This window comes from Leiobunum rupestre, chromosome 1, assembly GCF_980474605.1.
Source record: "Leiobunum rupestre chromosome 1, qqLeiRupe1.1.hap1, whole genome shotgun sequence".
In the NCBI taxonomy this organism is placed as follows: domain Eukaryota; kingdom Metazoa; phylum Arthropoda; class Arachnida; order Opiliones; family Sclerosomatidae; genus Leiobunum; species Leiobunum rupestre.
The window spans coordinates 95,041,661-95,113,749 of record NC_143384.1 but is presented as its reverse complement, the minus strand read 5'-3'; the positions used below and the strand labels follow the sequence as shown (position 1 = coordinate 95,113,749).

The window sequence follows — 72,089 nt, the reverse complement described above, 5'->3', positions numbered from 1 at the left end:
GTAGAATAACTTCTGCCAAGGACTTTTTCCTGAGTGTTAAATCAACCTGCTTTTAATCCCAGATGTAAAGAAATGTAATACAGACAATTAGCCAATGATACGCTTCGCATTTTCTGACGTCATGGGTGCCGAGAACAATTTTAGAAGTCGGGAAATTCGCCGAAAAACTCGATTTCCACCATTTCGACTTCTTTTTTCCTCTACGAGGGGACTATGTCCTCTAGGAGGGGTTATACAATCACCGTGTCTGTATGTGTGTCTGTCTGTGTCCTGCGAATGCGTTCGCAGTTTCGGTGCAAATTGTAAACACTGCGTACGCAGTTTCTCGAAATCTCTTCGCAGTTTCTCGAAGGGTTGGCAAAACCACCGTGTGACAGTGAGCGTTAACGGATTGATTTGCGGTTGAGTTTTGTTTGGATGGTTTTTTTTCGTCAACGCTCACCGTCGCGCCAGTTTTAATTCAGTTTGATTGGATATTTCGTTATTGTAATGTTTATGTGTAGGTTGTGGGTGTTGAGTTTGTTGTGTTTGTGTTATGATGGTTATATTAATCTTATATTTAATTAAATATTTATAAATTATATTAATCTTATATTTCATTAAATATTTATAAACTATATTAATCTTATATTTCATTAAATATTTATAAATTATATTAATATTATATTTCATAAAATATTTATAAATTATATTAATCTTATATTTAATTATAAATTTTTAAATTTAATTAATCTTATATTTAATTAAATATTTATAAATTTTATTAATCGTATATTTAATTAAATATTTATAAATTATATTCATCTTATATTTATAAATTATATTCATTTTTTATTTATAAATTATATCCATCTTATATTTATAAATTATATTCATCTTATATTTTAATAAATAATTAAGTATTTTAATGTAAAAGTTGATCGGGATCAAGAATTGAACTCGGGTCGGATTGTTACCACGTGGATAGTTCACCGCCGAGCCATTGACTTCCTTAGGGAAATTGTTAAAGTAAAGGAACTCCCCAATTTTTTATGTCTAATGGTCCTAAATTTATCTTCCCTCTATTTTTAATGTACACTGATTCTTTAAAATTCCTTTTTAACCAATTAATTTCGCGTGTCAATATTTTTGATTTTTCCCATTCAATTATGTGGTTACAATTATTTTTTAAATGGCATGCTATTCCATTTTCAAGACTCTGTTTTTTTATCTTATCTTTATGTTCGTTTTGACGTTTTTAAATTTTCTTTTCGCTTGTCCTACATATACTTCATTACAATCACATTGTATTTGATAAACAATACCTGTTTCCTTTTCTATTTTATTTTAGGCTTATTTTTTAACAACATCGAGCCTAGATTTTTATAATTATTATTTATTAGAATGACATTGTGTTTTTTTAACTGGCGTTTTGTCTTCTCACTAATGCCCTTCAAATAAGGTAACACTAGTTTAGGCTTTTCTTTATAAACTAATCCATTTCTCTTTTCTATTTCTGGGGCATTTTTTATTATACTAGCGTTGAATATGTCTGTTATTAATTTTTTTGGATAATTACAATCTAATAGTTGTTTTGTTAACATTTTTTGTCTTTTAATGGATTGTCACTTATCTGTTCTATTTTGAATTTTAACGTCTTTACAATGCCTACTTTAATATTATGGGGTGAGCTGAATTGAAATGTAGAATTTTTTGGCATGGGTAGGTTTTTGATAAAATTCTGATAAAATTTTATCGTTTTTTCTGAATAAATTCAGGTCTAAAAATGGTAAGCATCCATCTTTTTCTGGTTCAAATGTAAATTTTATGTTTTCATCAAGTTCATTTATGTTTTCTAAAATAAAATCTCCTGTTAATTCTTTTTCTTTTATTATTAGTATATCGTCCATATATCTATTATATAACTTTAAGTAGGGCCAAATTTTATCATTATCCAAAAATTTATTTTCTATCGTTTCTAGATATAGATTTGCCAACAAACCCCGACAGCAGTTATAAATTTATCAAAACGAAATTTTGAAAAAGTAGAACTACTGCTACTTGACAAAGGCTTCAGCTTCGCACCTACAAAAAAATCGATAGATCTTCTAGATGTGTGTGCGGAAACAGAAAAACAAATGTCAAAATGGAATTTAGATGATAATGAAAAACAAGACATTAGAATGATATTTAAAAATAATTTCCGGTTAAAATCAAAGAATGAAAATTTGGGGAAACTAGAACGAAAGGCCTTAAACAATATATTAAAAGACAAAAATATAAAAATAGTGAAAGCAGATAAAAGAGGAAAATTAGTCATCATGGATAAAATAAAATATATACAAAAAATAGAATCAACATTAAGTGGAGAAGAGTTTATGATACTAAAAAATGACCCAACAGAGAATATAGAAAGAAAATTATCAGTCATAATGAACAAAGCAGTAAAAAACTAAGAACTAAAAAATAAAGAAAGATTCAAATTGTATAGTGATGTCATAAAAATACCTCACATATACGGACTAATTAAACTTCATACGGGCAATCAACCATTAAGACTAATAGTAGCGTCAATTAACAGTGTTACAAGCAAAGCAGAAAAAATGTTATATAATATCATAAAACCATTAATAGGAGAAAATAAAACAACGATAAAAAAACTCAATAGAATTATATGAAAAGATAAAAGAAGTAAATTTAAATGAAAAAGATGAATTAGCAAGTTTAGACGAAGTAAATATGTACCCATCAATACCGGTAAAGAAAGCATTAATAGTCCTAAAAGAAAAATTAGAATCAGATAAAGATTTGGAAAAAAGGACTAAATTAAGTATAGAGACGATTATGACTTTCAAAGAACTCTGTCTAACAAACACATATTTTTTATTCAATGAAAAATTTTATAAACAAATAAGGGTTGGCAATGGGTTGCTGCATTTCAGGCGCTATGGCAAATCTATATCTAGAAACGATAGAAAATAAATTTTTGGAAAGTGATAAAATTTGGCCCTACTTAAAGTTATATAATTGATATATGGACGATATACTACTAATAAAAGAAAAAGAATTAACAGGAGATTTTATTTTAGAAAACATAAATGAACTTGATGAAAACATAAAATTTACATTTGATCCAGAAAAAGACGGATGGTTAACATTTTTAGACCTAAATTTATTCAGAAAAACCGATAAAATTTTATCAGAATTTTATCAAAAACCTACCCATGCCAAAAAATTTCTACATTTCAATTCAGCTCACCCCCATAATATTAAAGTAGGCATTGTAAAGACGTTAAAATTCAAAATAGAACAGACAAGTGACAATCATTTAAAAGACAAAAAATGTTAACAAAACAACTATTAGATTGTAATTATCCAAAAAAATTAATAACAGACATATTCAACGCTAGTATAATAAAAAATGCCCCAGAAATAGAAAAGAGAAATTGATTAGTTTATAAAGAAAATCCTAAACTAGTGTTACCTTATTTGAAGGGCATTAGTGAGAAGACAAAACGCCAGTTAAAAAAACACAATGTAATTCTAATAAATAATAATTATAAAAATCTAGGCTCGATGTTGTTAAAAAATAAGCCTAAAATAAAAATAGAAAATGAAACAGGTATTGTTTATCAAATACCATGTGATTGTAATGAAGTATATGTAGGACAAGCGAAAACAAAATTTAAAAACGTCAAAACGAACATAAAGATAAGATAAAAAAACAGAGTCTTGAAAATGGAATAGCATGCCATTTAAAAAATAATTGTAACCACATAATTTAATGGGAAAAATCAAAAATATTGACACGCGAAAATAATTGTTTAAAAAGGAATTTTAAAGAATCAGTGTACATTAAAAATAGAGGGAAGCTAAATTTAGATAGAGGACCATTAGACGTAAAAAAATTGTTGAGTTTTTTAAAATTAAATAGTAAGATTAGTAAAAAATGTTTTAAAACGGTTTTAAGTCTCTTTTCATTTAGTTTTTCACAATGTGCTTCTCTTCACTTCTTCCTTAGGGAAAATATTAAAGTAAAGGAACCATTATGATAAGTTAGGCGGGTTTTGTAACTAAACGGATGAATACAATATCTGTGGATATTTTTTATTGAACTTTGTGTTTTAATTTTTGTCAACTTGTTGTTATTTCGTCGGGAATTGAACCGGGAGCGCGGTTTTAGGACTTTTATTCGTTGCCGCTGTGTTATTGATTCCTTTTACGTTGTGTTATAAATCTGTAATATGTTATTCAATGACGGTGTTAAACTCTTTAATTTTAAGTAGGTTTAGATTTTTCGGATACTCTTTTTTTAATATAATATGTATCTGGGTTTTAGGCAAAGGAAGGGTGGTATGTTATTTTTACTGATCGAGATAATGTGGTTTTTGGTCTATTCTTTGATCTTATATTTTTATCTTTGATTTTTTGAGATTATTTTGTTTCCACGAAAACGTTTAGTTTTGGAAGAGACTTTATAGTGTGTAGGTCGTGTTGTTTAGCTTTCATGATAATAACGTCGAAAATTCATGTTTGTTAATTGTAAGGTGTCGCAGTAACTATTCCGTCTACGATCATTTATTGATATACGAGCTGTCAAGGGGCTTTCTGTGCTTGGTGATGGTAAGTTTTCGCTACTTGTTAATACATTTTTATTGGTGTGGATATTTGGACATCTACGATTCCTAATGCAGTCATTGATTTCCTGGATGTGCGAGTCATTATATGATATTAGAAATTGGATGGTATTGTTTTATTTTCATGCGGTACGTGTCACAACGTCAACAGGAAGTCTACGAGTCGTCCACTACCATCTTCATCAAGGGCGAGTGTTGAAATAAAATGAGCGTTAAAGATGCAGCAAGTATTTCGTAAGCGAGAAAAATACAAATACCCTCTGTAGATATTTCTTTAATTTAAATTTGCTTCGTATTATTTACTGATAAACTTGTTCTGTAAATAGAGTTAAATTCAATTGTGCATTGTTTTAGCAAGTCTAACTCGCTGTTGTAACTACTTAATTTATAATATTCTGAATAAATTAAACTCCGTTGTTTCGTCTCAATTATTTAAATTAAAATTAAAATTTTATACTGGGAGGGATTGCACCGAGATTACGTTTTTAGTAATTATCTCTGAATTGTGGAGATATCTTTAAGGGTCGTCTCGAAAAATTAATACCACTACACTCTAAAAAAGAATGGTGTTAAAAAACACAATTTTTTAAAATTTTTGTGGTGCCATATTTCACACCCTAAAAAGTGTTTATAACTCCAATAATAGTGTAATTTAACACCATAAATTAAATATCATACCGGAATTTTTGAGTTTAAACGTACATATTCACACCATTTTACCACCCAAAATATTAAAAAGTGTGAACGAATGGTGTTAAATCACACTTAGAATTGCAACTAAAGGTGTTAGAAAAGACAATTTCCCACTTTAATCTTTCGACATTAGTGTATAATAACACCATATAATTTAATACAGGTGTTGGGAAACACCAATTACCTCCCTAAAATGTAGTCAATAATGGAAAATAGCGACATTTACCTAATATAGTGGTGTTCGATAACGCGAATCGCACACGGTAATATGTGGTTATAAGAGCAAATAACACCATATGATTAGAAAAGGCGTATGAAAACACCTATTGCACACCCTTATATCTCGCCAATGGCGCAAAATAACACCATCTCCCAAATAAAAGTTTTTAGAAAACACAAATCCCACACCCTAAAAGCTCGCCAATGGTTTAAAATAACACCATCTGCCTTTAAATAAAAGGGCGCTAGAAAACACCAATAAAACACCTTAAAATCTCGCATTAGTGCGAGAACACCATTACCCTTCAACAAAGTAGTGGACAAAAACCAAAATATTATATAACATCGAAATTTAATATAAACTTTTTATTGTACTGACTATAAGTTTTTTTTTAACTCAAAGATACAAAAAATTTAAACTCTCTAGTTAAATCAAAGTTAAGAAGTATATTCTTTAATTTTTACCTCTCCGAGGGGACAAAGTCCCCTAAGAGGGGTTATGTGGTTTCTTGTAAATATATTTGGTGTGGATATCTACGATTTCTAACGCAGTCAATGATTTCCTGGGTGTGCAAGTCATTATATGATATTGGAAATTGGACGGCATTGGTCTTTTTCATGCGGTATGTGTCACAACGTTAACTGGAAGTCTACGAGTGTTGAAATAAAATGATCGTTAAAGATGCAGCAAGTATTTCGTACGCGAGAAAAATACAATTACCATCTGTAGATATTTCTTTCATTAAAATTTGCTTCGTATTATTTACTGATAAACTTGTTCTGTAAATAGAGTTAAATTCAATTGTGCATAGTTTTAGCAAGTCTAACTCGCTGTTGTAACTACTTAATTTATAATATTCTGAATAAATTAAACTCGATTGTTTCGTCTCAATTATTTAAAACTAAAATTAGAATTTTATACCGGGCAGGGTTTGAACCGAGAATACGTTTTTCGTAAATAACTCTGAATTGCGGAGATATCTTTGGGGGTCGTGTCGAGAAATTAATACCACTAGGGACCATTCTTCCGAGGAGAGGTATATTTTGCCTTGCCAACTTGTTTTAATTAAATTGAGAGTTTGTTTTGTAATTTTGGTATCTTTAAGTTCAAAAAACAAATATTCAGTTAAAGTAAGCGATTTACTTAAAATGATGGTGTATGCAATATGGAATATCCCAAAGGATGCAAAATAACACAAAACGGCGCAAGTCATGTCCATACATTCAGTTATTTTTATGCCGTCAACGTAGAGGTAATAGTATTGACTAGAAATAATTGAAGCTCCCTCATATACAATTATCGGACCCAATGGAATCGTCTGAACATCCTGAAATAATTTTTTTAGTATATATAATATTATAGTTCAATTTACCTTTTCGGCACAAAACATTCTACAGTAATTTTCTCCGAGGAGCACGGGAATTATTAGCAGCGAGGATGTTTTCTTTATACCTAAAAACAGTGTATATTAAATAATATATAAAATATAATAAATTATATAATAAATTATTATTATTAATAATAATAATAATTAATAATAATTATTATTTATTATTATTATTTTTAATAATAATAATAATAATTAATAATAATTATTATTTATTATTATTATTTTTAATAATAATAATAATAATTAATAATAATTATTATTAATATTTAATAATAATATTAAAAAAATATTATATAAAAACCGAAAGTTTCATAAATAAACGTACGATTTTTCGTATGATCTAATTCTTCATTTTGGCACTGTCGCATTATGGCACTTTTGTATTCGCAAACCTTTTTATTGGGAGCTAAATCCCAAATTATTTATTTGGCCAGGGATTCCATCATTTGGGAAACAGCAGATTTCTTTGTTATTCTTGAAAACTCTAATCCTATCTGAAAATAAACATTATACGGAAAAATAGGAGAAAATTAATTACACAAAATTAAACACAAAATTGTTTAAAGGGGGTATAACATTTAAAATTAAATTGATAACGGAAACAATTAAAAGCAGGAGTCATTTTTATTGGTACATTAAAAATATCACTGCAATAGTTTTCGTATATGTGATATTTTAATGTACCAATAAATATGGCTCCAACTTTTAATAAATAAAACTAGAACAATTTAAATTTCATCGCCATTTGAGCTAAAATAGGGTATTATAGGAGAAAAAAAAGAAGGACATTAAATTATTATAATTATAGTAAAGGAATATAGAAACTGTGGTCACCCTGATTTGATCATCCCTGACGTATGCCTTAATTACCCAATAACTCTGAAAATCAGCTTAGTAGTATTTTTGGCTAATTAATTGTCTTACTTTTAATTTTTGTTACTTATGATAATACACCTGATTATATCTTACATGAATACTCTCATTTTTAGAAGTGTGATACTTACTTGTCTCGGGTCTTTTAAAGCAGGATATTCGTCCAAAATCCGATCAATGGGTAAACCATTTTTAATTGATTTCGCTCTCCGAATAAATGTTCGATCCATCTTTGACCGAATAGCTTTATCGTCAAAAACCCTTTTTTTTAGTTCATCTTGCATAAACCTTTTATGGGCTTCAATGCTTAAGTCGTCTTCGAAGCATTCATCGATCTTATTAAAAATTAAAAAATAATATTATTATTTAAAATAAACCAAGACTGAAATAATAAAAATTAATAGCTCACCTCAAAACGCATTTTTTTTACTTTTTTAATTTTATATTGTTCATTACAACAGCTAATGTCGTCTGATTTTCTTTTCTCTTTACTGTTTGCCAACCTTTTCTCATGACTGCTGGTCGACCCTTTTTCTTGACTGCTGGTCGACCCTTTTTCTTGACTGAAGGTCGACCCTTTTTCTTGACTGCTACCCGACCCCTTTTCTTGACTGCTATCCGACCCTTTTTTACTGCTATCCGACCCTTTTTCTTGACTGCTATCCGACCCTTTTTCTGGACTGCTATCCGACCCTTTTTCTTGACTACTATCCGACCCTTTTTCGTGACTGTTGGTTGACAATCCTTTCATTTGCTGGGTTTTATTAGTTTCTGCAAGATTTTTAGCCTTAGTCTTAGAACCATAACGTATCCTTTGCTCTACCACTTGGGGAATATCTTTGATGTTTCTCCTAAATTCTGAAATTTTTTGGGTCCATATTTTCTAAAAATTATGTAAAATTATACAAAAATTACAAATTTGGCTAAATGCATATTAATGATCGTGCTGAAATACCAATTTTTCAGCAACCAATTTTAGAGAAGGAGGATATCTAAAAGAAAAATTATTAAATACCGAAAAACAATTTGAACATAGTTCTTGATTGTAAAATGAAATAAATCTTACAAGCCATATGTCTGATAGAGATCGTTAAATGTCAGTGAAACTATTTCTGTGATTACATGTGGTTTTCGCTGCGGATGTAATTGTCCATATATTTCTGGGTCAGTTACATAATCTGCGTATTTGGGAAGCTCATATTGCACCAACATTCGTCCTCGTGATCCACGTGTCACTTTAGGTTCCTTTGGTAAGCAGTTTTTTATTGACCTATATATTTTAACATTTAACACTCAATAATTTATTTATAGTTTTTAACACTGGTTAAAAAATTATATATTATACCAAATGTTTTCTTTGCTGGAAGACGGTTTTGAAATTCCATTCTCTATATTTAGATTCAAAGGTATTTTTCCTTTTTCAGTGCTTACATCTAACTCTGCATTCTTTAAACTGTCTTGGCCTGGCGTTTCAATGACGCTAAGTACTCGCTATTAAGTAAAACAAGTATTTTTTTAATTAATATTATCATATATCCTATTACGATCATTTTTATTATAAAAAATAATTATATCATACCGAATCTTTATAAATTGCTTTAATTTTCGTTTTGTCTTTTATTGTATTCGAGTCAGAGATATCCACCCACTCATTGTAATCTCTGTTAAAATCCTAAAACATTAAAGCATAGTTATTATTTTGGGGTATGTTAACTAAGATGTCTATAAACACGAAAAAGCATAATATTTAAAATTAAATTCGGATTATAATTATAAACATTAAAGAAGAAATTTTGGAATTTCTAATTTGCTTACTTGAAACAGTAATTCTTCTCCATTTAAATCCCATAGACCGTTGGCTTCATCCTTGATAAATAATTTTAAATCGCGCAACAAATTTCCTTTAAATTCCACTTTACGTCGATTTTCACCCAAACAGATAAGCACTAAAGTAATTAAATCAAGTCGCAATAACATGTAGAAACGTACAATAATTTGCAAAAAACGTTGAACTGAGCGATCTACCTGTAGCCGAATGACGAACCGTTCGTCTTAAAAAAATAAAATCCAAAAAAACGATGGAACCAAAGACTATACCTATATATACGTTTCGCTTACTAGAGGGCTCAACTTGAATAGGATAGCAGCCGCTGCTGTAAATTTTCCCCGCGCTTCAGCAATGCTAATAGTGGCGCCTCTAACGGCTGGTCAGAAGCTTCCCCTGCGTTTCGAAACATTAACAGGTTTTTTGCATGGAGATGCGTTGTCTAGTAAGCGAAGCGTATATATAGTCTTTGGATGGATAGAACTGAGTCACCTGACGGTTTCGCCGTGTGACCTTGCTCTGGTCCCCCAACTAAAATTCTCAGAACCCTTGTGGAATGTCGCTTCCCGCGCGATGACACGGCAGAAGTTTACAATAGGTCGAGGGTAACATCGAAATGCTATTATAAGAGCGCATTGCAGACTTGACCCTTTCCCTCCATTGTTCGGGCCCCAAAGTAGCCTACCAGGAGGTCAAGTCGAGATAAAGAAGGAGAATATTTAGAAATAAAACCCGTTACTTCTGTTAGAAACTGTTATTTCCATAAATACGCATTTCTAGAAAAAAAATTTGAGGGTCTGGTTTTTATATTATTTGTTGTTTGGCCTTTCAACGTTTAGTGACGCTTATATATCTAACCAAAATGAGTCAACAAAAACTTTATAACTGTGATCGATGTCAGTTTGTTTCATTTAAAATATCATTGTTATTAACCCACGTTCAACACACTCATGAGAATGAGCCAGATTTTCTTACGAAATGTACCATAGACGGATGCGGAAAGATATATAAAAAAATTAAGTGTTATCGGCGACATATAGCTTAAGATCATAAAATGGACATAAATAAAGCGAGTGAAGTTTTAAATATACAGTTGAATAACAATGACGCAGCTGTATGCTTGAACGATACCGAAGACCAAGAAATTTTACCAGACGAAGGTGAGAATGAAGGAAGAGAAAAAACAACGTTTTGCTTGAGGAGGGCTATTTTATTAATTTTACTGAAGTATTGCGAATATCATAAATTAGCGCATTCTGTACTTGGAAGCATAACTAACGATTTGTTGGACTTATGCAAAGGACTTTTAGAAAATCAAGCTAATGAAATTTTTCAAAATGTCGATAAAGAAGATTTAAATTTAAAATAAAAAGTTCTATCTGATATAGATAACATTGGTGCAACTTTCGAAAGTTTGAATTCTATTTATAAAATTAAGAATGTGTGCAGATCAGAATTGAAAATGGTAGATCCGGTGGAAATTCGGTTTTACAATGACAATAATTCAGGAAAGCGTTGTTTTCATTACGTACCAATTTTAAGAGTTTTAGAAAATCTTTACGAAAATATTTCCCAGTTTTATTTCCACGAAAACATAAAATGTGATAGCCAAAATAATGAGATATCTCATTTTTTGGATGGTAGTTATTGCAAAGAAATTGATAACACTAATCAAGGCAATTTACGAATTCCGGGAAAAAATTCCTCTATGACTGCATTTGCAATTTTACTTTGATGAATATGAAGTAGTAAATCCGCTAGGATCAAAAAGGGGTAAGCACAAAACACTCGGCTGTTATTTTGTGGTCCTTAACCGTCGAAATAAGTACCGCACTCGACTTCAAGACATTAACCTCGTTCTGTTAGCTAAGAGTGAAGACGTAGATAAATTTGGTTGGATGGAAATTATGCAACCTGTTTTATTTGATTTAGATGTATTAGCTAGTGTAGGGGTGTATTTAAAATCTTTAGTCCGTCGGGTTAAAGGATATGCATCAATTATTACTGGAGATAACCTTGGGCAACACAAAATCGGTGGCTTCAGTCCAGTTTTTAATTCTGGTAGAATTTGTAGATTTTGCATGACTGATAAGTCAGAAATCTCAGAAAAATATAGTCCCAAAGAGGTCATCCTAAGATCAATAGAACGCCACAATTATCATTTGAGTTTCGTCAAAAACGACGAAAAAGAAGCTTATTTTTATGGAGTAAAATTTGAAAGCCCATTAATGAAGTTAGATTACTTCGATGTAACAAAACAGTTACCTCCAGATATTATGCACGATGTGCTCCAAGGTATCATTCCTTTTATATTAAAGGAAAATTTAAAATTATTAATAAATAGCAAAAGAATTTCACTTCAAGAATTTAACAAATTAATAACTGAGTTTCCATATGGAAGTTGTGAGTTGAACAAACCTCAGAAACAAATGAAAAACGTGATTTTAGGAAAAGGCAATTTAAATGGATCCACGAGTGAAATGTTTTGTTTATTTAGGCTTTACCCTTTAATTTTTTTAAATGTAATTGATGCAACGGCTTCTCAATGGATTATTTATCTGCGGCTTCGAGCTATTTGTGACCTAATTTTCTCTAAGATAATTCGTAGTGAAAGTATTGTTCTTTTAGAAACATTAATTGGACAATTTTTAAAATGCATATTTGATAATTTTGGTCAAACAGCTTTTTTTCCAAAGCTTCACTATCTCGTGCATTATCCACAATACATCAAAATGTTTGGGCCCTTACAATCCATATCGTGCATGAGAATGGAAGCCAAACATTTATATTTTAAAAATATAACGAAAACGTTATCTGAACACCATCCGATGTTTCAGTGTTTCAATTCAATGAAAAATGCAAGTAATGGCGTCGAAGAAACAAGTAGTGCAAAACATTTATGTAAAAATGATTTTCCACAATTAGTAATTCCACTTTTATCGGATTTCTTTCTAAATGATAATCTTATATGTTCTGTAAGTAGGGCCATTCTCGACAGGGTAATTTATCGCAAAGGTGCCGTTTTAATAACGGGATTGAAGGAGGATGACATATCATATTTTACAGAAATAAGATATATCCTTCTTGTAAACAATACACTGTATATATGCGGTAAAAGACTGAAGACAATACAATTTAACAAAGATTACCACGCCTATGAAGTAGAATTTGAAGAAAACAATTGGAATGTATTTAAAGCTGGAAACGAGAAACATTACCATTTGCTAAATAAATACGATATTAATAAAAAAATATATATAACGATACGAAATAAGGCATGGTAATAAATTATTTTTTAAAATCTGTGCCATACGAAAATGTAGTTACTTCAACCCATTTTAACACCTTCAAAGAACTTAATTGAGACCAGTGTAAAATAACAATCTGAAAACGCTATAAATAAAACAATTTTTCTGATAAACTCCTTTTTTTTCTTAACACTTTTTTAACACCGTTGTTACACTAAATTTACAACCAAAAAAGTGTAAAAATGGTGTATACACTTTTCACACACCTATTGAACACCATTCTTTTTTAGAGTGATAGGAACCATTTTTCCGAGGAGAGGTATATTTTGGCCAACTTGTTACAATAATTCAAAGACCACTTAACCGATTTTGATGAAATTATCTGTACTTGCTGTAAAATGTTTGCTCTTTCTAATGAATTATTAATTAGCCATAGCTAAAGTTTCGTGCAACCAACACTTTAAGGACCATATTAACCACTCCCATCGCAATCTCACGATTTTGGACCTTATCGACCACTTCCATCGCAAACTGACCATTTTGGACCATATTGACCACTCCCACCACAAACTGACGATTTTTACCATATTGACCACTCCCATCACAAACTGACCATTTTGGATCATATTGACCACTCCCACCGCAAACTGACGATTTTTGACCATATTGACCACTCCCATCGCAAACTGAAAATTTTGGATCACATTTACCATTCCTGATACAAACTGGCCAGTTGTGGCCATTTTACCCAATGTTAACTATGAATGACCGCTTTTACGCATGTTTGAAATGAGCAGCACAAAATTCAAAATTTAAAAATTTTGCCCATAAAAATAGCATATACGTTAATCCACGATGGAATTTCCTAACCACCCCCATATCAATTCCGTTTATACTTGTGGGAGGGTCTGGTCGTCCCATTTTTTCTGTAAAAACCGCTTAAATAGGCAGACTTACTTATCTTTGTAACAGAATAAAGTCGCGGATGCATAAGAAAACATTTTTTTGGCCAACTACGGATGACATTCGTACAAACATGGTGGTGCGCCTCCACATCAACCTCGAGGTGTAGTAGACCACCTGTACGCAGAATTCTTACAACGATGGATAGGTCGAAATGGACCAGTCCAATGGCCTCCAAGGTCGCCTCACCTCACACCGATTGACTTCTTCATGTGGGGATTCATCAAACATCTTGTTATGAGAAGCCTATTACGAGCCCGGAAGAATTACTTCAGCGTATCATCGATGCGTTTCAATTGATCACTCACGACATGATTCAGCATGCATTCCAAAGTACGCTTCATGGGGCAGAAACATGTATCGCGGCAGACGGAGGAATTATAGAACCATACCTGTTATGGTGGGGTGGCGGAGTGGTTAGCACTTTCGCCTCGCAGCAATAGGAGCCGGGTTCGATCCCAGCTTGTGGCACTGGGTGAATACTCGGAGATTGCAAGTTCTCTCCCCACTGGTTTGAGGGGTTTTCCCCCAAGATCTTCGGTTTCCCCTTCCATAAAACTTGTTAAGGTTAACGGTAATAGTTAGTGTAGGGAGCTGTTGGCTCGCGTGGCATGCAGGGCTTGCCACCACCCTCCTACGCATTGTTACCCGGCCACCTGAATTAAAGGCTTTAAAAGTCGCTCGATGACTTAGGCCTAAGGTGGTGCCTTGGGTATTAGCCCAGCTGATTATTATTATTATTTTTATTATTAATTTCGCAACCCTTTTATTGCTTCCATTAAAAATGTTATTTCTTAAATTAATTGGAAAAAACTTGTTTATCTTTCTCTCTTTTGTGTGAACCAAAAAATGGTTACCATATCATACATTGGCATTTTATTCTCGAAAACAATTTATATTACAAGGTTTTGTAAAAGTATCCTTTGGCCTGCTGATGTCATAATCAAAGTGAATAGTTCTTCGTTTGTGATTGAACAAACGTTATTTCTTGTCTTAAGTATGCTCTACATTTTTCTTCTGGAAAATTTTCCCTAGCACCTAGCGATCAAAAAATACATAAAAAAATGTGAAAACGTATTGGAGTTTTCTGCAATTTACAATTTAAACGTTCCCAATTAAATACGCATACCGTGACGACTTATAAAATTTTATCTTAAATAGTTTTAGAGAAAAAAGCCTAGTCACACTGTAGAGCCAGTGAAAAACATTATCTATTTTCCATTTTTATACTATTTAAAGTGGGTGGAAATTTCGATAACTTTTTCGGCTTGATTAGGTATTCCGCGTAAACTAAAATAAAACCCACATTTTATAGAGTCGTTTAAAAACTCCAATATTTTTGGTCTATGTCGATGTAAAACGCGTGACAAACAAATTGGTAGACGTAGAAATAAATATATATTGTCCTTGACCATATTTTCGGGTTGAAACCTACAATTTATCCATAAATTAAAAAGTTTTATTCTTTTCGTAAAATCATTTTTCTCGGCAAGTTTAAAACAACATTTTCCTTATTTTATGGTTTCATTATATGGTTGAAAAGTAATAAATTGCTTAAAGATTTATATGCTTTTATTGCGCGTTGAAAGTTGTCATAAAACATGTAAGTAGAAAGAAACGAAAATTATATTATATTGGCCTTAACAACAAAAATATAAATCATTTCTAATTTTCCTTTTCTGTATTTAATATCATGGTCAACCTATTTTTGGTTGGGCTTAGGATAATATATATTTTTAGTAAATAAGTTGTGTTGTTGTAAGCATAATTTGGTGACTATTGTCAATTATTAAGAGCTTTACCGTTTAATAAAATTTTGTAATTGGCGCCTCAAAGATAAAAATTAGTATGACATCTCTCGTGGGCTATTTGAAAGATAATCACTCGATCAGTAGAGATGTGAGTTTAAGAAATATTTCGCTGGCCTGCTTGTATCTTGGACAAATTTTTTTCAAGCTTTTTGCCGCATCATTGCTATCAAATTTTACAAGCTTTCTGTCGCATCATTGTTATCGAAATAAACTATTGTACATAAACGGTAATTATTAGATAATTACAAGGGTATTCATTCTCTATTTTTAATCAATATTACATTACGAAACTAATCTGTAACAACGTTTTCCCTTGTTCAGTTTTCATATTATATAATCACATTGAGATCAAACACCAAAGTATTATAAAAACAAAATGTAAATGTCAAAATATTGTCTATTTAATAAAAAAACCTATCCAAGTAGCTTTGTCTTTCAATTTCAATATTAATGACCTTATGCAAAAATAACCAATTACATTCCGTGGATTCAATCTGTGAAATTCTACAATTGGCGATTCCAGAGATGGGCTTTTAATGGGGATGTAAAATAAGTTTCGCACAATAAAATCTTCCACTGGGAAATAAAGAGCAGTTTTCTCTGACATTTGTGTCTTTTACTGGTACTCACGCTCTCGCCGCTGCTTCAAGATCATCAACGAATCAACAGATTCCAATAACTTTTTTAACTAGTTGTCTGACAAAATGAGCGTATTTAACATGCTCACTAGAACCAGTTAAACACCTATAGCTTGTTATCTAAACCTTAATGGACAATTAATTCAATTTGACAAAATTATACGTTAAGTTGAGTATAATATATTTAAAACTATTTTAAATACCGTTAATTACATTCAATAATATAGCGCAATATCCTACATTTATTCTATAAAAATAAAACCTATTTATTGTCTAACTTACGACTTTTATTTTAATTTTAGACAAAATATGCCCTGTGAGGCCGAACAAAGGGACAGCTATTAAATAAAAATGCTTTTATCAAAGCAGTTGGAAGATTGATTTAAGGGGGAGTAGTTGGGACCTATGAAGGCACAGATATTGGAAATGTTTTAGAATTGAAGAGTTATTTTTGGAATTGTTTTAGAATTGAAGAGTTATTTTTTGGAATTATTTTAAAAAGCAAAATATATTTCTAAAATAATTTCCATCGATTTTCCCAACCTTTTATATATTTTAAAACCCTTTCCATAAATTTGAGCCTTGAAACTGTAACAGTAAACTGATAAAATTTTAAATTGTAAAGGATTACGTGTAAATTTACAGCACTTACATGTAAATTGCTGAAACTCATTATAGAAACTAAAATAGTAAAAAAGTCACCAATAAAAGAGATTTCCCATCAATTTAATCAAGAACGTTATTAAAGTTAACAAAAAGTTTGGTTGCAGCTATAGCCTCTATTTTCACAAACAACAGATGATATTCTCTAACTAAAGAGAGAGCCTGCAAACTAGGAGCAACAGACACAAGGAGAACGCAGCTAGCCTTTAAACACGCTAACGAAGGGTTGTGTACGAATTTCATTGGACGAGCGTTACTAGCCTTTACGCTGAACGTTTTACGGGCGGAGGGGACGACAATTTCCGAAATTTCCCCTTCCGACGGCAGCAGGCGCTAAAGCATCTAACCAATGAAAAATGTACACAAGAAAATCCACGACTTTTGACGGCTTGCGTTCTCCTTGTGTGGGGTGTTGTGTTTGTTGCTCCTAGCTGCAAGTGCAAGGAGAGCCATGTGTCTTGACCTTTAGCTTTGGGGTTTAAAAAATAAGTGGAGACTTGGATAGGTAGAATTTAGTAGATGTCTGATTTATAAATTCACTAGCTTTAATACCCGGCTTCGCCCGGGGTCTTTTTGATTTGTACGTAATAAAAGTACGGCACCATAACAAAACCTTCTTCAGAAAACTTCGTATTTTTATTTCCTTCTGACGATTCTTCCTAATTTCTTTTTTGCGAGCTTACTTTGAGTTTGTTCTTTAATTAGCCGACTGAAGAGCTAAGTAAGATTTAAAAAACCAGCAAAATCCGCTAACTTTCAATATGCGAAAGAATACGGGAGAAAAGTAAAACTCGCTATTTTTCAATACGCGAAAGAAAACCGAAAAATATACGGTAAAGAATACGGATGAAAACCAAACTCGCTAACTAAGATTTAAAAACCTAGCAAAACCCGCTAACTTTCAATATGCGAAAGAATACGGGCGAAAAAGCGAAAAGCAAAACCTCTAAATTTCAATACGTGAAAGAAAACCGAAAAATAATACGGTAATGAATACGGATGAAAAGCAAAACTCGCTAACTAAGATTTAAAAACCCAGCGAAACCCGCTAACTTTCAATACGCGATAGAAAACCGAAAAATAATACGGTAATGAATACGGATGAAAAGCAAAACTCGCTAACTAAGATTTAAAAACCCAGCAAACCCGCTAACTTTCAATACGCGATAGAAAACCGAAAAATAATACGGTAATGAATACGGATGAAAAGCAAAACTCGCTAACTAAGATTTAAAAACCCAGCAAAACCCGCTAACTTTCAATACGCGATAGAAAACCGAAAAATAATACGGTAATGAATACGGATGAAAAGCAAAACTCGCTAACTAAGATTTAAAAACCCAGCAAAACCCGCTAACTTTCAATACGCGAAAGAAAACCGAAAAATAATACGGTAATGAATACGGATGAAAAGCAAAACTCGCTAACTAAGATTTAAAAACCCAGCAAAACCCGCTAACTTTCAATACGCGAAAGAAAACCGAAAAATAATACGGTAATGAATACGGATGAAAAGCAAAACTCGCTAACTAAGATTTAAAAACCCAGCAAAACCCGCTAACTTTCAATACGCGAAAGAAAACCGAAAAATAATACGGTAATGAATACGGATGAAAAGCAAAACTCGCTAACTAAGATTTAAAAACCCAGCAAAACCCGCTAACTTTCAATACGCGATAGAAAACCGAAAAATAATACGGTAATGAATACGGATGAAAAGCAAAACTCGCTAACTAAGATTTAAAAACCCAGCAAACCCGCTAACTTTCAATACGCGATAGAAAACCGAAAAATAATACGGTAATGAATACGGATGAAAAGCAAAACTCGCTAACTAAGATTTAAAAACCCAGCAAAACCCGCTAACTTTCAATACGCGATAGAAAACCGAAAAATAATACGGTAATGAATACGGATGAAAAGCAAAACTCGCTAACTAAGATTTAAAAACCCAGCAAAACCCGCTAACTTTCAATACGCGATAGAAAACCGAAAAATAATACGGTAATGAATACTGATGAAAAGCAAAACTCGCTAACTAAGATTTAAAAACCCAGCAAACCCGCTAACTTTCAATACGCGATAGAAAACCGAAAAATAATACGGTAATAAATACTGATGAAAAGCAAAACTCGCTAACTAAGATTTAAAAACCCAGCAAACCCGCTAACTTTCAATACGCGAAAGAAAACCGAAAAATAATACGGTAATGAATACGGATGAAAAGCAAAACTCGCTAACTAAGATTTAAAAACCCAGCAAAACCCGCTAACTTTCAATACGCGATAGAAAACCGAAAAATAATACGGTAATGAATACGGATGAAAAGCAAAACTCGCTAACTAAGATTTAAAAACCTAGCAAAACCCGCTAACTTTCAATACGCGATAGAAAACCGAAAAATAATACGGTAATGAATACGGATGAAAAGCAACACTCGCTAACTAAGATTTAAAAACCCAGCAAAACCCGCTAACTTTCAATACGCGATAGAAAACCGAAAAATAATACGGTAATGAATACTGATGAAAAGCAAAACTCGCTAACTAAGATTTAAAAACCCAGCAAACCCGCTAACTTTCAATACGCGATAGAAAACCGAAAAATAATACGGTAATAAATACTGATGAAAAGCAAAACTCGCTAACTAAGATTTAAAAACCCAGCAAACCCGCTAACTTTCAATACGCGAAAGAAAACCGAAAAATAATACGGTAATGAATACGGATGAAAAGCAAAACTCGCTAACTAAGATTTAAAAACCCAGCAAAACCCGCTAACTTTCAATACGCGATAGAAAACCGAAAAATAATACGGTAATGAATACGGATGAAAAGCAAAACTCGCTAACTAAGATTTAAAAACCCAGCAAACCCGCTAACTTTCAATACGCGATAGAAAACCGAAAAATAATACGGTAATAAATACTGATGAAAAGCAAAACTCGCTAACTAAGATTTAAAAACCTAGCAAAACCCGCTAACTTTCAATACGCGATAGAAAACCGAAAAATAATACGGTAATGAATACGGATGAAAAGCAAAACTCGCTAACTAAGATTTAAAAACCTAGCAAAACCCGCTAACTTTCAATACGCGATAGAAAACCGAAAAATAATACGGTAATGAATACGGATGAAAAGCAAAACTCGCTAACTAAGATTTAAAAACCCAGCAAAACCCGCTAACTTTCAATACGCGATAGAAAACCGAAAAATAATACGGTAATGAATACTGATGAAAAGCAAAACTCGCTAACTAAGATTTAAAAACCCAGCAAACCCGCTAACTTTCAATACGCGATAGAAAACCGAAAAATAATACGGTAATAAATACTGATGAAAAGCAAAACTCGCTAACTAAGATTTAAAAACCCAGCAAACCCGCTAACTTTCAATACGCGAAAGAAAACCGAAAAATAATACGGTAATGAATACGGATGAAAAGCAAAACTCGCTAACTAAGATTTAAAAACCCAGCAAAACCCGCTAACTTTCAATACGCGATAGAAAACCGAAAAATAATACGGTAATGAATACTGATGAAAAGCAAAACTCGCTAACTAAGATTTAAAAACCCAGCAAACCCGCTAACTTTCAATACGCGATAGAAAACCGAAAAATAATACGGTAATAAATACTGATGAAAAGCAAAACTCGCTAACTAAGATTTAAAAACCCAGCAAACCCGCTAACTTTCAATACGCGAAAGAAAACCGAAAAATAATACGGTAATGAATACGGATTAAAAGCAAAACTCGCTAACTAAGATTTAAAAACCCAGCAAAACCCGCTAACTTTCAATACGCGATAGAAAACCGAAAAATAATACGGTAATGAATACGGATGAAAAGCAAAACTCGCTAACTAAGATTTAAAAACCTAGCAAAACCCGCTAACTTTCAATACGCGATAGAAAACCGAAAAATAATACGGTAATGAATACGGATGAAAAGCAAAACTCGCTAACTAAGATTTAAAAACCCAGCAAAACCCGCTAACTTTCAATACGCGATAGAAAACCGAAAAATAATACGGTAATGAATACGGATGAAAAGCAAAACTCGCTAACTAAGATTTAAAAACCTAGCAAAACCCGCTAACTTTCAATACGCGATAGAAAACCGAAAAATAATACGGTAATGAATACGGATGAAAAGCAAAACTCGCTAACTAAGATTTAAAAACCCAGCAAAACCCGCTAACTTTCAATACGCGATAGAAAACCGAAAAATAATACGGTAATGAATACGGATGAAAAGCAAAACTCGCTAACTAAGATTTAAAAACCCAGCAAAACCCGCTAACTTTCAATACGCGATAGAAAACCGAAAAATAATACGGTAATGAATACGGATGAAAAGCAAAACTCGCTAACTAAGATTTAAAAACCTAGCAAAACCCGCTAACTTTCAATACGCGATAGAAAACCGAAAAATAATACGGTAATGAATACGGATGAAAAGCAAAACTCGCTAACTAAGATTTAAAAACCCAGCAAAACCCGCTAACTTTCAATACGCGATAGAAAACCGAAAAATAATACGGTAATGAATACGGATGAAAAGCAAAACTCGCTAACTAAGATTTAAAAACCCAGCAAAACCCGCTAACTTTCAATACGCGATAGAAAACCGAAAAATAATACGGTAATGAATACGGATGAAAAGCAAAACTCGCTAACTAAGATTTAAAAACCCAGCAAAACCCGCTAACTTTCAATACGCGATAGAAAACCGAAAAATAATACGGTAATGAATACGGATGAAAAGCAAAACTCGCTAACTAAGATTTAAAAACCCAGCAAAACCCGCTTACTTTCAATACGTGATAGAAAACCGAAAAATAATACGGTAATGAATACGGATGAAAAGCAAAACTCGCTAACTAAGATTTAAAAACCCAACAAAACCCGCTAACTTTCAATACGCGAAAGAAAACCGAAAAATAATACGGTTCACGAAAAGCGAAACTCGAAAGAATACCGAAAAATAATACGGTAAAAAATAATTGTTGGGCGGGGACTAATTAGCGGCTGCGGGAGGGCGAAAACGGAGGGGACAAATGGAATCATTTCAAGAGAGAGGGAGAGACCGAGAGCGAGGGGGGGGGGTAAACTTAGGGGATGGTCATCGATTGGTCCACGGAAGCCACAAACACACAAACATTGAGGATTATATATAAGATTGAATTCATTAAGATAATTAGCTTACATAGAACGTTGGAAACTCCTTTAACCGTTTAATTTCTTAAGTATTTATACCGAATTTTAAATTAACATATATAACAGCATATTAATTAAGGTTATAAAATTTTGCGAGTAGTACACTGCAAATAAATCGTTCACCTTAAGATCACTATTGTACACATTGGTAGCACATACATGTGATCTGTATATGTTTTACAAAGTGATCTCATGTGTGCTTTTACGATCTCTGAGTGTTCACTCTTTTGAAAATATCGCTTATAAGTGATCTCGTTTCACCTATCAGTGATCTTAAAGTGATCAGGGTGCCCTTAAAGAACGCATAACACATTTAGAACACTAGTATCAATGGTTTGGTACACTAAATTATCACTTTGAGGACACCACGTTGTAAAATTTGGTACACCACATAATCTCTTTTCGAACACTTTAAATTTATAGTGCCAATTGGTACACTAAGCGTAACATCAAATTGTTTATATATATCCTCCTAGCAGACGCTAAAGCTTGAGCGTCGCTGCGCCACCTAGTCTAATTTCGGTAGCGAATTGAAATTTTATACTTTTGTTTTATCCCCATTAGCTACTGAAAACTTTCGTTATGCCCCCTTTCGGCGGCCATCCACGACATGTAGAGGATACAAATACGTAATGAAGTCAAAGCTACGAGAACAGGGGGCTTAATAGACGTTTGATACACGGTGATCCCACTTAGCAGAAGCTAAGCAAAAGCTTCTGCGTCGCTGGCGCCACCTAGATTCGTTTCAGTATGGCTAACACACTTGTTTTCAAACACGGACAGTAGGCGCCGACTCTTATTCCTGTTTTTCTACGTACGGCGTCTATAGGCCCCGTGCATGAAAAGAGAAGATACAAGTAAATTCAATATCGTATGCTTAACTTTTAATTTATCCAAGGACTATAGTGTAAACTTAATAAAGCAGACGAAAATGAGAGCCACATGTGGTATTTTTCCGCATTGCGGATAGCTTTAATGCTGCCAGATATCTAATCTACGCCAGGGGCCTATTGCCTTACATATTTATTTCCTACCCATATCGGTAAAACCAAGATTTTTAACGCACGGGGTCTAAACTATTTTTTAGATATATCTGTAGTAGCAGAAAAAGATACTTATATCATTCACGTTAATAAATTGCAAACAAAAATAATGCCGTTCAATATTAGAGCACTAAATGATCACCTGCGCAACAAAATTGGCTCACCTGTTCACTTAAAGAAATAAGGGAACACTACTGTTTAAGTGTTCTACTGTGTTTCCGGTGTGTTCTTTAATTGAACAAGTGAGCCAATTTTGTTGCGCAGGTGATCTTTTAGTGCTCTATTTTGAACTGTTTTTGAAACACTTTCAGAATGCCAAAAAACACTACAAGATCACTCAGGAACACTAAAAACACACCAAAAAAACACTTAAACAGTAGTGTTCTCTTATGTGTTTCCTAAGTGTGATTTAAGTGAGCAAGTGAGCCAATTTTGTTGCGCTGGTGATATTTTAGTGATCCACCTGTACACACTTTTGAATTGCTTAAAGAACGTATTATTCACGCTTGTAGATCCTTATAGTACACTAGTTACACACACACGAAGTACTATGTTCCAAATGTGATCTCTTGGTGTATAGTGATCCGATTTTGTTGCGCACTTTTAGCGTGCTTTTAGTGATTTACTAGTGAACGTTTTTTTTGCAGTGTAGTTGGAAACAAAACTGCTACATAGGACCAATGAAATTTATACACGACACTTCGATAGAGTGTTTAAAGACTAGCTGCGTTCTCCTTGTGTTTGTTGTGGTTTTGCCAAAGCTCGTTTATTTTTCTTCGATTCCGAGTGGGACAGATCTTCTAGTGGTAAATATGCGAAGCTTTTTCTAGTTTTTTGTACGTTGAATTTAGATTTATAAAGTTACGATGGAAGTGACAAATAGTATATAAGTACCTACAAAATGGAATTTGTGCTTTATTATTCAAGATAATAATTCAGAAAAATTAAATTGCCCTGCTAATTATTCCGAGCGATTGAAAAGTTCGTCGTACATATCTATGAGCAAAATTTTAAAACATTTCAGTGAACTGGGAACTCTTCCATCCAATATCAAAATATCAAGGCTAGACGATGGATTTGTTGTTGAAAAAACTTTGTTGAAGAGAAGAGCCAAGTTCCCCAAATCCTGAAGTAAATGCTTCAATAATACGGAATTGCAACGACACATGAAGCGAAAAAACACGAGTGAAGAGTCGTCATGTTCGGAACCAAATTTTTTTTTTAACCAGAAACTGAGTTTCAGTTCGTGCTACGAAAATGGTTGCAAAGTGTTTCTTCTGTGATGGATTAGCAAGCAAAGATAGATCACTACACGAAGTTTCAACAATTGACCTAAATGAACGAGTTCGACTTTGCGCTCTAAATTTGGATAACCAAAGGTTGATCGCCAAGCTTAATGCAGGAGAAATGATTGCAACGGAATCCAAGTATCACATAACGTGTCTGGTTAACCTTTATAATAGAGTGAGAGCTCGTCCTATAAGTGCTCAAGAAGTCGAAGAATCGGACAACTATAGGGTAACCGCATTTGTAGAACCCGTATCATATATCCAACCTACATTTAATGAACCCAGCAAAACATACCTAATTTAACATCTGTTGACGAAGAGTTGGTACAGAAATTTACCCGAGAGGAAAATCAATGGTGTGAATATGTTAATGTATTAATAAGAGATGGTAATGTTGGCAAGCCTAAAGCTTCGTGGGCAGTATACCATAGCTCTAAGAGTACCAGCGACGAGTGTGTTTATGTAAAATATCCACCATCGAAAACCGCTTTATTGCCGCTATTTCCAGATGACTCTAAATCGATAGCCATGATTCGACACTCAATAGATGTGGTTAGAAAGGCAATGACGATCTTAAATCCTGGACAAGTACCGATCATAGCTTGCGACCAACCTTTATATAAGATCGCCAAAGAGATCCAACGGTGGAAATTTATACGTGGTCATGCTAGGAGTTACACATAAAAATGACCTTCTTCAAAGCTTTAGGTGATCTCCTAGACGGAAGTGGTTGGACGGCAGCTTTGGATCAAGATTATGTAGTAAGTTCAGGGACGACGAACTCTTTCGGTAAAGCGTCACACGTTAAAAAAACCGCGCGTGCCCACTAAATTACAGCCTGCGCTTTGTATGGCTTGAGAAAACAAGCTTATAACGAATATATGCTTTTTAATAATGAATAAATCGTGGCATTATTTGAGAAATGGTGTGAAAAACAAGTAAACTCAAGCTCCCAATTTCAATACTGGCAACTAATTCTAACGCTGGAACTTGATATTCTTAAATGGGACCGAACAGTTCACGAGGGAATTTTTTTACTATTTATTGACTCGCTGAAAAATTTACAATAGGTTTCTCATGCACTTTACCAACAAAATTACGCAAGATACGGAGCTATCCATTTGCACGACATGATATCTCTTAAACACAGACATTCCCAAATTTTTGAAGAATTCATGAAAGGAATATTACTGTGTACAAAACTGAACGAGCCTTTTCCAGGATGTCATTGGACGAAGCACATGCGCAGAACAATGCGTGTGTTAAGGAGATGGATGGTTTCCGGGCCCGAAATGGGCCGAATCGTAAACGAGTTTTTGAATTTAATTGATAAAGGAAATAGAAAGAATTGTAACGTTACTAGTCATCGTGAGGACACGTCTAGAACTCAAACTGATTTTTTGTTAAAAACCAAGTCGCTAATTTCTGTCATTAACGACATCGGTAATCCATTCACCGACACGAGCTCCAACTTACTCGTTTTAGATAGTCGTCATATCGTTGATAATGTTATTGCTGTGTCTCTTAAAAACAACAAGGCACTTGGAAATGAAATATCGAAAGAGTCTTTCCATAGTCGGCTCGTAGAACGGAAAACTTTATTTAACGAGAAATTATCTCAAAACAAATTTCCCTTGTTTAGCAGACCCGCAATTAAAATTAAGTCGAAATGCAAACTTCAGTTTTCTGCAGTTAAGCATGACAGCGATCTCTTCTCCAAACTTTACATAGCTTGTCAAGTTCGAGAAAGTAATTTAGATCAGTTCTTTTGTCACGAAAACCAAAGCTATCCACAGTCTTTGTCAGAAAACGGTGCTATGAGACAAGGCGCAAAGTACGACTTAATTCATATTTTAGAAGACTTAATCACAGAAGATGAAGATATTTCTTCCATATCTGAAGTTTATATGATTGTCATCGATGGTGCTGCTTTAGTGAATATTCTGAAACCCACGATGGCTAAAACGTTTACTGAATATTCCCAGTTATTTATTAAATATATAAAAGGCCAGTTTAATTACTCAGTACATCGGGTGGACGCAGTTTTTGATATATATGTAGAGAACAGTCTGAAAGCTAACACCAGGAAGAAAAGAGGAAAAGGAATGCGTATGCGAGTTGAAGGCAGAAAAATCTTCCTTGCTAATGGTCGGAATTCCTTCGAAATGACAACAACAAGACTGAACTCTTTTCGTTTTTAGCTAAAATTGTATCGGAAGCTCGTTTTCCTGGATTAGTAGTTATTACAAACGGCAACGAAGCTCTTAGCACGAGCGAGGATGACTAGGAAGAATTGTTACCTTGCACGCACGAAGGGTAATGGGCCAATTGCGCAGTTCCCATTAGCGCAGTTCCCATTTCCGCAAATGCAATTTCGCGGTTTTCCATTTGCGCAGTTTTCCACTTGCGCAGTTTTCATTTGCGCAGTATCCCATTTCCGCAGTTTTCCATTAGCGCGTTTTTCATTTGCGCTTTTTCCGTAAGCGCAGTTTTCCACTTGCGCAGATATTTTCCATTTGCGCGGTTTATCCTTTGCGCAGGTTTTTCATTTACGCGGTTTTTCATTTGCGCAAGTTTGTCATTTGCGTGGTTTTCCACTTGCGCAGATTTTCCATTTGCGCGGTTTCCCAATGGGGCTGTTTTCCATTGGCGCAGGTTTTTCTATTCCGCGGCTTCTCACGACCTGAATATTCTATATTAAGCAATTTTCCTTGAAATAAGATTTTTTTCAGGAAGTTTATTTTTAACGTAACCTTGTTTACCATCCAACTGTGCTGCTGGTGTATTTTTAATTACCGGTCGCGCTGTCCATACCAATAATTTAAAATTGTTTGAAGATAACATATCGGTTGTTGAATTATTTTGTTGGGAATAAATCTTCGGTCGACAAGCGAATCGTAGCTTGACAGCCTTTGGGCTAAAATAAATTGTAGTATCTGTAACACTGAGGACAGTATATTGGCTGCTAATTAAATTTAGTGCCTTCCACCAAAAATGCACCTTTTTAATAGCACTGCATGTTTCCTAGGGGTCAGAAAGAATATTTTTTAACCGTTTTCATATAGGAGGTGTTCTACGACAGAGGCCATTCTAACGAAATATCTTGGTATTGGCCTCTCACATAGGACGTAACTGTCCTACGATAGAGGCCATTCCTACGAAATACAGGAGGCTTACTGTCCTATATTGGAGGCCATTTCAACGATATAGTTTTTATATAGAGGTAGTCATATCAAGGCAAGCGCGCAACGGTTAGGTTAGCCGGGCGCGCCGCAGGCGCATAGGCACCGTTTTCATATAGGTGTTCTACTACAGAGGACGTATATTGTCCTACGACAGAAGCCATTTTAAAAGTGGTGCTAAGGTATTAGCAGCATTTTTAACTGAAATTGAAACATTTTTTAATTCCTGTTTATTTTAGATTTTAAACATCGTTTTCATTTTTTATCATTTTTTATTGTTTGGAAATAGGTTTGTTTCAATTCACTTATTTTTTATATACCATATACACTATGATCTTAGCGTAAAGGCCAAGAAGCTTCGAGTCGCTGTTGGACTATATATATTTTCCCAAGAGACTAATTCAACGACTGCTATTTTAACTAAGAAAAACCTATTTTTTTTGTTATTTACAGCCCAACCGGACATTAAACAAACACTAGCAGCGCAGCTGAATGGTAAACAAGGTAATGTTAAAATTTACCTGCCAGAAATAACCCTTTTTCTAGGAAAAATGATTAATAGTGAATATTTAAGTCATAAAAATCCCCGCAAATAGGAAAACCGTTCAAATAACAAATCTGCGCAGCAGGAAAATCGCGCAAACGGGAAACTGCGCAAATGGGGAAACCGCGCAAACGGGAAAAAGCGCGCAAATGGTAAATTGCGCAAATGACAAACTGCGCAAATGGCGAGCTGCGCAAATAGCAATTCTGCAAATGGGAAACGCGCAATTGGGAACGTGCGCAAACGAAAACTGCGGAAGTGGGAAGTGCGCAAATGGAAACTGCGCAAATGAAAACTGCGCAAGTGGACCCAAACCGCACGAAGAGGCGGATACCCGAATGATTTTGCACGTTGCCCATGGTACAAGCCACGGATACAAGAATATTTTAAAAAGACTGTAGATATAGATGTTCTTGTACTGGCAGTTTCTGCAATTCCAAAAATTAACTGTAAACGTAACAGCCATAGCCGAGTGTTTAGGTCCTAGTAAAAGTGAAGCGTTGCCGTCGTTTCACGCGCTTACTGGTTGTGATACGACGTCTAGTTTGACAGGAAAAGGTAAATGCACTGCCTGGGCTACATGGAATATCTTTGAAACATTGACACCAATTTTGTCTCAAGGGCTTTCTGTTACGGAAGTATCGGAACTGCTACCGACCATCGAAAGATTTGTCATTTTAATGTATGATCGGTGCAGTTTAGACGACGACATCAACTTATCAAGAAATAAACTTGTCACCCAGAAAAGTCGATCCATCGGAAATATACCAGCTAATGCAACATTTGTTACGTGTTTCATACCAAGCGGGTCATGTTTTGGATGGATCAAAGATATAAAAACAGCAGAATGGAATGTTATCTGGATAACAAAGCCTCCAGCTGGTGAAGCCTGCAGGTAAATAATAAAATGCGGATGCCTTAAAGGTTGTCAGAGGCAGTGTAGCTGCTTTAAAGCCCAACTTCCCTGCACTGCTCTTTGCAAATGTGGCGGTTGTGAACGTCAAAACTAAAAATAAAATTATTTGTAAAACCTCATTTGACATTTCCAGAAGTATAGTACTAACGATAATTTTTTAAATTAATATATAACAAATAAAAATACCTGTAATTAAAATGAATAAAGGTTCGATAATTGAAGAATATATATTCTTCTTTGCAATTTTGTTTTATTTATTTCCAATTTGAAAAATAGTATTATAAATTTACGTTTAACTTTACGTGATTAATACTAAAAACCGACCAGGCGGAGAAAATGTAAGAAATAACTTTTAAGGATGGCCCCTTAAGCAAACCCCTATCCTTCTCATACGAACGAGTCACGTGGACAGGCGCTTATTCGGGGGTCGTTAGAGTAGGACGATTGCACTTTACGGCGCGTTTTAATCGCTTTTTACGGCCATTACTTAATCGATACGGATGACCTCCCGTCTCAAATCGATTAAGCATATACAAAAGGTATGTATACCAATTTTCATGCTTCTATCACAAAACGCACGATTTGGTCAATTTGCGAACTGACTACAAGTTAAATATTACGCTAACCAACAGGAAAAGGTCGCGGACCACGGCTTACACGCATAAGCATTTTAAAAATGATCTAGTTTAACGCAGTAAAAACTGCTTTTAACAATGGAGTTATTAACTTGCCAGATATTTATCACCGAATTTATGAGGTTTTATGCATTGTTAGAATGCTTAATAAATTTGACGTCTATAGATAATAAATGAACACTTGTTATACGTGTCGGTGTAGACGTTAGCGCTATATTGTTGATGCCTATTTAAATGGATTTTATTCAATTGGTTACTATTCAAGTATTCTTTTAACCATTAGAAGTGGAATCTCAAGAATATTCTTTATTTTTTGTATTTGCTCTGCTCGAGCTTGATTCTGAAAATTTAATTATCTTCATAATTCGTTTATTTTTCTTCTACTCCTCCTCCTCTAAAAACTAGAGTATGTATGAAATGAACACATTCAAAATTTTCAAATCATTTCGTTTACGACTTCCAGGTTGCTTAGATCAAATTATTAGAGAGCGGAAAACAGATCTTTAATACCGAATACGAAATGGGCTCTCTGACAGTGAAGTTTTTGTTGAAGCTTCTTTTAATTTCAACTGCTGTCTGCCACTTGCAATATGAAAACTCAGATATTGGTTAGTAAAATATTTTCTAAGATTTTATTAAAACAATTTCAAACGAAATGGGCTTTGAGTTCACGCGAGCTCTAATCGACGCCACTGAGAAAATACAAAAGGGTGTCCCTCTATTTGCACGAAAGCGTCTTTCTCAAAATGACTGAGTGGAATTTATTTTGGGAAAATTTCGTATTCGCCATCTATGATTCACAAAAACTACTACCTAAACCCATATTAAAAAAATAATTTAAATTTAATTTCATCTTACTATAATACAGAGAAATAAATTAATAAATTATAATTCATATAATAAATATTTTTAGGATAGTAATAATATTGCAGATATATAGGGATTTTATTTAATTTTCGATAACATGGAATTACTCGAAAGACATCTCTTAAAAACACGGTGACTAGTCAAGTATTTTATAGCTTTGGCTCTCGGCGCCTGCTCGCTTACGAAACTTAATTATAACCAGCATCCTTCATTCTTTTTGCACTTACGGGCGACCGTAAAAACGATAACTCAGTTCTACGCTGCCCAGCTGACGACGCGGACCAATAAAACCAATATAGATAATATTTTATTTTTAAAATAAATATTTAATATTTACTTGTTAAAATTAAGCTTTAAGTATACTCGCAAAATACCGGCATTCGGAACATATGCGCGTGAGCAGACGACAGGAAATACAAGATTTAATATAACTTGATCTTGGATGGATAACTTTAAGACGAGATGGATTACACATATGAACCCGGTGATCGGTGAATAAATCAATAAAAGTAGCTAGCTTACCTCTCCTATGGTTGTGCCTTAGGTATTACACTATAGTTAATTTCAATGATTGCCACCAATCTCGTTTCGGAGTCGTTGTTCTTCATCTGGGCGCGTGCATCGGCGTTCCCCACACGTGCAATTGCGGTGGTCATGGTTAATCTTTTGGAACTCACGCCGTCCGTTGCAAGTAAAGTTTCTATAGGCCAGCTCATCACGGCGTTGTGAGATATTTTTAAGGGCTATCCCGCGATGCATTTTTAGGAACTGCTTTCCCAGTACAAATGTACCGTTTGACTTGTGCAGAGTCTTTAAGTATTTGCGCACCATAAGGGCAATCGATTCATTAAAATAAGGTTTGAAATTGAGGATTTTTGTTATATAATTAGAGCGTTTCGCAAATTTAGCAGTTAGAGCTCTAGCATCTTAACCTTTCGTCCCGGGTTCGATTCTTGATTGACCCGATTTTAATTTCTTAGAATGTTTTCTTTTTTTAATGCCTGCTTTCGATTTAACTACGACCAACTCAAGAAACTTCATAGAAAATATCTCATCCCTCGCCGAGGTGCATTTGGCAACATTTAATGAGTTCTGGAATAAAAATTATCCTTGAAAGAAAATATTTAATACGACATTCATTCGATAATTCGTGAATGCCGTCTACGGCGTTACGAAATGTAGAGGTAGCAATCGAGTTTTGCGTCAGAACCTTTATCCTTAAACAAGATGGATCGTCTGTATTATTTATTAACCTTATACAGTTTATGCATAGGGCCAGATTAACATTATTTGGGGCCCTGTGCGAAGTAGAATTTGGGGCCTTCCTTTTTGATTTTAAAAAATAATGTTAATAAAAATAAAAATACAATGTTTTAACCTTGGGGACGTCTATACCATGGCACTCTAGGAACAACCCTTACTACAGCCATGTATACGAGCAATCTTGTAACGTCATTGACTTGAAGAGCTGGACGACATCCTTGTTCACGCCGAGTTATTGATGGAACTTTCTTAAAAATTTCCATTACACTATTTATTGCCATAATGGAGTGAACAATGGTTTTTCAACCTTTTGTCTTTCACTACCTAATGTTAGTTGAAGTTTTCTAACATCAGCAGCAAACATTGACGAATAGGATGACCAGATACAGGGCGTTGTCAACCTAGCGCGCCAATCAAACGAAAATCAAAATTTCTTATTTCAAAATTACGCGCCAATTCCGCGCTCTTACGTGCCATAAGTATCAAATTTCGCGCCAGATTGAAATTTCAAGAAACAGGATTTGAAACTAGGCGGGCTTAGTTGAAGCCAGCTCGCCAATAATTACAAATTGAAAAAAGATGGCAAATAATTAGGCGCCCATTTCGCGCTATTGTGCGCCACTCGTTTCAAATTTTGCGCCATAAGGGTTCATGACTTATAACACATTTAAAAATTTTGAATTCAGTGGCAAAACTCATGAAAGAAAAGGAAACATATTTCATAATATCGCTCGAATTATGCGCTATTGGGCTCGAGCAATTTAAAATTCAATAATATTCAAATTGGGCAAAAATACATAAGTTTAATCATTTTTGAAACCAGGAGAGCCATTTTAACAAAAATCACAAATGTCACAAATTTCTATGCAATTAATTTTGGTCTCAAAATCAATTTGAAACCTGGCGAGCTAACTTAACGCAGAATGACAATATGAATAATTAGTTTCCGGAAATTTCCTAAACTTACGCGCCAATTACGCGCTATTAGGCGCCACCACTTTAAAATTTTGCGCCAACATGGAAATGAGGAAATAAATGAAAATAGTATCTTAACTTGTAATACAGAAGCTTGGTAAAAATGGTAAAATATTATTTTATTATTAAGTTTCCCAAAATAACCTTTAATTACGCGCCAATTACGCGCTATTAGGCGCCACCACTTTTAAATTTTGCGCCAACATGGAAATTAGGAAATAATTGAAAATAGTATCTTAACTTGTAATACAGAAGCTACGTAACAATGGTAAAATATTATTTTATTATTAAGTTTCCCAAAATAACCTTTAATTACGCGCCAATTACGCGCTATTAGTCGCCACCACTTTTAAATTTTGCGCCAACATGGAAATTAGGAAATAATTGAAAATAGTATCTTAACTTGTCATACAGAAGCTACGTAACAATGGTAAAATATTATTTTATTATTAAGTTTCCCAAAATATCCTTTGATTACGCGCCAATTACGCGCTATTAGACGCCACCACTTTTAAATTTTGCACCAACATGGAAATTAGAAAATAATTCAAAATAGTATTTGGCGCGTAATTTTAGAAAATTTCCGGAAACTAATTATTCATAGTGTCATTCTGCTTTAAGTTAGCTCACCAGGTTTCAAATTGATTTTGAGACCAATGCAGAAAGTTACGAAATAAAATATCGTTGGCGCATAACAGCGCGTAATTTTTTTCATATGAAAAAATTAGTTGCATAGAAATTTGTGACATTTGTGATTTTTGATAAATTGGCTAGCCTGGTTTCAAAATGATTGAACTTATGTATTTTTGCCTTATTTGATATTAATTGAATTTTAAATTGCTGGAGCCCAATAGCGCATAATTCGAGCGATATTATGAAATATGTTTCCTTTTCTTTGATAAGTTTTGCCACTGAATTCAAAAATTTTAAATGTGTTATAAGTCCTGAACCCTTATGGCGCACAATGGCTTGAAATTATTTTGCAATTTGTAATTATTGGTGAGCTGGCGTCAACTTAGCCCGCCTAGTTTCAAATCCTGTTTCTTGAAATTCCAATCTGGAGCGAAATTTTAAACTTTTGGCGCGTAAAAACGCGTAATTGGCGCGTAATTTTGAAATAAGAAATTTTGATTTTCGTTTGATTTACGCGCCAGGTTGGCAACGCCCAGATACAGACGTATTAGAACTAAGATCTACTTTTCTTTTAAACATTGAAGATTAAAATGGAGCAGAATAATTGAACTGAACACCTGAACACAATAATAAGGAAATGACCCAGGGTTTATTTACATCTTATTTACATCTAATATATAAATATGTATATATATATATATATATAAACTTAAATATATATCTGGGAGTAACAAACGCAACTATACAGTGGTGTACAGTGAAGTATACCAAGTACGAAATCGGCTTTCTTCAACAAAAGCATTCCTTGCTTGGTTTAAGAATATTGCAGAATCGTGAATCTAATAAATTAAATTTCTAAGAATGAGTTCTTATTAACATTAACACTGCCTGATGTAACAATTTTTTCACTAGAAATGCTATATTCTTTAGTATTTTATTTAACACCACCTGATGTAATATATTTTCACTAAAAATACTATTTTCTTTAAAATTTTATACTATCAAATTTATCAGTTAAATATTTAATCACCTCTTGGTGGCGTAAGCATTTGCATATATACCGCATTTACAAATGTTTTGTTGCGAAATTGTTAAAGTTGATCAGTAGCTACTTTCAAATTATAAGCCTTATATACTAGTGCACTTACCTTTTGCTGAAATTATAAAAATTAAATTTTTCGTTTATTTCTTAGATTGCAAACATGAAAAAGCAGACTTTTGTGGTTACGACTGTTACTGCCCGAAAACAGGATATCGAACGTGCAAATGCAACGCACCCAGAGGAGGCCGTAAGTGACGTACTAACATTAATATATTCCGAAGCAGAGTGCGATTTGAAAAATCAATAAAAACCTCACTCCCGGCGATAGTTCTGCCGTTCCGGTTTTCCGCTAAAACGTATAGGAAATAGTTACTTTTGAGGTGGGTTTTTTACTATTAATAGGAAGCTAGCTCTTGGTTGTGACGTATTTTGGATAGCATGGTACAACTATGAACCACCAAGTGACTTTTAAAGCGGTAGTAGAAATGATTTAACTTAACAACCGTGCGCGAGATATACTGCCATGAGCAACTACCATATCGCGTCTGGTCAACACCGTGGCTACGGTAAATCATTTCGACTGTTCTTTCAAAAGTAGCTTTTTGTTTCATGGTAATATCATGTTCTCTAAAATACGCCACACCAATGAGCGAGTTTCCTATTTATGATAGAAAACAACTTCAAAGTAACTATGCCATATAATTTTCTGCGCGAAACTCAAACCGCATAATTCTGATGGTACTTGTACCATAGATAAAAGTATTTGAACCATCATCAACGATGCAAGTACCATCATCGACGGTGCACGTATCATCATCGACGGTGCGAGTTCCATCATCGACGATGCACGTATCATCATCGACGGTGCGAGTTCCATCATCGACTATGCACGTATCATCATCGACGGTGCGAGTACCATCATCGACGATGCACGTATCATCATCGACGGTGCGAGTACTATCATCGAAAATTCACAATATTTAGGTGACAAAAGGTCTTGCTACACCACTAACTGAAAACATAGTATATTAGAAGCTTTAAATAAGGCAGGTCCTTTAAGACGGTGATCAAGCAGTCCGTAACTAATGCAAAAGCATAAATGTGTTGGATATAAAATTCTAAGGTTCATATGTTAAATTGTACCTCCTTGGGTTTTACGCCTTTTTAAACGCATATTTGGTTAACATTATGAAGCCATCTATTTGTTCGTCGTGCGAACCGGACGCTGTTTTACCGGCCTGAGAAAATAGGAGATAAAAAAAAATGTCCCTTTGTTTGCGAAAAACCACTCGTCGTTTTAAAAAAGGTAGCTTGTGAACGCAACGCCAAAATGATTTAAATTGACCTTTCTCGGCGCCGAAAGCACTAAAAGAGAAAAAGAATCCCTCTGAACTCGCAAAGCTCGCTCGCCGTGCCGTAAGCAAAGTTGAGAGAACAAGGCGTCTCTTCGCTTAGAGAGAAAACGCCCGGCTTAGCGAGACCGAACCGGCCCAGAGTGGATTACCTCTTGCTCTCTTGGAACACGGTCTCTTAGGGGTAGCTGGGGGCGACTCTGGTGTTTAGCGCGTTTGCTCTAAAATTAAAGGGACTGGAAAGTGGGGTTTTGAAATCGTCTAGTGACGTGGTATCTCCAAAAAAATCCGGACCCTGCTTTATTTCCTTTTTTCCCCGCTTGAGGAATTTGGCTCTGACGGAGATGTTTTGAAAATAGTGAGGAGCGACCCGAGAGAGACTAGTGAGAGGTATTCATACGCTAGCTAAGATATTCGGGCCTTTGTGGACGTGGTTTTGGTTTAAGTATTTTAATATTTATTTAATTATAATGATGTTAATGATCGAGTTTAATTCAAATAAAAAAGGGAAACGTGATGATACGAAAATATCTCTTGTTGGCGAATTAGATAAGTGGGAAAAGGCAAAAAACTGTGGTGTAGTACTAAGGTTTATCAAAATGCTCCAGTGAAACCAAGGACCTGAGAAATTGGCTTCGATTTATCTAGCGTTTTTTTACAAAATTCGATGAAACTCGTAAATAATAATTTAAAAAATTACGAACACACTACTACCAAAAGACCTTATCACTCAAATGAATTTTTCGTTAAACATTTGTTGTTCACTAAACTAAATCTCAATAAAGATTAATGAAATTTGAAAACTTCCTACGAGCTCAGCTATAACACTAACCAAGACCACGCTGGATTTCGTCATACAAAAATCTCAACACAGCGGTGCCTGTTTACGTCTTCGCGAACTTGAGAAAAAGTAGTTCTACGCGCCAAATTTCGTTAATGACGTCACGGATGACGTTTTTCAAAACCCCACTTTCCAGCCCCTTTAAGCATCTTTAAGCAACTTGAACACTCACACCTTCGAGAGTAATCACCACTTTGGCCCACCTCTGGCGTACACGTTCGCAGCCCAGACAGACAGACCCACAGATACACACCCACCCACCCACAGACCCGGTGATTGTAAAACTTATCCAGGGGACAGAGTCCGCTCGGAGAGATAAAGTTAAGAAAAGCTTAATTCGCCTTGTTTAAAGTTTCTGCCTTTTTTAGTTATCAAGAAATGCTACGACAATCCTCCGTTCATTCACAACGATCATGTTACTCAATGCCATAGGCAGAATAATGGCGCTGATCTTATCTGCTTTGTCAAGTGCGCAAAATATTTTCATCGGGCGGGGCATTATGAGTTGAAGTGTGTAAATGGAAAATGGAACCATGAATTTCCAAAATGCGGTAAGTTTGACACTTATGTCAGGGATCCGAAGTGGTAAATTACAGATATCAAATATGTGATAAAATAAGTAGAACGGACATAACCAACTGCCAAATATGACAGATAGTGTAAAAGATTCGGAATATATAACATTCACAAATTTAATTTAGGATATTTTAGTGAAATATTTTATTTACACTAGAAAATAGGTTAAAGCCTAATTAAGCTGCTTCCTTTTCACTAATTATTAATGAAATAACTATTTGTTAAGCAACTGTCTGCGTCGTCTTCTACATAGAAGATAATTTCACATTCTTTATTTTATTAAAACATTTTGGACAAATAAAGCGTCTAGAGCTCTGCGTAACATATAAATTAACTGTCAAAATTTCAATTAATCGTAAATATTTTGGTTAACGGTTTATTTATGGATATTTTTTAAATAACAGTTCTGCAATTTTGATTTTGGGAGAGCTTTATAATATTTTTCTAGCTGACTGAACAAACTAGGCTTAACACCGGTTTTTTAAACGTTACGAATAACTTTTATTACTAAAACGAGAATTTTAACCAACCGAACGAGATCAAATTCAAATCTTCAATAATTCGCTTACGTGCTCCAATAGCAAAAAAAATATATAATTTCGCACGAGAAATCAACTTCGTTTTAAAACAATGCGGTTACGTAAATAACAAAACTTCATATAGTACAATATATACATTAGCGCAATTTTCTATTTATACATTTTAACCAATATAATATTTTAACAGAAATTATCCATCGATAAACAACGATTTAACTTAAAAATGAAAGTCATTTCATTTCTTAAACGCTTCCCCAAATATTCTCTATACTTTAGCAATGTCATCAAAATATTTTTCTAAAGTGTCCTGTTATTCTTAGGGGTAGCTCTAATTTAAATATATACCTACGATAACTGTGGTTTAAGCAATTGAAATACAAATTTAAATAAGCTAAACATCTTTAGAATTCGTGTTTGTTTACCTTTAAAACCACGTTAAAGAAGACTGAAAATATTTCGAATTGCATTGATCCTACTACGGTTGTTTTCCTGAAAATAAAAAATTCCCGGAAGTCTTAAGCCTGGTTCATACGATGCGATTTTGCGGTACGCGACCGGTCCCGCGCGACAAAAATTTCAAAGATCGCGTCGTATGAAGGGGTTTTATGAAGTCGCATGCGACGGCGACCGAAAATAGGTTGGAACCTATTTTATCGCGCGCGACGGGCAGCTTTGGTAGTATTAAAAGTGGGAGTAAACGAGAGACATTCTTTTGGAAAATTTCTAAGTTTCTTCCACGCGACGATATTCTATTTTAGCATACGTTCCGGGGCGTTTCCCTCTTCTTTCGACGGGTTTATGCTAGCATAAACGTAAAATGTCCAAATTAAATGATCAAAATGGGAATTTATATTTCATTTGGGAGCGTGTTTCTGGTATAATATTGCTAATAGCTTTTCTTTACATCGTACCCGTTCGAAATGTTCCGCTAAAATGAGGGACCTATTCAAGAAGCAAATGGTTGAATGATGAGATGGATTCTCTATTTGGAGGCTACGACTTGTTTCATTTACGGTCATTGCTTTCTTCTTTGCTATCGACGCGTTGTGTGAACGAAATTCTGGTGCGACCGCGTTCAGAATCGCGTACGACAAGGAGTCGCGTACGATAAAATCGCATCGTGTGAGCCAAGCTTTAGAAAGGTTTTTGAGTTAGGTAAACAAAATTAAGCGTCGTAGATTTGTAAAATATAAACAAGTGCCAAGTAAAACTCTAACAGAACTCCCATCCGTAAATGGAAGTGTCACATAGCAGCAAAATTTTTATAGCTCTTTGACTTATTAAACTTATTCAAAACAAAACCACCAATGCGACGAATTTGCTTTTAAATTTTTAGCCGTTGTTTGGTTTTCATTTCGCAATTATAAAAATTGCACTATACGAAAGAAAACTTGAAATATTTTATAATAAAATAAGGCAGATTCTATGTAGAAATTATATTGCATTGCAAAGAGTGATTAAAAACCCGATTAAGTAGAATAGTCCATCATGAAAAAGGATAAAAAAGCTAATCCCTAAAAAATGTAAAGAAACTTAAAAACTTACAAATGGCTCGAGTATACAAAAAGACACGAATCTCGGACCAAAAACTTTCAAGCAGCGAGAAAAGATAGAGTGCTTCTGACTTCAGGCTATTAGTCGGACCTTCGACATCATCGAGCTTTAATTCGGCCCATGACAGGTTAAATACTCACAGGGGGCGCTAAAAAACGACCAGATTCCTTAACATATTTTCATTGGAACACAATCAAAATGGTGATCATAAAAATTATTGGAACAGCCGCTGAATTGGGACAAACAGCCTGGGCCCAAGAAAGCTAAAATGTTTATTTTTAGAATAATAAATAATTAGTTTTTAAAATTGAAAAAAATCCAGGACAATTATATTTTGAAAAACATATTTAGAAGCCGGAAATTTGAATTTGGTGAGATAACAGAGAACGCTGAAGTATTGTTACCACGAAAATTTCATTGGAAAACCTATAGATACGAAATGACGTCTAAAAATTATATTAATGTAGAAAAAACGTTTTTATCTTCATGGATCTTTCTTTTACTTTTATAGTGAATAAGATATGTGAAAGACTAATAGCAAGGTTTGACCAATTTCCAAATGCTAAGAAGGCAGAATGCACTACACTACGAAATAAAGAAACAGTCTGCAAATTGATTTGCAACGATGGCTATAAGCACAACGGACCAAATGAAATTACTTGCCAAGGAAGCTCAGTGGAAACGCCAATTTGTACAAGTAAGTATTGTTCAAGTACTACTAGTCTTGAGTTTCAAAATATACATTTTTTTTATTTATCAGCTTCGGCTTTTAGGGTATCATGCCTGTTCTTGTTTTTATAAGATTATCACTAATAATTTTTACTCAAAATAAAAAAAAGTTAAACTAACAGCCATTTTGGTAGCTTAGAAATACGATTTTATAGAAGTGATAGGAAAGTTCTTTTAAATGTAATAACTATTTTCTTAGTTGATACGATCAGCCTACCCCACTTTAAGGAAATAGAGGTGGAAATTATGTTTCCCATTTCTAAAACGAGCAGCAAAATCGCTAATTTTGGCAAAGTTCAGTTGGATTACACACTCATACTTAGAATTAATTTTATAAACTATCGTATTTTATAATTTATTATAATAATAGTTTATTATTTAGTAAATAGACTTAAAATTTAAACTGTTATTTTATTACAAAAATTTTAATTCTAAGTATGTGAGGGTTTTAAGTAAGTTTAGCTTAACCAAATATAGCCAGCCAATCCCGTATGACCATTTTGCAACCACGCTTCAAGATTCAAGTTGCAATCCATTACCCGTTTAATTTTAATCTTAAGGTGCCATTTTTGTTGAACTCATGAAGATGAGTTCAGTTGTTTGGAATTTACTACAATATAATTATAAAAGTATAATTTAAAAGTATAGTACAGTAGATAATATGAAATAATTGGTGTATTGTTTGGACAAATCTACATATATAAATTGCGCCGCACGTGAGCGAAACTCATTTTAGAGAACACTACCAAAATAGCTAGATAAGAGGATCCAGTCGAAAGTTAAACATGAAATTTACGATAACTTTTATTTTAACTTCAAATTGTAACCGCTAAGCAACTCCCAATTATGTATCTTTCAAGTCCCGAGAAAAGAATCTCCTCATATGAGATCTAAGTGAAGTCTTAGATTACTTATTTTAACCGAAAATTCTAACCCGCAGTAAAATCTCAATTAAGCCTCTTTCAAATCCCCAAAAATTAGACTCCCCATATGATCCTAAAGTGAAGTCTTAATTAACTCTTATTTTAATCTAATATTGTAACTTATAATCAACTCTCAATTAAGCTTCTTTCAAATCTCCAGAAATGAGTTTCATTTAAATATATAATAATAAATCTCTTTTAGTGAGACTAAAAAGATTTTATTAAGGACCCACAATTCTGGTCTCAGTTTTTTATGCTTACATAATACTTAAAAATCCTTGATCCTACATTGATACTAATTGGCGACTATAGTACGACTCTCATTTTGGTAAGGGCTTGCTCAAAGATATTAATTCACCAAGGCGGGGGAAGATGGCGACAAAGTGCGAGTCAGGGCCTTAAGTGGGGAGAATGAAGTCAGAGAGAGAGGGGGGTTACATACAAGGGAAAGAAAAATAAAAAATGTGGGAAGGTTCGAATTCAGAATGAAAACCCTTCGTTTATATTCAATCACAAATCTTTATTTAACACTTATAAAACACTATATACTAATAAACAAAATGCGGGGAATATTATTTTTCTTTTCTTTCGAGGTGGATAATTCTACTTTACTCTCGTAATGGTTAGGCCACCAAAACTATATTTACTTTCTTTACTCAAAATACTATGAGTGCGGGGATTTAAAAATAATTTAAAAATACACTCTTTGACTATAAATTAATTAATAAATTTGTCACTTTCTGTCCCTGTATCTATAACTCTGGGCATTATAGTTCGAAGGAAGCGGGGGCAAAACAATGAAGACACTTGCTGGTGACTACTAACTCTTAAAAGAAAAACAAATAACTTCAAATGGCAATAGCGACAGAAAAAATGAACGAAAATAGCGGAATAAGCTCTCAGCCTCGTGGGGACCTGTCTTTGTCCTTTTCTCTAAGAATAGCAAGGGCTTAAAATTTCTTTCAATAATTCTTCTGTACGTTTCACTTACAAGGGGCGGTATGGTAAATTTCTACTCTTTATCTTGATTATCTTTGTAGCTGTTCTTCGGTTTACAGGGTTTTGGTTTACGCAAGACCCACGCATACGCGTTTTCTTGGAGGGGCTCAACGGGGGCTTCTTGTTTCGCGATGACAGTTCCAAAATATCTATTCGTCTCGTTTTACGGCACGGATGTCCGTATGACGACGACAATCTTCTTATAAGCTGGCGAAGGCACTTCGGGTTGCTGTCTGAAACATCTGCTTAGGATAGGTAATTGGTCTCTTTTATTAGGTTTTCTTCCCTCGGAATGGCTAGGATATTGGTGATAATTTGGGTAGTGAGCGTTGGTTGTTGCGTCCGCGACTTGGCGCAAGGGGGGTAAGCGAGGGTTATTGAAGATTCGGGCATGACTGATCGCGCTTTCTTGTAGGTTTTTTTGCGACATGGTTTCTCTCCTGATCCGGGAAACAGAAATCTTAAGTTTTAGGGCCCTGCCTTCTGGTTTTGGCCTTTACGGGTCAAAGTGTGCAATACCTGTTGGCGGGTCACCGTATGAGACGCAGTAATAATGTTTCCTGGCCTTTTGGAGCACACCAGGATCTCCGGTAGCAGCGGTGTGGGTTATGTGGACTGCTGTGTGCCTGTCTTTCCTCTTACTGAAGGGTATGGCTTTCTACCTACGCGGCAGGAGTTGCTTTTGCATCCACTCTCTATCCCACAGCTGTGCGTGAAGTGGACACTAGTCGCCCCAGCGCCTTTTGTAGGGAACGGTGGCTCTCGTCGAAGGTGTGATCATCAGTAATAGGGTACTACTAGCCATGCTGGAATTGCCACCTGTCCGGGCTTGTGGACGATGGCGTAGGGCATTGTGAAAATACTGGGCTGGGAATAAGGGGAAGGTATTGCACCACGGTCTTGTGACAGAGATAAAAACACTTTGATTAGCGAGGGATTTAATCTTACCTTTACTGAAGGGAGGAATTTAAGTTATCATTTATTTTAAGAACACTATTTAATGTATTAACCTAATTTTATGATTAAAAGCGAGGTTAGATCCAATTTTCTAAACTATATTGCATTCGTATGTAATATTCAAAAGTCATTTAATTTTTATATGTTAGTATTATTTTACAACGGGATTATTTTTGTATACTAGATCTTTGAATGCTTAGGCATTGGGCATGATGGTTTTTAGGAATAATAAAGAATATAAAAAGCTAAATTACTTTCTAAATGTAATGGTAAAAGAAAATAGTGCAAAAAATAAAATGTAAGTATGCGGGGAAGATGAACCTGAGTTATTAAGTCTCATAATCGATCCATCGAATATGATGAATTTCATAGTTAAAAATAACTGTCTAAGTTTATTAAAAAACTTGAGCTAGGAGCACTTTCCAATTTGACAAGTTCTAGTTTTGTATTTAAAAATTGCTAGATTCAGTTAAAGTTCTATAAAATATGATTAAATCATATATGCAGTCTTATTAACCAAAATTTGAACTTATCTTTTAAGGCAAGAAAGTTTCGCTTTGACAATAGGCCTTTCTATAAAGTAACATTGGCCTTCTTGTTTAGATGTATCGGCCGCGTCACTTGTGACGTAATTATGAGGTTTCACTAGAAAATGCGACGAGTCGTCTTTTCCTAAAGATCTAACCTTGAAAAGTAAACTGAACTAATATGTATCTCGTGACGAAAGCGATACACTAAAACAAGTTCGGCAAGAGTAATGAGTTTATTGAAAGGCCTATTTTTGGAAACTTATATTAAAATTTGCATTATAAGTATAGATTAAGATAATAATATTTCAAAATAACTATTAACAATTTATGTTTAACCAATTCCAAATGTTAAGTTAATAAATTTATTTTAGTAAATTAGTAGGATATGGGGCATTTTTAATTATGGAACTAGTCATTTTTAAATTCAAATCTAGAATTGGAAAATGCTTAGCCTTAAGTTAAAAGCTACAACCAAACTGTTTGGTTATAAATTTCATTTTAATTAAGGCATTTTTAGTTATGAAATTTATAATATTTGATAAATCAACTATAAGACTTAATCACGCTGATTCTGTGAAGATCATAAAAACTTTGTGAGTTGACAAATAGATAACCGGGAAAATGGATCTACTCAATGAGTTGGGAATATAATCTTTCCAATTCAATGGTTTTACTTTGGAAATTAAAATGTTTACTATTTCTTTTTACAAGCAATAATCTTGTTATATATAGTACTACCAAATTCAGCCCACAATTAAGATTTTTCAGACGGATAAAAAACACAGCTGCAGACGAAACCGCAAACGACTTTAAGTTTGTCTCACAATTTTGACTTGCCACCCGTCATATGCCTTAAAACGCCAATTTTATTCGGTGATTTAGCTCCTAAAGAGCAAACCTTAAAAAAATCCAATTGCTACCTCTGTCGTCAAAACGTTGCAACATCCCTGGTTTGAGAAGTAGAAACTTACTGTTTTAATGGCAGTACCAAACTGTTGAGTTTGTACGAATTGTCAGTTTAATCAGTACTATGACGCTGTTTAGTAAACAGTTATAAATCATTTTACTATAAGTTTTACCATAAATTAAACAGCCGGGTCTGTGTTTTCTAGTGAAAAATGCAATAAATTGATAAAAACAGTTCTAACTGTTTTCTAACATTGTCGATCTTTATGTAAAGAGTAATAATTAAATATTTAAGGTTCGAGGTCATAAGCTAATTAAAATCTTTTATTAATCAATATCATATTTAACTCTAATCAAATAATAAAAATTTCTTATTTCAGAAATCGAAAATTAAATGGCCAATTTGAAATTCAAATCAACGTTAATTTATAAGAAATATATGTAATCCCAAGTATTTCTTATTATAATTAAAGATCTATGCAAGGTTCAAAATATTTATATTTTATCAATTCTAGTTCCTAATACACTCTTTGAAAAAGGTCAAGCTTTTAGCACTTAAATATGAGAGCTTGCATTCGAACTTGATAAAAGCCCTTACCACACAATGCCCTCAATTTGTTTACTATATTTTTAATATTAAATTTAAATTTTAAAAAATTTTCAATCATCTTGTACGTTAACTTAACAAACCCAAGAAGAATTTTCTATAAAAAGAATTTTTTGAGTTATCTGGTTTTTAAGTTTTGTAATAAATAAAAACGTCGTTATATTTGTATATATATATATTTTTAAAAGATTTTTCTTTACAATATTTAGATGAGTGTCTATATAGTGTTTATATAAACATGCAAATATAACGACGTTTTTATTTATTTCAAAACTTACTAACAACGCATATAGTAACAACTGTACCATTACCTAAGCTTTAATCTGTTTTGTAAATAAAGTAGCGAAACGTGGAAACTTTTATTTAAATTAATTATTAGCAAACCAAATTTTTTATGTTATCTAGTTTTTGAAATCAAGTAGCGAAACACAAACCGAATTTTCCGAAATAACTGGTTTTGAAAAAAAAAATTGCGAAACATTAACACTTTAATTTCAAATAATTTTTAGACAAGTCGAATTTTTCGAGTTACCTGGTTTTGAAAGTATGGTAGAGAAACGTGATCTCGTTAATTTAAATTGATTTCCAAACAAAACTAATTTTTTTGAGCTACCTGGTTTGGCACTTGTATCAATTGTTAGTAAATTCAAATATCACAAAAGCGCGTACGCGGGTAGGTTGGGTCACGCAAATTGGCCATAAATCTAATATTTTTATTAAATGCAACTGAAAACATAGTTCACAATTAATCAGTACTAACGAAAAATGTTAATTACCTGTCTCACCAATGAACATACTAATAGCTACAATTTTATTACGTTACTTATGTTAACACTTAATTTGACCAATTTTTGGCAGTTTTTATTACGTCACTTATGATTACTCTTAATTTGACTATTTTTAACAAAACTAATGATCATACTTATTTTATTACGTTATTTATGGTATCACTTAATTTGATATTTTAAACGACACCGTGTTATGGTACTTATGATAAGGACACGAGAAGCAATCGGAATTTTTTAGAACATGTTCAGGTTGCTAACTTGACACAAGGACAACGTGTGGGTGATGAATACCAAATATTTTACACTTTTCAAGCGCCTTTAAAACGCAGTCTGAAGCTTTTTTTCCACTAGGGCGCCTCATAATGTATTTGTACATACGTCCCAAAGCGAATGAAGCACTATTAACCACCTAAGTGGCAACCTTTCCTTAGGCCGTCGCACAATGATAAAAAAATTGACGCTGACGTTGGCGGAGGTTTTTGGTACAACGCGTTTGCTATAACCTGAAACAAAAACCACGCAGGATAATCACCCATTCGCTTTTTTTATTTGCCGAGACTTAAATTGCGTTTCCCATTGATCAAACGTAATATTAAATACTCATTATCAGTAACTTCAAATCGACTAAATTAGGATAATTGGATAAACAAAATATAATTTTTTCAAAATGAAAAATAACAAAATCATTTTTTTTAAATATTTGATTAATATTTACCGTACCATTAATATGCCATTATTTCCTGGTTGATTAGATATAACCAAGTAAATATATTTCACGTGGTTCCTCGCGTCCTCAAAATTTGCTTGTAGAAAAACCTTCAATTTTCCGCCGTTATCCAATTGGATAGATAGAGATGGAAAGAAGCGTCGAAATTTTCAAAAAAGTGGAAGTTGGTACAACAGGTCACCAGCTACAGCGCTTTTTCTATAACTACAATGTGCGATAAATCGTCGGTGGTACCAGCAACAGTTGCTAAGGGCAAACACCGTTCAGTGTGCGAAGGGCTGAAGAAGGAAACTTAAAAGGTTCGATGTAGTTTCGATATACACACTAGAGAAAGGAACACCGTCTTGTGATGAACACACTAGAGAAAGGAGCACCGACTTACGATGAACACACTAGAGAAAGGAACACTGTCTTACGATGAACACCCTAGAGAAAGGAGCACCGACTTACGATGAACACACTAGAGAAAGGAACACCGTCTTACGATGAACACACTAGAGAAAGGAACACCGTCTTACGATGAACACACTAGAGAAAGGAACACCGACTTACGATGAACACACTAGAGAAAGGAACACCGTCTTACGATGAACACACTAGAGTAAGGAACACCGTCTTACGATGAACACACTAGAGAAAGGAACACCGACTTACGATGAACACACCAGAGAAAGGAACACCGACTTACGATGAACACACCAGAGAAAGGAACACAGTCTTACGATAAAAAGTAAAAACTTGAAGGCAGGTGTACGTTATATGCAAAACAAAGACACTAAAGAATTAGAAAGACTAAATATTTTATTTAATCAGATGGACCATAGTGCTTTCTCTTTAAAGTGTAAACAAAAGGAGCTTCAGAATATTTATTTGCGAAATTCTTAAGGTGCTAACCAACGCATTTACCTTAAAATAAAAAGAAATTAACACTTATTATTCATTTAAATTCAGATTTATACACTTCTATTTGAGTGAAAATGGAGTGAAATATATCACTGTACGCTAAATGTGTGTTATAGATTTAAACATAAGAGAGCATTATCATCTATCAATTGGGAAAATGTGATTTACCATTTTATCAGTTCTCTAGATCGGGGATTTTCTCTTCCCAATCTATTATTGATACGATGATCAGCAATACAAACATTATTGCACGCAGAGTGGCACTTGCGTATTTCAGACACGAATTAATCGTTAAATAATGCGCTGGTCTGTAAATATATAATCACCGTATATTCCTAAAATATTTATGGTTAGTTAATCATGACACCGACGCAGTTGATTAAGATAAATAAATGAAAAATTAGAAACCATTTTAATAAAGGATTAAATTTAAAATAATTAAAATATCGACTAGTTTCATTATCAGGTCTGAATTCTGGTTAAAATACAAATCAACAAAGAAAACTAATTATAAAAACCACAGGAATAAGGACCTTTTTTGGATACCAAATTTCAGTTTTTAAGTAGGCTCCTCCGTTATCTCTGTTTTGACATCAACTGTCTTTATGTTTTTTCAGAATTTTGAATTCGTAAATGTTTATTTTTAAAAAAAATATAAAATGTGACAATATTATCAGCCTAATTTGTATGAATCATATGACCTCGGTTGTTGGTGGCCAGCGTGTCCAGCCAGGGCGCCTGAATGTATTCGTTTGTTTTTCATGTCATTCTTACTCTTTGGGAATGGAATTTTATATTTATCATTGATTGAATACCGTATCGTTGCAACGTGTCAAGTTTATCTTTGTTACTAAAAAAATAATTGTAAGTCTCATTAATTGGTCTAAAAACCAGCGTAATTCCGTTATTTCTGTACCCGTCACCAATGCGTTCGAATATATTTTTAATCTCGGGGAGTACAATACATGGTTTCTTTTTTATATCTGTATGAACCTCTATTAAAGGGAAAATATAGTCAAGCCTCTTTCAATAGTGAACGGTTTATCAACCTTTAATTCATTTAAGTAAAGTCAAGTTAGAACAATTGTTTAGCGCTCAAGCATTAAATGTATGAAAAGCGTTGGGTTTTTGATGAACAGAGGCAGACGATTTGTGTTTCATAAAATGTTGTATTTTGGTCAATATTTGCTTAGGCACTCAATATAAATCTTTAAACATTTTAAAGCTGGGTTCAGTAATGTAAAATATAAGCATGTTTATAGAATAGACTACCAATAGAAAATGTTTTATTCTTATGAATTAAAATTTATTTGGATATTGTACGGAATTTTTAATCACTTACCAATTTACTTTTTAAAATCAATTTCGTCGCTTTTCTGAAGCTTTCAGGGCAAATAGAAGACTTGAAAACTAGGCACGACTTAAAAGCAACAATAATATTTGGGTTTTATGCATAACATGTTGATGTGAAAATGAAGAATAATGTGTTTTGGAAACAATTGTGCATTCAGATCAAGGACACAATATTTCCCACAGTGACATTTTACTGATTGTCATTTTCGACAAACAATTTATGAGATGACGGAAATGACACTTTGTTTTTATCTAACTGAGCATTCAGTCCTCGGAAAGTGAATCACACGTAAATAACGAAACAAAAAGGATTCAACAATCTTTATAAAATGTCACTGACAACGATTTATTAAAGCGAAAATCATTACCTACTCAAATTGCGAAATGTTCGGTAGGAAATCACTCTGTATATTAAAAACCATATCTAAAACATCCTGTCGTTAAACATAACTAACCAATTAAAAATTAATAGCCAAAGAATAATTATAACTCAAAGATAGACCCATGACCACGCCCCATTATTAAATCATTAACAATATTTAAATCAACCTGTACATTAACTTAATAAGCCTTCTTTAAAAAGTTAAATGTTATTTTTACTAAAATATCAACATCCCTGTACAATAACACAAGAACTCTTTCCTTTATCATATTTAGGGCACTATTTCTTAACAACCGAAGAGCTACTGCACTTTAAATCATGTTATCCATTTCAAGTTTTCAACCCTATATCAATCACCCTGTTCAGTAGGATATACAGACTATCAAATTTTTATGAAAAGCAGCTCTTCCTCAAGAAACTAATGTATTAACAACGATTCTTATCACTTTGTCATTCATCCAGAGATAAATCAATTTGACTCTGAACATAACAATTTCACGGTGCTCAAAAAAGCACGCTGAAAGTGTCCAAGCCGAGTAGAAGACAGTGAATACAGATCGAAGAGGTTTTAAATGTCGACGATCAAATATTTGGAGATGACGCTTGAATTCTGAATCTTGAATTGAACCAAAATTTGAAGATCAAATCGACACCGACAAACACCACTAAAGTACGCAAACGACCATTTTCTTGCACTACGATTTAAATTTACAAATTGAGCTATCGTGGGTTTAATAATGGCCATCGATTGACGAATCATTTAACATTTTTCTACAAAACTGCCGAGAGTTATGCCTCGAACGGTGGCTACGTATAAACCGAAAATATAACGCAAAAATCGCATAGAGATAGTGGGATAAAAACGCATAGCATCTGCAAATATGCCGGTGGGCCAATGTTGTAGAAACCTTTTTTTCATACGTTTCTTGGCCCAAAGCGAAATCCGAAAAAATAGTAATTGGCAATGTAATCGTATAAAATGCTGGGATGCAAACATGTTATACAAAATTGTTGTCATAATGCTGAAGTACCGCTTTTTACACACAATCCTAAGGATATATATTTGGGATTGACCCATTTACAGAAGAGGTCAGTTGCAAATGAATTTTTCGGAACATTTTAAACTAATTCTGGAAAGAAACTGAAATTGTGATTGATAATGAAAAAAAGCACCGCTTAACCCTGAAATCAAAACCGTAGGACTTGATGAAAAGAAAGAAGCGATTTTCTACTATGAAGTTGGAGTAACTGTGCATTCGGAATACAAAAGAAAAATGGTGCAAGGGAAGCAACCATATCGAAAGCTCTCGCTGTCACGGGAGTTAGTTCGAAAGATATTCAGCCTTACATCGGAGTTGTGATCCCCGATGTTGTTAGTTGGATTTTGCGACCAAATAGGGGTGGTTTAACTTTTGTTAAAATTAAATGTTTTTGTTATTTAAATTTATTGACGAAGTGGTGGAAGTATTTTATAACAAACTAAAGCCATTGACGACTCAAGAGGAAAATTCTAATCGCAAGGATCTAGTTTTAAAAAAGATTTCCCGTCATACCAAAATAAGTAGTTTTTGGTTAGAGATATTAGACGAAGAACCCAAGGTTAGCAAAGATGAAATTTTCAGGCAGACAATGCTAAATAAATTAATTGAGAGTTTTCTAAAAACTAGAGGAAAAGGTCTAAAATTATACTTAACTAGAAAACATTTTGGGGGGAAAGCTCAGAAAGGTTTAAGGAAAGGCTTAAGACAAAAATGGATAAGTCCAAGTGATATTTTAATTTTTTTTTGTAAAAGTACAACTGTTTAAAAAGTCTTCGACAGGTGAAATTTTGCCCTCTTTTTAATTCTGCTAGAAAACTATAATAGATAGATCGATGAAACCAATTGCAACTATTATTTATTTTCCAATATCTTTCGTTATTTATCGGTTTCGTCCGCCAAAAATTAATAGTTTTGGCGGGTACCGTCAAAACCCATTTTTGACAACTTTTTAAATATTGGTTCTACGGCACGGACTCGCGCGATTTTGAATTCAGAATGGTCGATTCATATTTATGAAGTGGAAAAATTATCGCGTTTACAAACTTTCGTCGACACTAGGAAACACCTAAAATGCATCAAGCGATTATTAATAACGCAACTTCGACAGCGACCCGACAACATATTTAATTAAAAGCTGGTTTAAAATTGTGGTAACCATTATTATAAACAGTTTCTAACGCAAATAGGTTTTTAAAAGCTTTAGCGTATAAAAAAGGATATTCCTAAAACCACTTGCCAAGTTGTTCTTGGGATTTGTTTTTTTTAAACCGGCCTTTAATTAAATATATTTTCAATGTTGTTGGATCGCTGTTGAAGTTGCGTTATTAATAATGGCTTGATGCATTTTAGGTGTTTTCTAGTTTCGATGAAAGTTTGTTGCATTTGGTTTCATCGATCTATCTATTATAGTTTTCTAGCAGAATTAAAAAGAGGGCAAAAATTTCAACTGTCGAAGATTTTTAAACAGAGTTTACAAAATGAAAATTCCTACATATTTTAAATGATTTTAAATGATCATTTGTGATAATAAAACATTTCCTATTTTACATTGTTCTGAGTTCCAAATACTAACGTATTTCCAGTTTTAGGCGCCTTGACAATATCAAATCGTTTGTTGTTATCAACTCCCAAACCAAATTGATATGCGTTAGGAGCGTCGTTATTCCCAAATGACCTTCGTTGCTTTCCTAACTCTTGTTTTAATTTTCTAAACAGTTTCGTTTGAGTCGATTGGTGAGAACGAATGAAGCGCCTTTCCTCAATAGAAATCGCACAACTTCTGGTACTGATTTTATTAAGAAATTATCATTATTAAAAACATTAGAACTTACCTGTTGTATATAATCCCTCAACTGTTTAACGACTCATCTTCATCATTTGACTTTGGCTAGGGGTGAAATCACTCGTTTTATAGGCAACTTGAATTTCCCAATCCAAAAAGTAGTTTATGAATTCATTCTCCAACCACTAAAAAGTAATTAATTTGTATATAGGTCAATATTTTTACATCGATTTCTAACGTGGTGAACTGCTTAAAAAATCTTACTGTCAGTCTAGGATTATCAATTGGACTGTATGGATGGAGATTTGGGTTTCTCTTCCGATACCCTTCTTTCAAACCATTTTTCCATTTATATCGGTTGTGCCCCACAAAGTTTTTCAGCACTTTTCTGTTTTTGCTGGCGCCATCAAAAAAGACAGCCAAGATACGAATTTCGTTCATTTGCAATTTACTAATGGCTTCCATGATAATACTATGAAGTTAATCACTTGTCATATTGTGAGATGGAAAGTACGCAACTGTATATTTCAACGTGCCAGTAATACCCCTCACCATTATTTGTAATACATGTGACGCCACTTGTGGTCCAGATTTTTAAGTTTCAGCTCTTCTATTGCATAACCTATAGCATTTAAGTTGATGAAACCAACCAATTCCCCAGTATTCACTTAGAAAACTACATCCTCCTTTAACTTCATTTCATCAAACATAAAGGTAAAATAGTTCTGATGATCATTTTAACCAGAGTTTGTAACCTTCTTTCTTAGGTCCATAAATATTTCACTCGAAAATCCAGCTGTTGCACCAATGTGGGAGCCAAAGTTGTACAGTGTTCGCTTCGAAGGAAGTTCTAAAAAGCCAGAGGATTGCAATAAGTCATAAGCTACGTTCGATTTATGTTTAGCCTTTAAAATTTAAAATTTTTGTTCAATAAAAATCCTTTGGTAAGAATCTTTTGGAAGACTTTTTACACGTGTATTTAAAATATTTTTCAAACAATTTGCGTCGTCGTCAGTTATGTCTTGACCGGCCTTTTCGTAAATCAGCTAAAAACTTTCTTTTTAATCGCTTTACCTTTTTCTGTAAGTTTTCATTTTTTCTAGTTATTTTCTTAATTTTCATTAGATGAGCCGCTCTCGACATATGGCTGTGTCTCCTATCCAAATCTTTATTTTTCTTTTTCTAACTAGTTGCTCTTGAAGGCTTTTTTTTAATTTGGCACACGTATTTCTTTCGGTAATTTTTCACGAGAAGTGAATTGCAACGAACTGAATGAACATGACTTGTGAAAATTTAAATAAATCCTTTCCTTTTGTTGAACTCAAACTGGCTCTTTAATATTTCTTCTTTAATTCCAACGCAAAGAAACCAGCAAATCAGAATTTTAATTGCTGATAAAACTGAGTGTATGCTTGTGAATTCAGGCGAATCTTTGAAAATGAGATGAGTAGTTTGAAGTTCCTTGCCATATACTTTAACCAAGTTGATATATTTTTGGTTGAAACTGTTAAGGCAACTAATATAGATGACCATTTAATACTTCAATATATCAATTTCTAAGTATTTTTCTTGAGAATCAGTTTGTGTGGAAATGTCAGTGCTAGAACAAATTTAAATGTGGTGGTCTTCGTTGGTAATGTCTAGGATTTCTTGATACGTGGCGTGCTGAACATTGTATGAAACTATCTTTTCAGTTGACTCGTTTGTCTCTTTATTTTTGGTACTGGGTGCTGAATTGACATGGAACTAAGGTTTTAGGATTTGATACGAACTAGCCAACTGCATATGTAAAAAAAACCTTATTAGCCTGTGGGCATTGTGGCTTTTGTTTTTATTGTAGAATTATATATTGGTGTTACTGATATATTGAGGGTTTCTTGATTCTCCGTGAAGGGTATTGGATCAGGGTTTTCAAGTGTTGGTCCGTTTTCTCCAACAAAATGTACAGAGCAAATGTACATTGTGCGTTTTTGTAATGTAGAGAATAAATCTAAATCGTATCTACTACAGGCATTTATCTATGTCTGACATTTGTTAGGATTTTTTTTAGGCCTTGGAAATCTTAAAAAAAAAAACATTTTCGCCACAGTTTACCGCGCCGTATTCGCATAAGGAGTATACACACCGATTCTTTTCACCCATTTTAATTAATACGTATTTTTCCATTTAAGTTTTAGTACTGTAAAATTATGTCATAGAAAAAAATAATCTGAATTCTAATACGGATTCGTGAAGGCGCCAAAGCCCATTTCGCCGTTGAACGATTTGGCCTTGGGAGTGAGTAAAAGCGGTAAAAGTGACGTCAGTCTTTTGTTAAACTCCACGCTCTTCCCGCCCGGCCGTTTATAAATAGGAACCTAGTCACTTCCTATCCTCCTAAAAATATAGAATCCTTGGTGAGACTAGCTCTCCCGAGAGGTTCGATATTCGTATAATCCCATACAAATGTAAAGAAAAATGATTTTAGAAATCTTATATTCATCTTGAAAATCCAGAATTATCGGAGGAAACTAGTTCCAATTCTAAAATAAATTTCTGATTTCTAAAATCCATTTGAGAATCAAAAGCGCGTAAGCGTAATTGCCAATGTCAGATTCCTCGAGCTCTCATTAAACACCCTTTTGGAGTTTCTGCCAATTTTTCTTAATATCTCTAGTGGTAATATTTTCATCTGTACCAAATGACGGAAAACAATTTTCATACAGATGTACTCTTGTTTTATCTCAGTAAAAAATAATGTCAATGTAACCCAATAATTTAAGTACAGATATAGAAATCCTTGCTCAGGTTAAATAGATATGTAACAATGTAGCTATCAGGGCTCTTCCAAACGGCTCCATTAACTTGGCTCGCTATAGTTTCCTAAATAAAGAAAACAAAGCGGATAATATTGCACCACCACCCTTACAAAAATTTTCTAAAGAAAGTTCTTAGAGGAACTCTATAAAAAAGCTCTATAGAAAAAGCTTTAGTATTTTTTTTAGAATATCTTTAGATACGTGGGTCAATTTTCTATAGTTATTACTAAAGTTTTTTGTATATAATGCCTTTCGAGTTCTATAGGAAAATTATATTGATACTCTAAAGAAGCTTTTTAGAATTCTATTTAGTATTTTTTAGATTTAAGGTGCTTTCTTTGGTCTTTCTAAGGGGGTTTCTTTGGCCTTTCTAAGGAGGTTTCTTTGGCCTTTCTAAGGGGGTTTCTTTGTATGATTTAGATAAAAATTACGTACATTCAGTTGAATTTGGGTTTTTAGTCTTAAAGGTATTGGCAAGTTAAGTTTTAACTTTTAAAAGAACACTTAAAATAATACAGTTGGCATGTTTCATATATAATAAAGGGCCCCAAAACGATTTGCTTGTTCTTTAAAATTTAAACTGAACTAAAATGTCATAAAAATTTATTTTATAACAATTTTAAAATACATGCGTGTAAAATGTCGATTAAATTCTTTAAAAAGAATTTTTGCATACATATTGTTCACTTCTTTTATCTTGTTAGCTAATGAATCAGATATTTCCCTCTTTATGGCCGTAGGGAACTTCTTCAGTGTATATTCTGAAAAGAGTTACTTAAAATGAATAATTTGAGATAATTTAAACCCAAAATATTTTACCTATCACTGCTTCACTGCATCAACTTTCTTTTCGTCCAATGCCCTTTTAGGCGTTGTACTTTTGTGTGCGTTACTTGTCCTTCCTCTTAGGGAGGCTCCTCTTAAGTCTTCGGCATCAAATAAATGTAAACATAGATCTCTCGCAAATTTTGTGCCATTGCTCGACAGTAGTAGGGGAGTGTATGTTTGAGCATTTGGGGAGCCAGGGGGAGCTGGGGGAGCCCGGGTTAGCCAAGGGGAGCTAGGGTGGGGGAGCCGAAGGAGCCAAGTGGAGCTAGGGGGAGATTTTTTTCAAAGGATAATCAAAAGTTCGTGTACCTACCCTGGAGCGAGGGGGAGATTTTTTCAAAGGAGAATCAAAAGTTCGTGTACCTACCCTAGAGTGATATTTGAAATTTCCGTGGGGATTCAAATGTTTGCTTACTTATCCCAGGGTACTTAGAGGACAGAGAACTGAACTGTGGGGTATATCGGTACTTAGAGGACAGAGAACTGAACCACATGTACATTTTCTAAGCCTATTTCATATATTATTTGTTTAACGGTACTTAGAGGACAGAGAACTGAACTGTGGGGTATATCGGTACTTAGAGGACAGAGAACTGAACCACATGTACATTTTCTAAGCCTATTTCATATATTATTTGTTTAACGGTACTTAGAGGACAGAGAACTGAACTGTGGGGTATATCGGTACTTAGAGGACAGAGAACTGAACTTTAAAAGAATATTGATACTGAGATGACAGAGAACTGAACTTTGAGGGTATATCGGTACTTAGAGGACAGAGAACTGAACTTTAAATGTATATCGCTATTCGAAGGATAGATATTTATTTTGTTCATTCTAATCCTATCACATAATGAAGCGTGTTCGTTTCTCCAATGTGACCGTACATATTATTCCGTACGAAGATCGAGTGAATCATGTTCTAAGAAATAAACAACATTTCAGTATGCTTATTAACTTGAAATTTGAACCATTATTATCTCCGGTATTTATCAACTGGAGGGCTAATGACGTACAAGTCAGAGTTCAGAACGATACAGGGTGTAAAGGAATATTTAAAATTTCCATATGAGTAAAACAAATTGAGAAATACCATATTCAATAGATAAATACCGACCTTTACTCTTTTTTGTATTCCAAAGTTAATTAATAATCGAAATCAAATATAAAAGTAAACATTTGGAGTACGTAAATGCATTCTGGGAAATCCCATGACGATTATATGTTATTTCTGCATCGACCTTTATACTCTTAATTGGGTATAAAAGACAAGCCTGAGATCATTATCATTATTCTCTCCATCGACATCCACAACGAAGAAGACGAAACATCAGACTTTGAAATGTAAGTATATTTTATTTTCAATAACTTAGAACTTTCAAGTTCGACAACGAACGTTAGTAATATTTATATATTTGAAGGACCGGAACAAATATTTTCCAAATTTCGGCAAAGAAAGCAGTATCCATCACCGCGGAAGGAAAAATAAAGCTGGGACAAACGGACGGTTCATCGGGAATCGTTCTGACTGAGACCGAATTCAAAGAGTTATGGAACAGACAAATGGTGATCACATCATTTCTGGAAAGCGAAACTATCCAACCCTCTACATCGTTCTTCGAAGGTTCGGCAACCAAACGTATCGAGATGTCTACTTATCAAGACCGACGTGTGTTGGACATTCGAGAGATGGTTCCTGGAACTGGAAAGAGCTACGGAATGCTCTTCCCGACTAAGAAAGGGTTTAACATTGGATTTGAGCTGTGGACGAACTTAGTTGAGAAGTACGAAAATGTAATGACTATTTTAGGAGAGACCATACGGGTTCGAGATCTGATCGCAAATAACGTGGTGTCACAGCTGCGTGAATCAATCCGATTAAAATGCAACGGGTGTATGTATTCCCTCCCATCACAATTAGAACATGACTGTTTAGTTCAAGATTGGTCCGAGAGAGTAGAAACATCATACCCTGATGCCGTAAAGTCTCTCGATATTAATGCCACGCATAATGTATTCCTAAACCAAACATTTCTGAGTCACGAATTTTGTAAAGAAATTTTAACTATTATTATTTGTACTTCGAAGAAAATGCTTTTATAAATAAAATACATTTATTAAATAGATATCATTCATTCTTTGTTCCTCGACATTGTTAGTCATGGAAATAGACCTAAGCCTAAAGCACCCTTTTAACGGAATAATAAGTGGTGCAACCCAATCGGGAAAGTCTGTGTTTGTGGCAAACCTAATTAAGAATATGAAAACGTGTATTTACCCAGTTCCTGAGAGAGTAATATGGTGTTACACCGAATATCAATCTATTTTGTTTAATTCCGTTCTGAATTACTCGCCAGCGGTGGAATTTCTTGAAGGACTTTTAGATGTAACTATTCTTGATCCTAATGTAAAGAATTTAGTAATACTTGATGATTTGCTGTGTGAGATTGCGAATAACAAAGATGTGACAAATCTCTTCGTTAGAGTCAGCCATCACCGCAATACCTCGATCCTGATTCTAATGCAAAACTTGTACTACCCCGGTAAGGAGATACGAACATTGAACCTTAATGCACACTATTTAGTTATTTTTAAATCGCCACGTGACCAGTCAGCTATATATCATCTTGCAAAACAAATATCACCCGTAAATAGCAAGTTCGTCATAGACGCGTACAAACAAGCCGTATCTGAACCTTACGGATACTTGTTGATTGATTTGAAACCGAATACTCATGACAAACATAGACTTCGGTCTGGAATTATACCAGGAGAGCAAGCGGCTATCTATTTACCCAAATAATCTATCGGAAGAAATATTTATTAGTATGTAGTAATAATGAGTGGAAAAATACAATTTCTAAATCTACCCGATTAGATTAATGGCTAAATATTGATTGGGATTTACCAGTCAACATTGTACTTTGGTTTTTACGATGTTATTATTTGAGCGAACCTTAACCCCAGTAGGACTCCTTTAAAAGCGACATAGATCTTTGGGGTGAAATCATTCTGATCCGGAAAGCTGACGAAAGAAAACCTCCAAAGAGCAGAAGTGATTATCTTCTATGATATATTGTAATGTAAGTAAACTTTAATATATTCCGACTTTAAAATGTAGTGATTTCTCTTGACGAAAATTTATTGATGACAGTTTAGACTTCTGAGAAATGACTGGTTTTATAGAAGCGAATTTCTATAGAGTGAAGGGGGAATGGATCATTAAAGAAGTGGCCCTCTTCATAGACCAAACGGGAGACTATCAAGCATGGACATTCAGACCACCATTTCCATTTTCGGATCTCTCACCGGAGGATAAAAGACAGTGCAGGTGGTTAAAGTGGAACATTTGTGACTTGCGTTGGAACGAGGGTCAACACGCTTATAGCAGTCGAGAAACTGTCGCGAAACATATCCTTGAAAGGGCCACTACGTTCTATTGCAAAGGGACAGAAAAAGCGGAAGTTATCTCAAAATTTTTAACGGTTGACGTTAGAAACGTTGAAGATTTGAGCTGCCCCCGTCTTTCTACCATATACTGTTTAAGTCCGCCGGAGCATTGTAAGTTCCATCAAGATCCCAATCGCTGTGCCATCGTCAAAGCGCATAAAATCGCAACATGGTTTCGTCGAATAGGGTGCAAGAAAATATAAACTTTTTGAAATATTTATCGAGTGGAAAAGCGCGTCAAAGAAAAGCCGCTATTAAAAACGCCAGCAATGAAGAGTTAAAAACTTTAGCCGAATGTTGTATAAATGTTTTACGAGGGTCAGTAAAAATTTCAGATGAGCAGAAGAAGCGGTTGAAGAAACATCGTAGTGTTCTTCGAAAATTTAATCGAAAGTTATCCCCATCAAGGGGAAGAAAGATTCTTAATCAAACAGGTGGATTTTTACCCATTTTGTTGGCCCCAATCCTCTCAATTCTTAGCTCTGTGGCAGGCGCCGCAATAAGCAAAGCAATCAAGTGATGGCTCGTAAAATGTTACTAGTTTCGGAAGAAGTTTTTCGAAGACTTCAAACTGGAAATACCAAAGTGGGAGAAAATCACGAGCAGATACCGAAAGTGGATTCTCTCCTCGAACTACACACTGACCCTAACATTGTTATGGAACGCCGAAAATTGAACCAAACTGAAAAACTAAATATTTTTAATCACAAACTACAGCAACGCCTCAACAAGGGAGTGAAAGAAAAGAAAAAAACTTTAGTTAAAAACTGGGAAACGCAAATCGCCTCCGCTATACCAGGGTATTATATTGACCAGTGTTTGACCTTGTACAAATGGATAGAGAAATCTACAAATATTAAGTTTAACGAAAATGGTGAATTAATATATCAAGGTGATGCAATTTCCGGTTCGCATATTATAGATCTTTTGGCGTATTGGGCGGTAAACTCTAAAAAAATTAAAATCATTCCCGGAGTGGACGAGTTTTACAATTGTTTAGTAAAGGAAAATGTACCTAAATCCTTATTTAGGGAAGTAATATCTAGTAAAAGTAAAAACAAACGTAAAATGAAAGATTCTGTTGATTTAAAAAATGACGATTATGATAGTAATATGATTGGTAATGGGTTTCAAAATTGGATTGTCTTGTAACGTTTCGAATAAAATTTGACATATTATGAAAATCAATTTTTACTTTCTATTCACTTATAACTTATCCATCCTAATGGACGGTAGTGCGATGGAAGCTGCTGTTGTAACCAGTCTTACTGATTCATTCTTAAAAAATCCGAAAGTATTGACCGCTTTCTTAATCATAATCATAATAATAATCTTCGAAATATCTGAGGTGGTGTTTCATAACTATAGTAGTGCAAACTGCACGCGGAATGGATAGACTAAAGGATATATACTTCAATGTCCGGGAGTCTGGTTCCTTTGGAGGTGTCAAAGCGCTTTATCATGAGGCTAAATCGAAAGGCGTAAAGGTGACGTTGAAAGATGTAAAAAATTTCCTTAAAAATCAAGATACATACACGCTGCATAAACCAGTTAGACGTGTATTTCAGAGGAATCGAACTATTGTGTACGGTATTGACGACCAATGGCAAATTGATTTGGCCGATTTGCAAAGTTTATCTCGTGTGAATAAAGGGTATAGGTATTTGCTCTGCTGTATCGATGTATTCAGCAAGTTCGCAATTGTAGTAGCAATAAAAAATAAGAAGGGACGGACAATGGTGGAGGCTTTTAAAAATATTCTAACGTCTGGACGTCAACCCAAAAGAGTTCAAAGCGACCACGGTAGTGAGTTTGTGTGTTCCGCTGTTCAAAAATATTTCGAACAAAGTCACATTAAATTTTTCGCAACGCACTCAGAATTAAAGGCGTCCGTCGTCGAACGTTTTAACAGGACTTTGAAAGAACGAATGTATCGTTACTTTACTAAAAATAATACCCATAAATATATTGATGTTTTGAAAGAACTTGTTGGATCATACAACAATAATTATCACAGCTCTATAAAATGTAAACCAGTTGATGTTTCCCCGGAAAATTCGGATAAGGTCTGGAAAAATTTGTATGGGAAAATTAATTTTTCCCCGCCAATTTCGTTTCCATTTGAGATCGGAGATATTGTTAGAATGAGTAAAAATAAGAAAACATTTGAAAAGGGATATTTGGCGAATTGGACGGAAGAATTATTCCGTGTAGTTCAAAGAATTCCAAGAGATCCGCCGGTATATAAGCTACGTGATCTCAACTCTGAGCTCATTACGGGCGTTTTCTACAAGGAGGAAATACAGCGAGTCGGTAAAGACCTGGAAAATTGTCCGTTTATAATTGCGAAGATTTTAAGAAGCAGGCGGACTCCCGACGGACAAGTTGAGAAATTAGTACGTTGGAAGGGATATCCACCCTCATTTGACAGTTGGGTTAAAGAAATTATCATAGTATGAGTTTCTACATTACATTACCATCGGATTCTTCTTCGAAGTTCTTCGAGGGTAATACCATGAGTAAATTCCATACGTATCTCCCGGAATGTGTTCAAATCGATGGGTCTTACGAGGTTGGTCTAGCCGAGATTAGTTATCCGAGAACATGGAACAACCTAAGGGATGATTGTATCGTAACTCTTTCGAAGAACAATGAACGTGAGTTTCCGACTCATATCGACGTGCCTAAAGGTTATTACGGGTGCGTTACAGATCTTCTAGATCTAATCCAATTCGAATTTGATAACAAACACGCTGCTGTTATAAGCGCCACAACGTCACGTGTGTTACCAGTCTCGTTTAAATACGTGAAGCACTTGAGAAAAGTTTACGTGAAATTGGAAAATAAGGTTTATTTAAAAATGTCGGGAATCCTAGCGACAATACTGGGATTTACGAGAAATACAGGAGAGGATTTCACTATTAACAAAAAGGAAACGCTATCGAAATATACCGTCGATATGGATGTTGGACTTCATTCCTTGTTTGTATATTCTGACATTGTAGAAAATCGTGCTGTAGGCGACTGTAACGCCCCACTTTTAAGAATTGTGAGCGTTCAGGGTAAAGACGGTGACACCGTAGATAGAGATTTTATCAAACCGCATTACATCCCGGTGGCAACAAACAGATTTCAAACCATCGAAATTCACATTTTGTCAGAAATGGGTGTACCAGTTCAGTTCGAAAGAGGAAAGGTTCATATTACTCTACATTTTAGACCGAGACGAACGTGGACACCCTTATAAAAGAAAAACCAGAGTACCGTGTTTTCATTTCACAGTTAGAAATTGACCCGTGCGCACCATGAAAACAGCATTCAGAGAAGGCGATTCCGATTACGAAAAGTATTATTTAAATCAAGTTCGGTTTGGTTCAAATAATACTATCGACTATGACAACTATTACCAATCGCAAATCGGGAACGGTTCATTCCCATTTTATCAAGGCTCATCGACCCAACGCGGTTACGGGCTCGGTAACATATTGGCATCTGCTTTTCGAAAAGCTGTCCCAATTTTAAAAAGGGGCGCTATTTTCTTAGGAAAAAAGTTTCTGAAAACCGGCGCTAGAGTCGCGGACGATGTTGCTAGTGGAGTTCCGATAAGAAGTTCATTGAAAAATCACGGTACCGCTATCGGGAAGGAAACGTTTTCCGAGTTAAAGGATATGGTGAAACAAAAAATGTCTGGAAACGGTATAAAAAGAAAGCGTAGAAAGATACAACTCGTCAGTTCAGTCACAGCTAAGAAGCGAGCGAGACGCGTAACTAAACATTCCGATATATTCTCAAAATAATGGCTTTAATTCATCATCAGTCTGGTAAATGCACCAACTCGGAATTGGACCTTTTCGAGGTTCCTCTCACGCAAACGGGAATTGTCAGTGGAGAATGGGTGGAATACAATCCAATTTCTAACGCGGACGAAAATTCGAATATTAATTTCGATATCCCCGGAAACTCCGAGACTTATTTAGATCTGTCCAAAACACTCCTCCACGTGCAAGTGAGAATAGTGAAATCTGGCGGCGCAGATCCCGACTACGATAAAGAAACCGTTGGTCCCGTAAATATGTTCCTTCACAGCTTATTCAGCGAAGTTCATTTAATTATGAATGAGAGATCGGTCACCACATCGGCCCAGAATTACGCATACAAAAGCATGATTCAAACTCTACTCACGTTCGGAGGACCGGCTAAAGAAAGCTTTTTGACTAGTTCTCTCTTCTACAAAGACACAGCCGGGAAATTTGACGTGCTGGCAAGCAACGAGGGTTTTCAGAAAAGAATGACGTTTTCGAAAAAAGGTACAATTGATATGATTGGAACCATTCATATCGATATGTGTCAACAATCACGCTTTCTACCGAATATGCTTAATCTCCGATTCAGGTTTATTAAAAATCCCAACGAGTTTTGCATACAATCGTCAGGCGACATTAAATATAAAGTTAAATTTGAAACAGCGTCGTTGTACATCAGAAAAGTTAAAATTATTCCGGAAATTATTCTCGCGCACGCAAAAGCGTTGGATCGTGGCTCCATGAAGTATCCAATTATTAGGAGTGAGTGCAACACCTACTCTATTCCGATAGGATCAAAAATGTCAACACGCGACAATTTATTTAATTCTCAAATTCCTAAGAAAGTCGTAATTGGATTAATAGAACAAAGCGCTTATTTGGGCGATTATTCGAAATCCCCTTTTAATTTCCAAAACTTTGGTGTAAACCATATTGCTTTATACGTTGACGGTACGTGTATTCCCCATAAACCCCTAACTCCAAACTTCAAAAATGACTTATGTATGAGGTCATACATTAACTTATTTCTCCAAACTGGACAATTTAATATTGACGAAGGAAATCTAATTAATCGAGAAGAATTCGCCGAAGGAAATTGCCTATTTGTATACGATCTCACCGCGGATCTCTCCCACTCGGCGGAGCACTTTCACTTGATCAGGAACGGGAGCGTGAGATTAGAATTAAAGTTTGTGGAAGATTTACCCAAAACTGTTACCGTACTGTACTACGCGGAATATCAAAACCTCATAGAAATCGATAAAAATAGGACTGTGGTCTTTGATTACACCAGCTAATGGACACGTTACAATTGACTAGCATCCTACAAAAAGATCCGTACACCAAAAAATTATTTCGTGGCGTTTTCGCGGCTGATAAATTACCCAAATATGTAAAAATATTTCCGTCTCTATATTTTGTTAATACCGGATTATCGAATACGAACGGTGAACACTGGACTGTGATATATTGCTCATCAAATCGTAATACCGAATTCTACGACTCCTACGGGAATCCTCCGGACTATTTTAGATTTAATGATTTCATCGAGAGAAATAGTAAAACTGTTACTTTTAATTCAAAGCAACTTCAGAGTAATAAAAGCAAAACTTGCGGTGGACATTGTGTTTATTACGCTATGAATAGATGTAGGGGTATTAAAATGTATGATATTGTTTCGAGGTTTAAAAATAATAAAAATGTAAACGATAGTATGATTGAAGAATTCATGTACAAAAGATTTTCAATAAAGTTTTTAAAATAATTTTATTTTCGCTTTCATTTGAATAAAAATATATATATATATATATATATATTATCACAAAAAATATTTCGACGAATCGCGGGGCCCCAGCAGCGCGGACGCGGAAACATTTGACCGAGTAAACGCGCGCGCGAGGACGTGGTGTTATCTCTCCGCGGGAATTCTGAAATGGCCATGGGCTAGAGTAGTGACACCATCTTCTAAAATGAAGCGCTTATCATCACATGGGTTTAAACATAATTTTGATTGTTGCACTGTAAAAAGTTCGTGTTTTTTGCTTTGTATGCGCGTCATCTGTGCTATGGTCACCTTTCTGTTCAGCAAACAGTCACGATACTCTTCGTGTCGTACATACTTCTTCACGACACGTTTACAAATGCCTTTGGCCGTTTTCTTTTCGCCGCTCGCCGACAGTAGCGAATACATTTTCGGACGAAGTCCGCAAAACTCCTTGATGGGGATTCCGGACAGCTCATCCTTGAATTTACCAAGTACTTTGCAATTCGTTGAGCTGAAAAGTGGATGGTTCTCGGGATACGAGGAGAAATCATATTTATCGGCGTGTCTCGCGAAGTCGGCGTACAGATCTCGGGTTTGAATAACATAAGTCAGGCTATCTGTAAATAGAGGGAAAAAAAATATTGTAATACCTTTTAAGCGAAAACGACAAATTCGATGGATACGTACCGGTATCCGTGAATAACAGTTTTGCCTTATTTCCGTACTGCTCTCTGACGACATCGTAGTGGAACCTGTACATTAACAGTTTTGACAATTCTAGGATTGTAAAACCGGTAAAGATTGGACGGTCCAAGGTCAAACTCTTCTTTTTTAGGTGAATTCCAACAAGGTCCTCGTTGAATATCGTGAATCGTTCGAATGCGGGCGAATTCGCTTTTTTGGTGGCCTTCTCGGGGGTTTGGACCAGGAAGAAATTGATTCTATTACGCAAATTCTCCATGGTTTTTCCTGAAATGAAAACTAATTATATTTTCCGTTTATAACAGAGGAAAAAAACATACACATACCAAAGACGGCGTTATTTTGTAACTTCCAGAATTCGCGTTCAAAATTGTTAGTTGCTGTTTTACGCATCTCCGTGTTGAAGTTTATGTAAACACTGAGCCAAGTCCCTTGCTCAAACGAAAGCACTCTATGAACTTTTAAGACTTTCATCCCTTTGGCGACATAATATTTCAAGCTCCGATAGTGGACAACGTAGTGTTCCTTGGTGTTTAGGTTAGGGACGAGCTTTGGGAGAGTGTCTTTTACCGGAATGTTTAAATGTTCAAGTTGTGCTCTGGAGTATGGTGAAAGTTCAGTCGTTAAGATCGGACGCTTTTCCGGAGCCAAAGGGTAATCATTGTGCTCGTCGTGCAGTTTACTCGGGTAAGCCAAATCGACTTCCAGAATAAAACCTTTTACGTCATCGTCAGGGTGAGCGAGGATATTTTGGAGACTTTCTGTACTCCACACGAAGCTTTTCATCGGCATAGGGTCGTTCATCACCGTACCATACAAATTGTTACAATCTGGAAGTAAAATAGATGGTTTTTATAATGCTAACAAATTTTATTTTCAAAATATTTACCGAGATACGTGATGAACGTGTCGGGTTTTGTGGCGTCATACGTGTCAGGCAAATATGTGTTATTAGCCACGGCATGGCGGTGGGATATCATCGATACCCCACCACGTATACCGCGCTCGATCATTAAATGCATATCCGGATCTAAAAGGAGATCCAGTTCGACACCGGTCATGTAGAGTGCGCTTTCCCATGCAAATCCGGGTCCTGTGAACGCATGCGCAGGGTCCAAATGGTAGTAACTAAGGCAAATGGTCCGAAACGCCTCGAAAATATCCGCAAGTTGTAGGCAATCGGATGTCACGTATAGATCGTGATACTCTCCTATAAAAATATAGATAACATTAATCAGTTGTAATGAAAATAGTAATTTAAAAATTATTTACCGAGGTTCATAGTGTGAAATGTAGTCCACACATTTCTGGCGTGATGGTAGTCACTATCGCTTATGTGTTCCTTAGTGAGTACATTAAAGAAAGCCGCCTTTGATGGTAGCGTTTTCTCTTTAAATTTGTCAATGTGGTCGACGTAATCGTAGGGATACAAACCCTTTCGAAGAAGAAGCGCAACTTCATCCGGAGCAAAATTTGAATTCAAAATCGGAAATTTTGAGGGTCCTCCTTTTGCCAGGTTGGAGACGAGAGTTTCTAGAGAGGCGGGTAAAAATCGCACCGAATCAACAAATCGCAATTTCCCGAGAGAAAAGGAAATGTATGTTTCAGAATTAGTCGGGATACAGTTGATGTCTTTATTTTTGATAGTTCCAATGTACTGCATAATTAAATGCGCGTCGTAAGCGCTTAAATTGTGGATAAAGACCGGGATGTGGTTTGGAGCTTTTAGCTTCAGGTTACAGCTTTGATGACAAGCTCCCCGATATTTGCCGCTGTAATGGTCGTGGTCGCGAACCTTGATATCTTTCACGGTAAAACATTTGTTACAAACGTAACAATTTGTTGCCATTTGAAAGGACGTCATTTCAACGCTCGAAAGATTCATAGGTTTGACCTCTCTGATCTTTTCGGAAATAATTGCCTCCTCCCGTTGAAGCGAGTCTAAAAATTTCATTGTCGCACCATCACCTCTGAAAGTTACTGGCTTACTGGGCATACCTACGTAGAAAAACATTTTAGTAAAAATAATTATTTCGATAAATCAATAAATATATATATATATATTTACCGTCGGGTCCTACAATGACAAAGCACCACCCACACGCTATGTGAAGGGACAAGGTTGTTGTGCTAGAAAGTGTTTCGTCTGGAATACACGTGTGCGCCTTCGGAAGAATTGCCTCGAAATCAGCATAAATTGTATATGGAACCTAAATTTAAAGCGTTAGCGTACTATTTAATTTTTTCATATGAAAAATAAGTAATATTACCTTTTGACACCATCCATGTTTCTTGAATTTGAGAATTGGGTTTTTAATTGGCATGTTAACTAACTGTGGGCCGTGGACTTTGCAGTTATTGACGTGAATCTGATGGTTGATTTCAGCATTTGTACCCGCAGAACGGTGAAGGCAATAGCGGCAATAGTAAGTTTTTCTACAATTCCTGGTATGGTCACTAAGGAGGCGGCTTAAACTCTTTATTAAGCAGTAATGAAATTTACTCCCTTCGGCTAGAAGGAGCAAATCTATTTGGCGAGATTCTTCCACGACCTGTGTACTCACGTAACGCGGGAAAACGACACCTTCATACGCGAATACGTTAACGGAAAGATTATTACTTATTTCGAATTTTTTTATTTTCCCCGAGTTTAGTTCAAAAGGAAATTTAACACCTGCGAGATTCAATTCGTCTATATGTCGCGTGTAATTACGAACGAGATTTGGGTTACGGTTTACCGGATGCAGTTTGGCCAAAATCGACCAAATGAAACACTTTTGGTCACTGTTTTTCACGTTGATGATAGCCATTTTGTTGGTAAGTTTTGCGGGCGTTTCGATGAAGGATCCACCAACTAGAGGCGCGTAACTAATGATGTTGATTTGAAGGAAAAGAATACGGTCTAAAACCCATCCAGATCCCTGGTTTTCAAATTCCGACATTGACTGTACAATTTTCTTTGTACTTTCGTCAATTTGCCCGGTTATATCTTCCTCACCTAATAACGCGTATGTCAGCCCTCGGAAATACGGCATTACCTCCGCCAACCCCGCTTCGTTGGCCAAGGGACGAGTAAATCTACACCGTACTGTCAAGTACCATTTTAGTCCCTTCTTAATTTTCAACTTATTTCGCAGGTAGTTTCCGATCGCACGTCGATTACGATCGATGAATTGTTCCGCGTCCGTTTCCTCTCGTGCTGGGGTGAACCTCGCGGCGAAGACGTTATCGCCCAGTGCGAAAATCTCCTCCAATTGATCCTGCTCGGAAGCGCTTCCGTCTGGATTTTCAGGTTGAATTGCTTGGTTTGCCGCTTCCCACTGCGTCATAAATTCGCCCACATTTTCGTCATTTTCGTTCTCTAACATCTCCTGGTAATTAACCTTTTCCAAAAGATCATCATCGTACTGGCTGTCTCTGAAATCGAATTCGTCTGACCTCTGTCTTTTGGTTGGTGAAGTTTCCGTAGTTTCAGGTCGTGAACGTTTGACACGATGTATCACTCTATTACGTACTGGAACAAAGTCCACTCGATGAGACGGCCCGGCTTCTTGACTCCAATGAAAACCTTCACGATAATTTGGATCAACGGGGAGAGTCGTCGGTACGGCGGGGAGAGTCGTCGGTACGGCGGGGAGAGTCGTCGGTACGGCGGGGAGAGTCGTCGGTATGGCGGGGAGAGTCGCTTGTGTGGAAATTTCTTTCGGGAGGTTGCTGAGTCGGATCTGATGAACGACCCCCTCAGCGGACGGTCCGGAACTTTGGTAAAATAGTTCTTGGGCAGGCGAAGATACAGGGTGATGTTTCTCGGTATGGGATCTTAATTTTACCCTGCGGGTAAAGGCGGCTCCACATTCAGGACACGAGTACCTTTCTTCGTCATGTTTTTCGCGAACGTGACGAAGAAGATTCTTTTTCGCGGAAAACTTGGAAGAGCATTGATCGCAATTAAACATTATTAAAATTTTACTAAAATTATAACTCTAAGTGAATACTTAAGAAAATCGATGATATAAAAATCTCAGCGGAATAGACAGATTCCCATTAAACCACCCGTTTTTATATGGGTACGCTTTTATCCTTTCGACAGTATCAACCAATCAAATCAGAATTGATAGATTGATATGAAAAGTTTCGACCAATTATGTCGCTTAAAAGTGATGATATAGGGATACTCATTAATATCATAGAAGGAGGTGATCGCGAAAGTCTAAAGTTGTAGATTACAATACAAACATGACTCATCGCGTTATCTGCCGGTTATCACGAGGTTGCTCGTCGATGGAAATCTACCAACACTGAATTCTAAATACGTAGAATGGAAGTTTAGCATGACTCAAAACACTGCCGACGTGTTATCATGTGCAATATATAAATATATTGGTATATATATAAGAGGTGCATTTGTGATGAAAGTTCACAAGTCAAGATGGTTAAACGGCCAAGAACAGACTCCGAGAGCTCTGGCGAGTATAGCAGAGACATCGATGTCGCAGTGAGAATTGAGCAGCCCGAATACGAGTAAGTGTAAAATTTATTTTCCTTAAAATCCATTTTTATCTTGTTATTAATTTTGTGTTTAGTTCTGATTCGGATACGTTACCGTACGCGCCGAGTCCCTCTTTACTTGAAGTAGTACCGCCCGTACCTCCCCAAATGCCGTATCCAAGCAATAATGCCAACGCAATAACGTATGTTTTTTTTGTTTTTTTTTGGTTTTTGTCATTTGGGTTTCTCTTATACAATTTACCTATCATTTACAAATAGTATCATAGATTCCATAATAGAAATGATTGGACCTATGATATCCGTAGCCGGAGATAGGAGCGATGAATTGATGTTGGCTATAATAGCTGAAATCACAGACATTTTGAGTAGCAGGTAGGACTAAAATATATATATATAATGTATAGGGAAAGTATATATTTTTTGTATTTTCCGCAGCGGATATTCCTATAGCGACGCGCAGAGAGAGGCGGAGGACACGCTCCATCCACCCCCTAATGTGCGGGGCACATAGTATGTTTTTAATAATATTTCAACTTTCCATGTAGTGTAATAACAATATGATATTTTTAGCGTCGTGGACCGATTATGGGCCCTGATGGAACGCAGACGTTGGGACTTGAGAGATGTGGAAGGTTATGTTCCAGAGAGGGAAGCAGGGTTGATGGAGGGGTTAATTAATTTAGTAGTCCGTAACATGATGGAATATCTTAATTTTTAATAAATTTTTTAAGTTCGAAAGCTGGATTTTATTATTTAGTAAGCTTATTTCGAAATTAACGCATACCATTATTATAAATGCATATTTATTATCTTCAATAACCCTAGACTATGTTGTTTAGTTATCTGTCCTCTAAGTACCGTTAAACAAATAATATATGAAATAGGGTTAGAAAATGTACATGTGGTTCAGTTCTCTGTCCTCTAAGTACCGATATACCCCACAGTTCAGTTCTCTGTCCTCTAAGTACCCTGGGATAAGTAAGCAAACATTTGAATCCCCACGGAAATTTCAAAAATGACTCTAGGGTAGGTACACGAACTTTTGATTCTCCTTTGAAAAAAATCTCCCCCTAGCTCCACTTGGCTCCTTCGGCTCCCCCACCCTAGCTCCCCTTGGCTAACCCGGGCTCCCCCAGCTCCCCCAGGCTCCCCAAATGCTCAAACATACACTCCCCTACTACTCTCGACACCCTTAGCATGGTGGCTAGAGATGCTTTATCTACACTCACACCAGGGAAAAATTCCAAATTCTATAAAACAACAAAGAAATTACATTTTATAAAAAAACACACATTTTCCCTCAATTTATTGGGAAAACATGTTTTTACTGACCTGGTTATTTATTTCTTGAGTTTCCTCAAAATGGGAATTTGCGCTACAAGTGCTACTTGACTGAGATGGAGCACCCTTTGAAGAAGCGCATGACCCAAGTCCACTGGTGGAATTTGAGCGTGGTTTTGTAAATTTCAATTCAAAGACAAGCTCTTTCAATTCACTTAGTACAGTCTTTTCTTCTACGGTAGCAAATCCAAAATAAAAAGACCATTACTTATTACCATGCGAGCGAAATTAAAATAATACAAATTATACCTCTGTCAACTTCTTGTGTTTCTTTAAGTTTTTTATTTTATATTTTTAAGTTTAAATATTTTTCTTTAAGCTTGTTCTATTTTTCACATTGGCAAGTGCTATTGTAATGTTATGGTATGGTACGGTATGGTTGAGGGCAGTAACGACTCGAGGTACGTATAATAAAACTGGTTTATTTACATAACATTAAAACGTAGTTACAGGAACTGCTGGAGAACGAGACTGGCTTTTCACAGCTCGGCTTCAGCTTTATATAGAGTAGTAAAAACGCGAACAAGTAAAGAGACCAAGAAGTGGGGGAGAAAACTAAGCTTTAATGGGGAAAAATACGCGGTACTTCGGCCGATAGGCCTTCAAGGCGAAAAACTTTATAAAGTTTTTCGCCTTGAAGGCCTGTCGGCCGAAGTACCGCGTATTTTTCCCCATTAAAGCTTAGTTTTCTCCCCCACTTCTTGGTCTCTTTACTTGTTCGCGTTTTTACTACTCACTCTCTAGACCATTGGTGGTTCTCGTGTTTTTGCTTCAGCTTTATATATTGAACAATATTTACATAACACCGTTATCATTAGATATATTAGTTTTTTAATATTATAATCACCCGCGT

General features: G+C 35.0%; 4 protein-coding genes and 2 long non-coding RNA genes across 8 annotated transcripts in view; 4 read left to right on the top strand and 2 right to left on the bottom strand.

The window, feature by feature from the left end:
* LOC149969026 (uncharacterized) overlaps positions 1-53 on the bottom strand; it is a 2,061-nt gene extending 2,008 nt beyond the window's left edge. The window contains exon 1 of the long non-coding RNA XR_016472764.1: positions 1-53. This exon is cut by the window's left edge and continues 282 nt beyond it. This is a non-coding gene — a long non-coding RNA (uncharacterized LOC149969026).
* Positions 54-5,879: 5,826 nt separating this feature from the next.
* LOC149969025 (uncharacterized) lies at positions 5,880-9,915 on the bottom strand. Its single transcript, XM_090155152.1, has 12 exons — positions 9,818-9,915; positions 9,608-9,738; positions 9,372-9,464; positions 9,138-9,283; positions 8,859-9,062; positions 8,748-8,784; positions 8,202-8,675; positions 7,924-8,127; positions 7,245-7,413; positions 6,673-6,981; positions 6,250-6,308; positions 5,880-6,178 (listed from the first exon to the last, which is right to left on the bottom strand). Exons 5-9 carry the CDS (start codon positions 9,002-9,004, stop codon positions 7,342-7,344), a joined length of 933 nt encoding a protein of 310 aa, XP_090011278.1. The 5' UTR covers positions 9,005-9,062; positions 9,138-9,283; positions 9,372-9,464; positions 9,608-9,738; positions 9,818-9,915; the 3' UTR covers positions 5,880-6,178; positions 6,250-6,308; positions 6,673-6,981; positions 7,245-7,341.
* A 20,127-nt stretch (positions 9,916-30,042) lies between these two features.
* Positions 30,043-44,951, top strand: LOC149969024 (E-selectin-like). 3 transcript variants are annotated; one of them, XR_016472758.1, is made up of 7 exons: positions 30,043-30,177; positions 30,235-30,379; positions 34,703-34,798; positions 37,113-37,295; positions 39,925-40,110; positions 42,480-42,712; positions 42,771-43,110. XR_016472758.1 is itself a non-coding variant. In XM_090155130.1 (6 exons), exons 2-6 carry the CDS (start codon positions 30,292-30,294, stop codon positions 42,506-42,508), a joined length of 582 nt encoding a protein of 193 aa, XP_090011256.1. In that variant the 5' UTR covers positions 30,043-30,177; positions 30,235-30,291; the 3' UTR covers positions 42,509-43,110. The 3 variants fall into 3 exon arrangements, 2 of the variants coding, with proteins under 2 accessions (XP_090011256.1, XP_090011269.1); XM_090155130.1 differs by having other exon boundaries at positions 42,480-43,110; XM_090155143.1 differs by lacking the exons at positions 42,480-42,712; positions 42,771-43,110 and adding an exon at positions 44,838-44,951 and having other exon boundaries at positions 30,045-30,177.
* A 598-nt stretch (positions 44,952-45,549) lies between these two features.
* Positions 45,550-47,275, top strand: LOC149969023 (uncharacterized). Its single transcript, XR_016480746.1, has 2 exons — positions 45,550-46,658; positions 46,705-47,275. It is a non-coding gene; the product is annotated as an uncharacterized LOC149969023 (long non-coding RNA).
* A 13,229-nt stretch (positions 47,276-60,504) lies between these two features.
* On the top strand, positions 60,505-61,575 carry LOC149969022 (uncharacterized). The gene has a single exon (XM_090169933.1). It carries the CDS (start codon positions 60,505-60,507, stop codon positions 61,573-61,575), a length of 1,071 nt encoding a protein of 356 aa, XP_090026059.1.
* Positions 61,576-62,912: 1,337 nt separating this feature from the next.
* Positions 62,913-64,217, top strand: LOC149969021 (uncharacterized protein F54H12.2-like). Its single transcript, XM_090169923.1, has one exon. It carries the CDS (start codon positions 62,913-62,915, stop codon positions 64,215-64,217), a length of 1,305 nt encoding a protein of 434 aa, XP_090026049.1.
* The last annotated feature ends 7,872 nt before the right edge of the window (positions 64,218-72,089 follow it).

Coding starts and splice junctions, on each gene's coding strand:
- LOC149969024 (XM_090155130.1), top strand. CDS start 30,292: ATGGGCTCTCTGACAGTGAAGTTTTTGTTGAAGCTTCTTTTAATTTCA. Junction 30,380..34,702: donor ATATGAAAACTCAGATATTG/GTTAGTAAAATA, acceptor TTTATTTCTTAG/ATTGCAAACATGAAAAAGCA. Junction 34,799..37,112: donor CAACGCACCCAGAGGAGGCC/GTAAGTGACGTA, acceptor TGCCTTTTTTAG/TTATCAAGAAATGCTACGAC.
- LOC149969025 (XM_090155152.1), bottom strand. CDS start 9,004: ATGTTGGTGCAATATGAGCTTCCCAAATACGCAGATTATGTAACTGAC. Junction 8,676..8,747: donor AATTGGTTGCTGAAAAATTG/GTATTTCAGCAC, acceptor CATAATTTTTAG/AAAATATGGACCCAAAAAAT. Junction 8,128..8,201: donor TAAAAAAAATGCGTTTTGAG/GTGAGCTATTAA, acceptor ATTTTTAATAAG/ATCGATGAATGCTTCGAAGA.
- LOC149969022 (XM_090169933.1), top strand. CDS start 60,505: ATGGATAGACTAAAGGATATATACTTCAATGTCCGGGAGTCTGGTTCC.
- LOC149969021 (XM_090169923.1), top strand. CDS start 62,913: ATGGCTTTAATTCATCATCAGTCTGGTAAATGCACCAACTCGGAATTG.